Source organism: Cricetulus griseus, chromosome 2 (genome assembly GCF_003668045.3).
Source record: "Cricetulus griseus strain 17A/GY chromosome 2, alternate assembly CriGri-PICRH-1.0, whole genome shotgun sequence".
In the NCBI taxonomy this organism is placed as follows: Eukaryota; Metazoa; Chordata; class Mammalia; order Rodentia; family Cricetidae; genus Cricetulus; species Cricetulus griseus.
The window spans coordinates 337,972,411-338,044,499 of record NC_048595.1 but is presented as its reverse complement, the minus strand read 5'-3'; the positions used below and the strand labels follow the sequence as shown (position 1 = coordinate 338,044,499).

The 72,089-nt window shown below is 38.6% G+C and overlaps 1 pseudogene; it reads right to left on the bottom strand.

Moving 5' to 3' along the window:
- Positions 1 to 34,701: 34,701 nt before the first annotated feature.
- LOC100768425 lies at positions 34,702 to 67,910 on the bottom strand (annotated as a pseudogene).
- Between the last annotated feature and the right edge of the window lie 4,179 nt (positions 67,911 to 72,089).

Sequence of the window (72,089 nt, the reverse complement as noted above, 5' to 3'; positions counted from 1 at the left end):
TGAGGATACTGTGGTGAATTTTATACATTCTGCAGGGTATCCCATGCACCTTGTGAGCCCTGATGTAATTTCCTTCAGCTTTTGCAATCCCTTCAGTTGTGTCTGTTTTCGTTTTCCCATTGGCAAGTTTCTATCCTGAGTCATAGTGACCTCTGCCTGCCCTGCAATAAGGAGGGAGGCTGTGGGGTGACTGCTATTGAACATGTGAGAGGAAGGAACGGCATACTTTGGAGAGCCCAGTATAGAGCCTTTTTCAAATATTTCCAAAACTCACTCACTGATATCTTCGAATTATGCTTTTACACTATTGCAAGACAGGAGGTCTAGTGCAGTGTTTCCTGTGGGCAGCCTGAACTTTCCCAGACATCCTCGGGCCTCTACAGTTTGTATTCTCCAGTTCAGGAGACTCTGTAGTTTGACATTTGACTGCATTCTTATAATTCCCCAAACTAGCTCCAGCTTGCCTTACAACATACCAACGACTTGTTACATTATGTGTTTGCCTCCCTCTGTGGGTGACTTCTGAAGAAATTAGCCAGAACATCAGCTGATCCAACTATGCTGTCAAATGAATACATCCTAATTAGACAAAAGGCTTCTTTCCCTTTTCCTTCTAAAGAAGATTTGGGGGTTTTATTGTTTCTATTAGATGACAAACAGTTTAGTCAAATCATTCTAATTATTTGTTTCTTTATTCACCTCATAGGATTGAAGGAAGATAGGAAGTTGGTTGGTCTGAGGAGCTGAATCCACCATTCTCTCCTCTACTGGATTTCTACTGTCCTCTTTTGAAGGCAAATACTGCAGTTCACATAGGAGCCAGCCAACAAGCAGCTGATCAAGATATTTCCAAAAGAATCTTCCTACTTCACAGCTAACGGTTTGTGAAGTGGTTCTTCAAGCAAATCTGCAGATGACCACTGTGACAGTCCCCCATGGCCCTCTGGCATCTGGCCAGGATTCTGAAGGTGTTTTTACCTCACAGTGGGTCAAATACACAAGCACCTCTGAGCTTTCCAGGAGGAAGTTTAGTCAAGGGACGTAGAACAGAAATGGCATGGGGGGGGGGGGACACAAACAATGTAAAAGAGAGGACAGTCTCAATTACATGGAAAGTACTAAAAAGATGTGAGTGATTTAGATTGGGGCATAAAATAAAGCACTATTGCTGTGTTTGAGACACATTTATCCTGAAAGGGGATAAAAAAAAGATGAAGGCAATCTGAGGTTTATTCTTGCAAGACAGTGTAGTCTTGGGATTCCATGGTAGAGATTGTATCTACATATGTCTGAAATGAGCACAAAAGGGAAGGAAAGCATAACAAAAACAGCACTGAGAAATGAAAGAAGAGTGTTTACAGATTTATTCCAATTCAGAGCTTGGGAGATATGAGTCAAGAGGGCTGTTGGTACTAAGCAAAAGAAATACCAATGTGTATTTTATGGGACTGTTTCTTCTAATTCGTGTTTTTCAACATATAATAAAATTTCATAGATATTTCTCTAAATGCCCATGCATTAAAATAAATGAAAAAATACTGTATATTAAAATAACTACACCTGTTGCCATCACCAAGTACTCTATGGCAGTAAAACAACTGTCATATTCAGTTCATTTTCCTTTTCACTAAGACCACTAATTTGGAAATTTGGACTATCTTTTCTCCATTTTCCAATTTCTGCTTCTTTAACTCATAATAATAACCTTTCCTCTGATTTCACTAATAAAATAGGAGAAAGAAAATTAGATCTATGCCATAGTCAAACTACCCAAATTCATGAACTATCATATCCATGTATGTCCAAGCTAGGACAAATATATGGCCTAAGGGTAACTCTGAATACATGTTGACCAACCCCAAATCTTTAACTTGTTTAAACCATTATGAGGTAGGTGTGTGTGTGTGTGTGTGTGTGTGTGTGTGTGTGTGTGTGTGTGATAGTTTTGACTTAACAACTTTATTGTTCAGTTTTCAAGCATGACCTCTGTAGATGACAATACATTGCAAGGCAAAAGATTGAATGTTGTGGGATATTTGAACCGTGTGAACATGTATTGCTATGATTGCTATAATAAAACACGAATGGTCAATAGGTAGGCAGGAAGTATTGGTAGGACTTCCGGACAGAGAGGGAGGAAGAGGAATTGAGGTATGCAGAGATGCCAGGAGATGCAGAGCAAGCAGGATGTGCAGGAGGAGAGGTAACAGCCACAAGGCATGTGGCAGAACATAGATTAATATAATGGGTTAACTGAAGTGATAAGAGCTAGTTAGGAACAAGCTGAGCTTTCATAATTAATAAGAAGTCTCTGTGCCATTACTTGTGAGCTGGCGGTCAAAGGAAAGTCCAACTATGAATTGATCATGTTATGCAGTCTCTGGTACTGTGCTTTCTCTCATTTTATAGTACACAAATTGTCTGTGTTTCAAACTTTTTGGCAAATAAATGACTTGCTGGCATCTTCTCCCCAAGTATTTTCCTCTTGGAATTAATTTGTGTTGTTACTATGTTATCACTTTTCTCCACTGTATTATTTTCAAAACCATTCAGACAGGCTTCAGTATGCCTCATACTCAAAAAAGCAGTAACCCCAATCAAACTGAACATACAAAAACAAAAAGCTCAGTCATCCGTTTCTCTCCAGTTGCTGTCTAATTCCTTTTCTCTACTGTTTGGCAAAAGTAACAGACCTGTTGTTTGTCCCCTGTCTCCAATTTCTTGCTTGACATCTATCCTCAAGTCCTTTCAACTAGAATTTTATTTCTAACTGAAATCACATTTTATTAGGGTCATTATTGAGGATCGTGTTGCAATGCCCAGTAGTCAAGGCTGTCATCTTGCTGGTTCTTAGCAAGAATCGAGACAATTGATGGGTATTTGGGGAACTGGTCTAAAAGTGTTTCTTTCCTTACTTCTGAAATATTACATTGTGTTTCCATATCCTTTATTCTGTCATCTTTCCACAAGAACCTCTTGACTTTTTTATTTCCAGTAATTGGTCAACATAAATCTGATTCTGAAATATATAGTGAACCTGCGTTGCCTCTTGGCACCAAATTGGCCTCCAGTGATGGTTAGTTTAAACTAATGGTCAACTTGACACAATCTAGAATCATCAAGAAGAGAGTCCCAGTAAAAGAATGTGTAGATCAGATGGGTCTGCAGGCATGTCTGTGAGCATTGTCTTGATTATGTTAACCATGGTAGAAAAGTCCCCTAAACTGTGGGTGGTACCACTCCCTAAGATATGGATTCTTAACTGAACTGTTTAAGAATATGAAAGTCCCCTTCTCATTCTCCTAGCTCCCTCCCCCATTCCCATGCTCCCACTTTGCTCAGCATATCTTGACCCTTTCCCCATCTCCAGGGGACCATGTATGTCTCTCTTAGGGTCCTCCTTGTTTATTAGCTTCTTTGGCAGTGTGGATTGTAGGCTGGTAGTACTTTACTCTACGTATAAAATCTGCATATGAGTGAGTACATACCATGTTTGTCTTTTTGCGATTGGGTTACCTCGCTCAGAATGGTTTTTTCTAGTTCCATCCATTTTCCTGCAAATTTCAAGATTCCACTGTTTTTTTAGCACTGAGTAGTACTCCATTGTGTAAATGTACCACATTTTCTCTATCCATTCTTTGGTTGAGGCGCATCTAGGCTGCTTCCAGTTTCTGGCTATTACAAATAGTGCTGCTATGAACATCATTGAACATATGTCCTTGTTGCATGAATGTGCTTCTTTTAGGTATGTGCCTGAGAGTGGAATTTCTGGATCTTGTGGTAGACTGATTCCCATTTTCTTGAAGTGTCACCATACTGATTTCCAAAGTGGCTGTACAAGTTGGCACTCCCACCAGCAGTGGAGAAGGGTTCCCCTTTCTCCACATCCTCTTCAGCATAACTGTCATTGGTGTTTTTGATTTTGGCCATTCTAACAGGAGTAAGATGGTATCTCAGAGTTGTTTTGATTTGCATTTCCCTGATGGCTAAGGGAACACTTTCTTATGTGTCTTTCAGCCATTTTGGATTCCTCTATTGAGAATTGTCTATTTAGTTCTGTACCCGACTTTTTATTGGATTGTTTGGTGTTTTGGAGACTAGCTGCTTGAGTTCTTTGTATATTTTGGAGATCAGCCCTCTGTCAGATGTGAGGATGGTGAATATCTTTTCCCAGTCTGTGGGCTACCATTTTGTCTTGCTGACTGTCTCCTTTGCCTTACAGAAGCTTCTCAGTTTCAGGAGGTCCCAATTATTAATTGTTGACCTCAGTATCTGTGGTACTGGTGTAATGTTCAGGAAGTGGTCTCCTGTACCACTTAATTCAAGGGTATTTCCCACTTTGTCTTCTAATAGGTTCAGTGTAGCTGGATTTATGTTGAGGTCTTTGATCCATTTTGACTTAAGATTTGTGCAAGGCGTTAGGCTTGGGTCTAACTGCAGTCTTCTACATGTCTGCAACCAGTTATGCCAGCACCATTTGTTGAAGATGTTCTCTTTGTTCCATTATATAAATTTGGATTGTTTATCAAAAATAAGATGTTCATAGGTGTGTGGGTTAATATCAGGATTTTCAACTCTATTCCATTGGTCTACCTGTCTATTTTTGTGCCAATACCAAGCTGTTTTCAGGACTATAGTTCTGTAATAAAGCTTGAAGTTAGGGATGGTGATGTCTCCAGAAGTTCCTCTATTATACAGGGTTGTTTTGGCTATCCTGGGTCTTTTGTTTCTCCATATAAAGTTGAGAATTGTTCTTTCAAGGTCTATGAAGAATTGTGTTGGGATTTTGATGGGGATTGCATTGAATCTGTCGATTGCCTTTCGCAAGATTGCCACTTTTACTATGTTGATCCTACCTGTCCAAGAGCATGGGAGATCTTTCCATTTTCTGGTATCTTCTTTAATTTCTTTCTCTAGAGACTCAAAATTCTAATGGTACAGGTCTTTCACGTTTTTGGTTAGTGTTAACCCAAGGTATTTTATCTTGCTTGTGGCAACTGTAAAGGGTAATGTTTCTCTGATTTCTTTCTCCACCAATGTGTCATTGGTATATAGTAGGGCTACAGATATCTTGAGTTAATCTTGTATACTGCCACTTTGCTGAAGGTGTTTATCAGCTGTAGCCATTCCCTGGTAGAGTTTTTTGGGTCACTGAAGTAGACTATCCTATTGTCTGCAAATAGTGAGAGTTTGACTTCTTCCTTTCCCATTTGTATTCCCTTGATCTCCTTTTGTTATCTTATTGCTCTAGCTAGGACTTCTAGGACAATATTGAAGAGATATGGAGGGATGCAGAGGACATGAGGGAGCAGAAAGGTTGAGTTAGGGGATGAATAGATGATAACAAGAATGGAGACATCATAATAGAGGGAGACATTTTAAGTTTTCAGAGAAATCAGGCACTTGGAAATGTCTGGAGATCTACAAAGATGACATCAGCTAACAATCTAAGCAACAGAGGAGAGGCTACCTTAAATGCCCTACCCTGATAATGAGATTGTTGACTAACTTATGTACTATCCTATAGCCTTCATCCAGCAGCTGGTGGAAATAGAAAGAGACTCCCACAACTAATCACGAAACTGAACTGAAACCCAGATTCAGAGAAGGAGTGAAGAGCACAGGGGTCCAGACCAGGCTGGTGAAACCCACAGAAACAGCTGAACTGAACATCGGGGAACTCTTGCTCCCCAGACTGATAGCTGGAATATCAGCGTGGGACTGATCCAGACCCCAGGAACGTGGGTTTCTGTGAGGAAACCTCGGAAATCTATGGGACCTCCTGTAGAAGTTCAGTACTTATCCCTAGCATAGGTGTGGACTTTGGGAACCCATTCCACATAGAGGGATACTCCCTGAGCCAAGACACATGGAGGTGGGCCTAGAACCTATCCCAAAGGATATGATAGACTCTGATGCCACCCTATGGAAGGCCTCAACATCCAGGGGGAGCAAAAAGGATATGTAATAGATAGGGTTTTAGTTGGGGTGATGGTGGTATTGGAGGATGGGAACTGGGATTGTCATGTAAATCAATCCTGCTTCTAATTCAAATAAAAAAAGTTGAAAAAAAAAACAAAAAAAATATGAAAGTGAGTACCAGCTGCATACATCAATGTACCACTGTCTACTCTCCACTATGATGTAATGTAACTGGCTGTTTCAAGTTTTCTCCTCCTTGACATGCCCATGAAGATGGACTCGGAAACATATGCCAAACAAATCATTAAATAAAACATAACATGCCCAAATTTCTATTTCACCTTGAACTTAACAGTTCCAGAAAACAATCCCTATTTCTTTCCCCCAAACTTATTCTTCACATTCCCCATACTCTCTGCTGCTCAGGCTAAAAGTTAACAACTTTGTGTCTTTGTCTTATACCTAATCTAACCACAAAAGCTGTTGGTTCTTTTTTCAAATCCTATTCTGTCCATCATTTCCATGATGACTAGTGTTAGCTTGTAAGTAGGAGATTCATGAGAATTGGCTGGTTGTATGGGGTGTTATGTTTTGTTATTTTCTTTGCACGATTTTATCTCTCCTTTCATGTTAGTTTCATTTATGTTTCAGGTGACAGCTTGAAAGGAGGGCCCAAGTGAGTTTTTCAAGTTTAAGAATATTAAGAGCATATATCTTAGCTAAATGAAGCTTTTGTTGTTAGAAGAAAGAGGTAAAACATGTGTCGAGGCCACATTTTAACACTGGAATCAATCCTGTGATGATGCATGTGGTTTAATAACTTAGTGATAGTTAAGTAATCACATTTGTTAGAAAAATAAATGGGCTTAAGCCACATGGTGAGAGATTCAACTGCCAAGTGAGAGCTGCTGCTTCTGTTCATCCACATAGGTAAGTCCTGTACCTTTGCATGCAGATTATTTGAGAATTTCCAGGCAACCAAGTGCTGAAGTTTCATGTAATTGATTTTTTGCAGATCTCTAATAAGGAAATTGAGTTAATATTTCCTGTAGCATGTGACAATAGCCAAATCACTCCACTTGTCATTTTTGTTTTGTATGTTCTTATCCATGGATGCTTTGTGTTATGTGTGTGTGGCTTTATGCTGTCCATATTTCCAGATGACCTGATACAAAGTATTAATACTATTTCTGCCATGAGGCCATTTGGAATTATACTGTACTTACCATCAGAAAGGAAAATTAAATATTAAGCCCATAATAAACTACAAATATTAAAGGTTAAAAAGTACCATAGGCAACAAGACCCAGGAAATAACATTGTTCCAGCTTTTCAGGTTAAATTTAGCTCTAACCTTCTAACAGCTAAGGCATGAAAGGAGATGTGACGAGGTTTTGGCCTTTTCTGAATAAAGGGAGGCATACAGTATCATAGGATGGAATTCATCTTTTTCCTTTGCTTTAGCTGACACAAAAGACAAATCTGTGGCTAGTGATTCATTATAATTAAAACATATTACAAGAAGTAAAATGTGATGTAGCATGCCACAACAAGACAAATGTTCCAATATCAGCCATAGGCAGCCCCAGGTTAGTGACTCAGTTTCCTGGCCGTCACTTCCGAGCTTCTGTTCCTACTCTCTCCCTCATGAGCTTATGTGTATGTGTGATTCCCCTCTATGTACGTCTTCTTTCCCACTTCATCCATCGCTCCTATTCCTGTCCGTTAAGGGCCTCTGTCTACTGGCTTCTGTCTGGGATGCTGATTTATTAGCTTCCTTATCCTGTCTCTTCTACATTTAAAAATTGTCATTTGAGTAGTATTCCAGGAAGAACACAGCTGGGCAGATTTCTCTTTCAATGCCCCTGACAGCTGGCTTGCCTTAGATCTGGCTTAGACTTTGCTGCCTTTGAGTCCAGTGATTGCTTTTATTTTGTTTGTTTTTGTTTCTCAAGACAAGGTTTCTCTGTGTAACAGACCTGGCTGTCCTGGAACTCACTTATGTGGACCATACTGGCCTGGAACTCTGGGTGATCTGCCTGCCTCTGCTTGAGTACAGTGTTAGTTCTGAATCAATTCAATGAGCTGAGTTGTAGAGTAATAGGGGTGTGTGTGTCTTTCTTTTCTTTTCATTAGGTGAGAAGGTATACATCTAGGTTGAAGGACTTCTTCTAACTGTGTAACCTTACTCTCTGAAGCCCAGTTTCATGAGCAATAACACTTGTTATCTGTGACATGATGTTCTGAATAATTATAACTTGTTCAGTTACTTTTTAAATAAAATCATTCGATTAAAACATGAGCAGCTATGTCAACACAGAAATAACGTGAGCATGTCACCCATTTTGCTCTATGGAAGCAGTGTTTTATGTGTAGTAGATATTGTTTTTACACAAGGCATTAAGATTTTACATGCTCATAGGTTTAGTTTTAATAAAATTAATTTATTTTATTGGCTCATAAAGAATGTTTTAAATTGAGACTGGCTGACTGACAGTTTTTCTGAGAGAATGTGATGCTAAAGGATATATAGATGCTGTTTACACACTCGGGTGATGCACTTGATTCATGGAACACTGTCAGATTTAATTTACCCCGGAGTTTGCCCCATCTGTTCAAATGCCAACACAATGAAAAACATATTAACTTCTTGGTATCTCTTTTATAAAACTGCTTTTAACTAAGAAGGTCCTATGGCTCTCTGGGGTATGTGACATTGTTCTTTCTGGAGCTACTATACTAGGCTATAGATGACAACTCCATAAAATACCCAGCATTGAAACACAATTCAAATAGAAGCACTGAAAAGTAAAAGTCAAATAACTATATTTGACTAAACAATGGATTATGCCATACATAGAACTTAACTGTAGAGAACTCTTGAAATATACACAGATGCAAAATTTGCATACTGAACTCCACAAGGTGGATGTCTAGATTACAGGTTAAAATGTTCTCATTGAAAACTGTGAATCTCACGGTGTAATTATTGTTATCACTTGTCTGTTTCTATAAAATTTTAAATCTTGGTATTTTATAACAGATACTCAGAAGGATACTTCACCATTACGATTGTGTTCTGTTCTGTTTGTTTTTTGTGAACAAACTTTAAGAAAGAGGTGTATTTCCTTTTGTGTTCACCTCACTTCCATGTGATCCCCTTACTGAGCAATGACCCTGCTCTGTCTCCCCACCCCTCCACCAGGTCATATTTACTAGAAAAGGGCCAATTCTCACTCCCACAAAATCACAATGCCTGTTAACACTAAACACCAATTCACATATTTCATTTCCCTGGATCATCCACCATCTCACCTCAAGGGTAACCTGGGAAGAAGGAGTCGTTTCTACAACATAGCTCTTGACTCACAGCAACGTATTTGCTGAATGAATGAAGACAGAAATTAATTTTTCACAGGAATATAGTAGGAAATTACCAATACGGAGTCAGGTAGAAATATAAGGGTATTTAATAGGGAAAAGCCTTACTTACAGAGCGAACCAGCCAGCCGGTGGTAGTCTGTACAGCAAGAAGCAAAGAGAAACCGAAACCGAAAAAGCAGTCCCCCTACTCACTCTGACCACGCCCTCACAAGCCCTCAGGTACTCCTCTAGCCAGCCCCTAAGAAGGCGTGGCTACAGCTTCCCCTACACAGGAAGAACAGTGGTAAGACTATTTGCCTGCTGCTGTCAAAATCATGTGAGTTTCTTATTTCAACGTAAAAAATATTTATTATAATGTTTCAGTCTGTTTTTCAGTGTTCTTTTGCAAAAATTCCTATTTTGTAATTCTGTAATCTTGCCATGTTCCAAGAGTTTCGGGTCAGACACTTAATTTGGTACCTTGGGAAACAGATCCCGGAGGCATAATTTTTAAAGTTTCACTTGTTATGAAGCAAATTTAGGATTTCTGAGTTTATGAAAACACAGGAGTCAAATGTTTCACCACAACTTCAAGAGAACCCTCATGGCTCAATCATCTCTTAAAGGCACTGCTTAGTCATGCCATCCCCTTTGTGATCACGTTTCAACACATGAACATGGGAGGACACAGTCACATCACAGAACCTATGTAATCCAAGGCCTGGAAAAAATTGTGATTGACAGCATTCTAGTTAGTTTACCCTTCAGCATCTAAATGAGAGAAGGACCAGGGAGGTGATCCTTCTTTAAAAGTCAAAACACCCAACAAACAAATCAACAAGCTTTCAATATGGTAGCCAGCAAAAGAGAAGCATCTGGAAATGTCTAAGGGTTATTTGGCCCAGTTTTAGGGTACCACTGTGAAAGTGTCAAGCCTTGTGAGATGTTTTAGCACACTCAGCTGCTGTAGGGATCAATTCAGTCTTATCCATTTGTCTGGGAGAGCGGTCCAGCCTGGGCTTGCCAATGGAAAAAAATTAAGTTCAGGATCATTTGGGTGGCTTCATAAGGAACTTGGTATAAAATGCAAATGAGGCATACTATAGGGAGAATTAAGTGCCATCAGACCGTGGCATTTAATTTTCTGTGTCTGGGTGCTTCTGTGTAAAGATGATGAATTATGTGGCAGAAGCAAAGAAAGAGGCCAGTGTGTACATCCCACCTTACATTTGCTTTCAGATAGCAATAGCAAAGAAAAGGTCACTTGGGCAGTTTGTGTTGGGCAAAGCCTTCTCTATGGTAGCACAGCAGGGATTTTGTAGATACTGCTAGTAATAATGATACTGTAAACTGATCTTTCTTTGCGTTCCATGTCTGGTCTTGGGCTGCAGACACAGAGAAAGCTAAAGGAACAGTCAAACTGTCTATACCTGGCACCTTGTTAAAGGGAGGAAAGTTTTTTGCAATGGCTACTGGGGAGCTGATCTGCTGAAATTATGGGGTTATTACAGCTGCCTCAAGGAATTCAGTTCTTTGACATTCTTGTTGGCATAAATTGTGTTTCTTGGCATAAATTAAAATTATCAAACTTTAAAATTTTTTAAGATGAAAGAAGATATTTGTTGAAATGTCTCCCATAACTTCCTGTTTCTTTGGAAACTATGGGTCATGGGGCCTCACTGACAGTCATAGGTCACTAGTAATGAGCTCTTGAATGTTAGCCGACCCTAGTTCTGACCTTGCCCTCTGCGTCCTGGCCTTTTATGATATGACTAGCCTCCACTAAATGCTACCATGACCATGAAATAAGTTGTTCCTCCATGACTTTAGTCACCATGGATGGAAACTCTCCAAAATAGTGAGTCAAAGCAAATCTTTCTTTTCTCAAATGTTTCTGTTCGGTATTGTGCTCAGCACAGCACAAAACCTGCCAATACAGCACTCTAAAGTTGTGGAACATGGTTCACAATGAAACTTAGATGAGCATTTATGCAACAAATATTAATTTAAATGCTGTATCTTATTATCTCTACTCACTAATCTTGATGAACTTCCATGTTATGCCCTAAATACATTAGCCATAACATATAGTTAATTTCAGGCAGGTTTCTGAATCTGTTCCTTCCAGTGAGTTTGAGGAAACAAATATTTCAAAATCAATGACTAGTCTAAAATCTATTAGGAAGCAAGATTAGTGCCATTTTCCTGATTTTATATAGAAACATAAAATAATGTATGCATATGTGATATAAATGTAGAAACAGAAATGTCCAAGAGGAGTACTAGAATAAGGGTGAAGGGAGATTGGAGTGTAGGAAATATGCTTAAAGTACATTGTGTGCTTATATGAAAATGTCCTTATAAAACCTTGTTCCTTGTACACTGATTATATGCCAATTGAAAACTAAACATCTTACTTTGTTTAAAGGGCAGGAGTACTTGTCATGGCTCTTGTTTTTCACCCCAACTTCATGTTCCCAATAGAATAAAATTATATTTGTTCAAAAAAGAAAACTAAAATTCTGAAAAAGTCAATTGACTGTTAATTTACTATTTGCTTCTGTTCTTCTAAATATCTATCCCACAAAACATGTATGTTTATTTGATATAATTTTCCTTAGTATGTACAATAATGCTAGTCATAAAAATCCCTGTTTGGTTGTTATTAATGGTCTTAGTAAAGATTTAAGTAACCTCCATCATGCGTAATTTGTCTCTAAGACATTTTATATGGAATGGACCTGTGGGAAACTGGCTTCATGAAGAAGGCCTCTTGTTCAGGTTCAAACTAAGCTGCATAGCTGGCCTATGTCATTCACGTGTCATCTTAAAGATATTCTTGATCTCCTTGTCTATTTTTTTTCAAATGAACAAAGAGCCACAACACCCCTACAACTTAGCAAGTCTTGTATACATAGGACAACAATGGTGCTCCCCTTGCTATTCCAGGGGCTTTCAAACCCAAATGATCAATAATGGAGCATTTTGAGAGTACACATTTATGGATGTAACTCGGTTCTCAGTGGTCTGGGGATCAATAGTATTTAAAAATCATGCCTACCGGGAAATTTCAGTTTAGAAATTCATATTATTTTCATTTTTCCTCTATGGAGACCATGAGCTCATAATGAAGTTCACAACCATATCCAATTCTCTCCTCGCACATCATCAACTTTTTAGGGGATTCTGTGGAGATCAACTTTATATGAACTCTGACCCTCAGCCACCCAGAACTTTCCCAGGGAGATGACCTGACTCTAGGCTTTGTCTTGTCTACAGTCATTGGACTGCATCCCTCTAATAAGGATTCAAGAGACAGAGACAGAGAGAGAGAGGGGAGAGAGAGAGAGAGAGAGAGAGAGAGAGAGAGAGAGAGAGAGAGAGAGAGAGAGAGAGAGAATATAATATATGCATTCGTGAAATAACATTTTAGAAGAAACACCTAGAGCAAATTTAAAAGTGAACTACCATGTATTTTGATGATGATTATCTCTCCCCCAACACCTCCTAGATGCTTCCCACCTCCCTCCTGACCCAACTTCATGTTCTCTCTGTCTTTTCTCTCTGTCTGTCTTTATGTCTATTGCACTCTCTCTGCCCCTTCTCTATGTATATGCACATATGCAATGTGAGAACAATTAATGAAAATAGTAACAATGAGTTGTAAAGAGAGCAAGAGGTGGCACAAGGGGAAGTTTGTAAGGAGAAAAGGGAAGGAAAAAATAATATCAAAAATAAAAAAAATCAAAAACAAATACAGAAAAATTTAAAAAGACTAATAAACCTTTCCCTCAATTAAAAAAAAAATAAAGCTAACTTCAGCAACCTTAACACAGCAGCATTCAGGGATTAGCAAGCCACCAAAAACCAAAAAGGGGTGTGAAAGACGAAGGGCAAGCTCCCCCTCCCCCTCTATGTGACAGTAAAGTCATAAAGTCATTGCATTCTAAAGTTTGCCAGAACCTGCCAATTACATTACATTTTGTAGCCCATATGCACAGGTATACATTTCTGCCTCATCTTTGCATGAGAATCAAACAATCATTTTCCCCAGGTCTATTGTTCATTTCTACTTAGCATTTTCTATCTGCCTATGCTGAGGGATGCTGCTCCCCAGACATTGGAAGTCAACACAGCTTCATCCCTTCTTTCCAAGCAAATTCTAACTTTTCCAATCCTTTAAGCTGAAAAGTGTGTCTAATAAGTATATCACACCAAATGGTCTTGTTCCAAAAGACTATAGTAAACAGGAAACCCTTTTGGATGACTTAACTCCACACTGTGCTGTAGAATCACACTCCCATCCCTCCTTGTGTTACTGTTTCCTACATTGTGCAATGCTTGTTCATTTCGTTGATCTCATAATCCCCTATATTCAAAGATAAGTAGAAATTCTAATAATAAATATTTAGAAACACCCCCTTTTAATTTTAAACCTCTTTTTAAATCTAGTATTAAAATCATTCTTTAGTCATTATGAGTAAAAGGGGTTCTCTTTGTGTCATTCCTAGGTAGACATAGAGATATGTCTCCTAATACTTGTCAAGATATTATCCAGAATCCTGGCTATTTGGAGAAATTAAAACACATATTATGGAAGCTATGAACACATTAGAAAACTCTCCTTGAAGAAAAGACTACATGTTACAAACATAAAAGTTCTTCCCTAATGTGAAAAATCACTATAATTTTAATTGAAAGTACATGTATTTTCATAATCTAAAGATGATTTATTACTAGTAAAACTAAAGCATCTATGATTCTTATGAATAGATGTTTTTATATTACATTTCAATTAGCTACTGATGGGTAATATGAACTTATTTTTAGCCATTGTAAGTTTAATTTTACTGAAACTAATTGATCTAATGTGTTTCACTAGTCCAACTGGACCCTCTCAGTAAACACAGTTTAAGAACCCCTAACTAAAGATATAAAATCTACAAATGCTACAAATCTACAAATGAGAATATAAAACTCTTTGAAAGCTGATTTCATGCCACAACCAGACAGTTGTATATCATCAATCTTTACTTACTTAATGCACATATTGTAGGGATGGAGAAATGGCTCAGTGGCTGAGAACACATACTGCTCTTTCAGATGAAGACTTGAATTCAGTTAACAGTACCTGTGTCAGATGGTTCATAACTACCTGCAACTCTAGTTCCAGGGTATCAGACACCTCCAGCATCCATGGGCAACTGCACACACAGACACACACAGGCACACAAAACATACTTACACAAGCACACATACATATGCATGGACACAGATTTACACGGACACACCCAAGGACATCTACACAGGTACATACAAACACAGATACACACAGGTGTGTGTGCATGCATTCCCACATGCATGCATACACACCCACCCACCCACCCCCCACACACACCACAGATACACAGGTACACATACATAACACAGACAAACATAACAAAAAATTAAAATGTATCTTTTAAAACCATTGTATGAAATTACCTGTATCTATGTATATAAGGAATACATAAAACAAACAAATTTTATGTTTATATTTGGTTACTATCCACAAGATTATCAGTATGATTATCCAAATACTCTAAAACTTTAAGAAGCCCCAAATATGAAATATTTTCTTTCTCTTCTTGTGCATGCCTGTATGGTGTATAAGTGTGTACATGTTCCTGTGAGTGGATACATGTATGTGTACAAGTGTGCACATTTGTATAGAGGGCAAAGGTATACATTGGGCATCTTCCTCTGTTACTGTCCTCATTAAATAAGTATTTGAGATAGAGTCTCTCACTAAACCTGGAGCTCACTGCCAGCTAGACTTGATGGCCAGCCAGCTCCACCGTCTCCACACCATCAGTGCTGGATTTAGAGATGCATGCTGCCATGCCAACCCTTTTCTATGAGTGCAGAGGATCAAAACTAGGACCTTCCTGCTTGTATAGCAAGCACTTTCTGCACAGGACAGCTCAACAGTATTTTTATAAGAAACTCCACATAGAGGGATACTCTCTCAGCCTAGACACTTGGGGAGGGTCTAGGCCCTTCTCCAAATGATAGGACAGACTTTGAAGTTCACCCTCCCTGGGGAACAGAAAGCGGGTGGAATAGGGGGTGAGGTGGGGGCAGGAGAGGAGGGGAGGGAGAGGGAACTGGGATTGACATGTAAAACAAGCTTGTTTCTAATTTAAATTTTAAAAAGAAAAGAAAAAATTATTAAAAAGAAATGCTTATCTATATTTATATGTGTGTATATATTTACTTACAGATTTCAACATATTATGTTATTAAAAATATTACCATATGAGTTAGAGCAGGAATCAATCCAATATGTCTATGTTGACTACTCTTATGTCAACTTGACACATAAACTAGAGTTATCTGAATGGACAGAACCTTAATTGAGAAAATGCCTTCATAAGGTGTAAGGAATTTTTTAAATTAGTGATTGATGGGGAGGACCAAGTACATTGTGGTGGTGCCATCCCTGGGCTGGTGGTCCTGGGTTCTGTAAGAAATCAGGATGAGCAAGTCATGGGGAGCAAGACAATAAGCACTGACCACCCAATGACCTCTGCATCAGCTCCTGCCTCTAGGTTCCTGCCCTGTTCAAGTTCCTATCCAGACCTCCTTTGGATGAACAGCAAAATGGAAGTATAAGCCAAATAAACCTTTTCATTCTCAACTTGCTTTTTGTTCATGGTGTTTTGTAGTAGCAATAGAAATCCTAACTAAGACAATGTCTTAACAAAATTAGATTTATTTCTGAAATGTAAATGTACATCAATTATGAGATAATTAATGATAAAATTCACACTAAAATGAAATAATAATAGAATACTTTGTGGAAATAAGTATTCTATTAAGTTCATGTGAACTTACAGAAGGCAAAAAATGGCTTTCATATATCATAGGAAGATGGTCATGATATTTAGGCTTACTAAATATCAGTATTACTTATAAAGCTTCATATATTAAAAGTGTGTTAAACTGGCATCAGATTATACAAAATAACCAGTGAGACAGAGAAGAACACCCCTGAAAACCTATACAAAAAATACATGTATATAGACACTTTATTAATACTAATGGAGACATGAAAGAATAAACTGTGTTTTATGTAGATTGCCCAGGGACTATTCAAGTTCTCTAAAGGAAAAATAACTCAACCCCAAATTTATTTTGTAGAAAAAGCAATTTTAAGCTAGGATTGAAAATAGGAACAGAAATTAGGATTTTAAAACAATAGTATAGGGAAATAGTTTCATTAAACCAAGGTTAGAAGATATTTGTAATGGAACATTAATGACAGAATAAAACATTTATAAACTTGCTTGCAGTAAAGTTTGAATTATCTCCTCATCAAAATACAGCAGGCACTATGACAGTAGTAGGAGAAGCCAGACATTGGTAGGATATATAGGCTACATATGCAATTTACAGAAAGTTCTATCAAACAGCATTCTTACAAGTCAATAAGATAATCACTCAGTAAAAATGCAGTATCAGGTATCAGGAGACCCACAGGGCAACTCCTAAAGTAGAAAAGCAAAGTGACTAAAACATTCACGGAAAAGTGCTTATCCTGTTCAGCCATATGGGAAATCAGAATAAAAACACAAGATGCTGTTGTGCAATTACTAGGATAATAAAGTGAGGTGTGATCAAGTTGTGGAATAGTATTTAGTACAAAGAAGCCTAACTGTGACCAAGAGAAATAGGAAAGAATGTATATGGAGATATTGTTCATAAAACTAAAATCATTATAAACAGTGCTACTGTCCTTTAGACACATTTTGGCAACTGAATTCTGTTTAGTGAGTAAACATATATGAAATATGGATATAGCATGCATGACATGAGAGAAGATAAGCAGAACATAAAGTACAATTCCATTTTGCCAAAGTTCAAGTGATACTAGACCCAACAGATTAAGGATGAATAATCCAGGGATAAAGGTTTAGAGAATAATAAGCAATATGTAAAACAGGGAGGCAAATTTTCTCCTACTTGTTTTTAGGACAAGTCACTAAAACTCCTGTTAGTATTCAGGCATCTGTCCTGTCCTGTCCTTGGGGTTCTGACAGGATATACCCTCAGCCACTAAGAGCACCACCTGTGCACATTTACTATGCTCCCTGCTCACCTCCCATCCTACTTTCTTTCTCTCCCTGCTCTGTGTCTCTCTGTCTCTCTGTCTCTCTGTCTCTGTCTGTCTGTCTGTCTGTCTCTCTCTCTCTCTCTCTCTCTCTCTCTCTCTCTCTCTCTGCCTCTCCTCTCTCCCATTGCTCCTGTTCCCAGAAGCTCGTCTCCCCCATCCTGTTTCCCCTTTTTATGATCCCTTTCCCTAATAAAAAACTCCACCATTTGAACTCTGTTGCATGGCATCTGTCTCCCTTGCACTGCTTTTGAAAATTACAACTCCCATCATCATTTGTGGAATCAGATTTAAAACTAGCCTTATCTTAAGGCTGGTGCAACAGCAAAGTGAGGTAATGAAGATGAAATCTGAGATAAGAATCTGGCATTAGGGGCTCAGTACTGAGGGCTTATTTTCACCACTGTGTCTCACAACTCCAAACTAAGTAACATCATAAAGGAGTGAGAAATCACTGTAATCATAAATTACTGAGAAATCTGACAAGCATGTTTAAACCCACAATGAATCAATCATCATAACTCAGAGAGAGAGAGAGAGAGAGAGAGAGAGAGAGAGAGAGAGAGAGAGAGAGAGAGAATCTACAGAGCCAGCCTTGAAGTGTTATGAGTCTTGAGGGCAGGTGCAGAAAACTTCAGAACCCATATTTAAGAATTTGATAGCTTTAGTTTACCTAGTAACAGACAATAGCCAAATAGATTAGCATCTTTGTATTCAAATAAGTAGACTTATTCATTTCACAAAGGACTGGAATGTCATTTAGTTAGTCTAGTTAGAAGTTTCCCCAAATACATAAGAACTGCTTAAACTCAAATATGACTGTAGCAGCCATGGTAGTACAAGTATTGGTCACACTCAGCTGATAACTTTTCCTTTTAAATAACTTATTTTTATTTTATGTGTTGATGTTCTGCCTGCATGTATGTATGAGGGTGTCATATTTCCTGGAACTGGAGTTACAGAGAGTTGTGAGCTGCCCTGTAGGTGTTTAGAATTGAACCCAGATCCTCTGGAAGAGCAGCCAATATTCTTAACTGCTGAGCTATCTCTCCAGCCCCAATAATTTTTATAATTAAAATACCATACCCATTCGATTAAAGACTTGTAAGTTATAGCTTTGTAATCAATTAAAAAGAGATGGAAGGAGCCAAATGGGCAAAGCATTTCACAAGCACAGATGTTCCAATCATACCTTAAGAAAGAACTTGCACAATCAGTGTGAACAGTCATCTGCAGCTACAATGTAAGAATTCTGAGAAGGGGCCCTACTGAAAACTGGATTCTAATTCCTTGTGTTTTTCAGAGCTTTCCATAACACTCATTCCATTTCTATGGGTTGGAGAAATATTCGTTTTAGCCTGTAAGTTTCACTAGTATCTATGAAAGTAGCTACTATCTTAGGAAACAAAGAGAGAGCACTGAGTAGAGAGGAGTGATAAGCCTGTAGCTGGAAACTAATGAGAAGTGTGGGTAGGAAAGTTCTAGAATGTTGGGAAACAGCTTCTTGGAAATATATAAAGTGTGGTGCCCAGAAGAAGATGTATCTAGGGCAAACAGAAAGTACTTCATGGGTAGGTCAAGGGTTATTCCCACTTTTGGCTGTTAGCTTTTAATGCCCTGATGTTTTTAGTATGCACACAGACAATCAATACTTCATGGATGTCGAGTGGCAGCAGCTTGTTGCTTCTCTAGCTTACAGTTCTTTGCTGGGAAGCATACAGAACCCTAAAGACCATTTACATCCCAGAGATGCATAGCAGAAAGGCAGAATAGGGCATATGTCTACCATTAAGGCATCTGCTTTATATCTGAGCTCTGTTCTCCTGTTCCTTCAGCTCTTCCCTTAAGAACAGCTTACCAAACTCTGCAGACACAGGAATCCAACCAACAAACTCTCTGATAAACATGTTTGTAATTTCTGAAATTTGGACAAGTGAGAAAAATCCCTGTCTCATGCAGAATAGGAGTTCTGAAATATAGAGAACGGGTTTAAACTTAAAAGGAAATGGAAAGTTACTCTTGCATGGCATATACATTTTACTCAAGTGGTGGAGCACAGGCACAAGAATGAAAGTGATAACTTCAACAGAGGATAATAAAATCCACAGTCCAACAGCAAAGCCAATAGCTGGATGTATTTATCAGGCTCTGGACACAGAAACCCATTTAACTCTTCTTTAAGGGAAAAATGTCAGTGCTTGGCTGAGTGGGCTCACACAGCAGGGTGCTGGCCTACTAAACACCATGATACCAAGTGAAACTAGAAGTCTTGACATAATGAAATGAGTCCTTGTCTTTGTTCACAACTGATTCAAGTTAATGCTCTGTTCTCTAGTCTCATCTGGTAGAGGATCTTTTGCTGTGGTTAGCTCAACATCCAAACCATCATCAGTTTCAGCCAGTTGGAAGCTATTGTTTTGAAATACAGCATTGGTTATGATATTACTTAGGGTTGTACATCTAAAAGTGGGTTGGAAGCTACTTTCTGTTAACATTATCCCAGACTGGATAAGACTGTGTTTCATTTGCTTTCCAGGCCAGGATTCTCCACAGCCTGCAACTCAACGAGAGTACCCTTTAGTTCACCAGAGGCAGACTTCCATACAGGCTTCTTCCCTTCATCACTGTTTCATACCCAGGGGCTGGTTTCCTCAGAAATGCCACTTAGTACTTGCTTGCTGTCTGGAGGTAAAGGGAAACAAATATATGATTGCAACAAATATATGGCTGCAGTGTGTTCAGAAAATCAGCTCGTGGTTTTAAGAACATACATAACTGCATTTGATATAATTGTAAGACATGGAAAGAGAAAAATTTTATCAGTCACATGGGGACACCTAACTGAAAAACTACTACATGGTGAAAGCAACAGGACACATGAAGTTTTGAGTCTAACAATATGAATGAACACTTGTTTCTTTGGGGGTCATAGGATGACATCTGACGTTTTACTCTTAGCTGATACTTAATAATCAGGAGAGAGAAAAGGTATCCTGAAGATTGAAGACAATATAGTATAAACCCTATCACAATCCAGAATTTGGAATCTCTTTTAATGGTATTTATGTTACACAGAGAGTAAAATTATAACACAATACATAAACATTAATTATCAGAGAAATAATTGTATTGATATGAAAGATGTGACTTGGTGGTAGAGTGCTCACCAGCTTTCATGAGGCTTGTGTTAGAGCTCCAGCTCTGCAAAAGTAAGTTAATTAATACAATGAATAAAACGAAAATAGACCCATTTATGTAGACCCAACAAACAGAATTTTTTGTCCAGTGTCTTTAACAATTAAGTGATAGTCTTCTCTGTGGAGATGCTTAGGAGGTGAGGAGTGCTGTGGCTTGCTCCTTCTCTCTTCTCTTCTCAGCAAAGATGCTGAATAGTTGAGATGTAGAATGCCAGAGGAGTAAGAGGTCCCTGAACCGTAAGGTAAGACCACATGGAAATACTTAGATTGATAGAAATGAGTTAATAATTAAGTCAGAGCTAGCCAATAAGAAACCATAGCCAAAGGCCAACAGCTTTATAATAATAATTAAAAAACCCACAATTAAGTGATAACAGCAATGCCGGCCTTTATAGGTGTGAATAAATTTCAAACATTTATTGGGAGTGAAAGTATAATGCCTATACAACATTATTTTTATTCTCAAAAATATAGTCATCCTACTTTGGATGTTCCATTTTGGGAAACAACCTATTTGACTTTCCAGTTCACCACCACCTCTGGTGACTTCCATATTTGATATTCTGGTGTATTCTTACTTCTCTTTTGGACATTGGAAATACTCTTCTTTTCATAGTGTTAACACTCATAATTATCAGATATTTGTCATGTCCTAAGTTCTTGAAAGTGAAGCTGTCTTTAATGTGCAGGCTGGTTGAAGTGCTAAAATAAGTCTTATGAGACATGAAAGCCTTTCTTCTATTGGTCACCTGATTACTTTCAGTACACCACAGCTTCCCTCCCTTAGGTTCTCAAGCCCAGAGTGCATCCTTCAGCACCAACAAATGTTGGAAGATAAAACTGAGATACATAAATAAGAGGAAACTCATTTGAATGATTACAACACAATATTCTGAGAACTCAGTGAGCACATGAGTCTATCATCCAATTGCTCCATTGGCTTGAGAGCAAAGCATATTGACTACCCCCCCACCCCCGCCATCCCCAAGAGGAGGATGTTGGATACACTTTCAAATGGATGATGGGTATCATGATCAAATCCACACAATGACTAGCACAGCGATAAAGACAATGGCTACAATCTAAAATGTCACCAATCAAGTCCTGATTGTCATGTGCTAGCTGTATGAACACAGATGTTAAATTTCTTGAGAATAATGCTGCCTGTACCTGCCTCATATGCGGGTGATGAGGCATGGGCATTGTGTGTACTTGTGTATAAAATATCTGATATACAGTAAAATGTGCTACATAATATTTGACCATATTTTTATTGTTTATTGGAAAATAACAAATTTTAAAAATTATGCTTGAATAAAATGAGAAAAGAAGAATATTCGATATTTGTAAGAATCAGAGCTATCACAAGGCAAAAGGGAGATCACCCATATAATCAGAAGAATACTGGTACTCTTGGAGTAATGTCCTACAGGAACCAGAGCAAACTCCCTTTAGGATGCCCCTGATGAACTGTGGTGTGCAGCATCCTCCATCAGAGCAAGTGCTTCTGCCTCCTTCAGACTATGAGTAGCCTCAAGCACAAAGCTACTGTGTCTAGCCAAGCAGCAGACAAGAAGTGTGAATATCCAATGGAGTACCACAAATGTTGTGGGAATAAACACAGGAGAGCATCCCCATGGAATTTCAGAAACACCATGGGACAGGGGATCAGGGGTCTTACAAGAACTCATAGATACTTATTTACCAAGGTTCGATACCAGAAATATTTGTGTCCAGACTCTTATGTAAATTATGTGGACTTACATTGATGAGCCATCAGGGTGCCTAAAGCTCAACATCACAGATTTTTTAAAAGTATCTTTCATGGTTTTATTTGGTGGTCAATAACTTTCACAATATATTTTACTCTTGTTCTCTGAAGTATTGATAATTATTACTAGAATTAGGTACAATTATAAAAATGTCTCCAAAATGGTTAAATATATTCTCAAGGTGAACACAGAGCTATTCCTGGTCTCCAATTCTCACCAGGAAGTGTGCTCCATTTTCATCAAGAAGTGGCAGCTACCCCCACCATTTGGAAGCTAGACTGGTCTTTGTGGCTGCCTTGATAAGCAGAGTAAGACAAAAACAGTGTATTTCCTAAGGTCATAAGTAGCAATGGCTGCTCTTTAGCTCTGCCTCTGCATATGTCTGTAGAGCCCCCTGCCATGTTATAGGAAAACCTGAAAAGGACGCATACAGACATTATAGTCAACAGCTGCAATTTAAGTCTCAGTTGACAGTCACTGTCAACTGCCTGGGTACTTGGCTTGCGCTCATAACCAGGCATGATTTCTTTACTGTTGAGTGGGTCTTAAGTTCCATTAGACAGCTGTTGATTACCATAAAGCATGTTGTGCCACCACTGAACCCTTAGAGTTATTGTGCCAGCCTGGTCGTTGTGGTTCATAGTTATCATAGCTGGGTAGGGCTGTTGGTTGCTCGCCTCCTTGGAAGCTTGTGTGTCACTTTCTGGTACATGAAAGATAGTCATCAGGAGGAGGCTTTTGAGTCAGTTCCAGGTCAAGGGCCTCGGAACCCTTTGTCTGAAGTACTTGGTGTCTTCAGCAATAGGGACTTATCTTCCATCTCCTGGGAACAACCAAAGGCAATGCCAATAGCCTGTAATGTTTTAGAAGCCTCTTGAAAAACCCTGGCCAACAACTCAAAAAAGGACTTCTCATGCTTTGCTGTTGGGGTTTTGCTTAGAGGCCTTTGGCTTTCAGAGAGAGCATTGTCAGTACATACAGAAAAGTTTCATTTAAATTATACATATATGCTTATAGATCAACTTACCTGTTTTATAGATACTTTTAGGTATAGAGTTAATATTATAGTTCTTAATGGCTTTTTCAGACATCCATAAAAATGTTATTTTACCTTCCTCCACCCTACTTCTGTATTTATCTCCCTGCTCTCTCCTTTATTAGAGCTCCCATCCATTTTTTTAAAATGCTTTTTAAAATATTTACTGGCTATTTGCCTTTCTTCTTTTGAGAATCTCCTGTTTAGATCCATAGCCTACTATTTTATTTTAAAAAATTCACTTTTCATTTTAAATACCAACCACAGTTCCTCCTCCCTCCTCTTCTCCTGCCTCTGCCTCCCACCCTTTCAAACCATTGTTTTCTACATGTTCAGCTTATTTTACCTCTCTCTCTCTCTCTCTCTCTCTCTATATATATATATATATATATATATATATATGTTATAGATACTAGTCCTGTGTTTGTAGAGCTAGAAAATATATTCTCCCATTCTGTTAGCTGCCACCTTACTCAGTTGACATTTTTTTCTTTTCTCTCTAGAAATTTTAGTTTCATGAGATCCCATTTGTCCATTGCTGGCTCTATCTCAGAAAATCCTGGGCTGTATATGTATGTTGAAATATGCTTCCACTTGTTACCTAGAAGTTTTTAGGGTATCCTATCTTGTATGGAGGTTTTTGATCCACTTGTAGTTGATTTTTGTGTAAGGTGAGAGATAAGGATCTAGTTTCCTTTTTCTGCATGCTAAAGGCTATGTTTCCTAACACTGTTTGTTGATTTTTCCCCTAGTGTACATTTTGACATCTTTGCCAAGATCACATAATTGTAGTTTTGTGGACTTACTTTTGAGCCTTCTCTTCTGTTCCATTGATGTTGATGTCTGTTTTTGTGCCAGTACCATGCTATTTTTACTATTCTGGCCCTGCAGTATATTTGAAATCAGGTGTGGTACTACTTCATACTGTACTCCTTTTTTCCAGGGTTGTTTTGTCTGTCCTTTACCTTCAATGCTTCTACACACAATTTTTTGGAATTTTAAAATGTCTTCGAGCAAAGGTCCTGTTAGTGTGATTGGAATTGCACTGACTATGTAGATAGTTTTTGGCAGGTTATTTGTTTTCACAATATTGATTCTTCCTATCTTTCCCTCTTCTGGATACATACCTGCTAACACCCTGAGATAGGAGAAATTTTAAAGTATAGACAGGGACTAGGGATGCTGGGACCCCTTACCTCTTTCTCAGAGTTGGAAGCCAGGCTGAAGACAAAAGTTTAGGCTGAGTTTTCAGGTTCTGTTTGTTCCATGAGCTAATATGACTAGGAAAGTTCAGGCTGAGTTCTCAAGGTCTAGAAATCCCCTTACCAGTTGGCACTGAAAGTCAGGAGGTGGTGGAGAGGCAGAAGTATTGGATCTGATACTCTAGTTCTCAAGCATTCACTAACTCAAGTTCATAAACAAAATATAATTAGGTAATTATTTTAACCATGAAATAAAATAATTTGATGATTAATGATTATTCAGGACACTGGTGACAGGAATGGGTACTTAGTTCACAAGATCCAATACAAGTTTAAAATGCAAAGTGCTTTTTTAAAATCTAAGACTTTAAGTCAATGACAATGACCATTAAAATAAGCACCAAGGATTTCAAGCATAAGTTCTGTCCAAATATGGAGACCTATATCCATGAGCCATCTGTTTCCGGCTGCAACTCATTTAATCTATTCTAGATTTTCATTTGACATTTATCAAAGGAAACACTCAGCAAAAGGAGTAAATACAGATGTGATCAAAAAGCTTATCCCCCCATGGTAACACCTAACACAATATTATTGAGGCTTACATTATAATTTTTAAAGTAATGTATTCACCAAACAGTAAGACCTTACAGGAAAAAAAAAAGCATTGCTCATATCTCCCTGTGGATGTATATATTTGCTGGTAAGTCTTAAGAAATAAATGTAATATTTTGGGCTAGGGGAAAGAAAATAGAGTGTGTCCACCACACATTCATAACCATCAGTTAGAAAAATGCTAGTTAAAATGTGTGGGCACATTTCATAGATAACAGAATTTTATCCCTGTGCAGATGCTTCCTCTAGAGAAAACAACAATCCTTTTCCCCCTTATATGCAAATGAGCTCAGAACACAGTTTTTCCTAAAGAAGAATGCATATTTGGGAGAAAGAAACATGTAAGACAAGATTTATAACCATAAGAAGTCATTCTGTAAGACAGTGCTTCATGACAAGCAAAGAACCTTAATTAGTCATGGGCACTTCACTTTTTAATTGGATTCAATTAATTGTGTGAAACAGACAGGAAATAAGTTATATTTTGAGTTCTTGCATTTGTTTTCACTCTAATTAGTGCATTTTGTGGTTAGTCCTCCCATAAATAATTTATTTCATACTACTCAAGGCTTACATTTCTTTTTAAAAATACAAAGTTTTAACTAGTTGAGTTCTAAAAGCTCGTCCAGTTCTAATTATATTCTGAATTGCTTACTGATAACACACTACCTGCAAATTCTTCAGTGGGAGGCTTCAGGATACACAGGGTAAGCCACAGCTCCTGACCACGCAGTTAATCATCATGATGGGAAAGCAGAAAGTCAGAAGACAATCATAATGCAAGACCACTACCAGGTTCTAAATCTCTAATTCTAAAATCCACCAAAATATTGTACCAGCAAACCACAACATCTCTCCAGGTTTGAATATATGGTAAAATTGATGAATTGAAACATATACCACAAGTCAATCCCCTTAAGAATTAGAGATACTTGATAAGAGCTTGAATGGGTGATTTACACTCATATATAATGAGTCTGTGTCTTCTGTTACCATGACACCCAAATAATGCCCAGAGCCAAGCTTAGCTTCCAAACTGGCATCATTGCTGTCAGGACTTACTGATTGATGCACAGCATGGAAATAGTATCAGATCAACTTATCTTCCTCAGTGACTATTATAATAACATGACTACCAGACAAAATTCTAGTTTCCTTAATTCATGTGTTTCTTATCTTTTGTCCAGCTGGGCTGCTTTTACAACATTGCATCATCTTTCATCTCACACATATGATTCAGCAGATTGGATCAAGGTTATAGTGTTTTCGTTTATCTTTTGATAAACAATGAAAATCAGAATGATTTAAAAGTTTGAGATTTAAATGTGGGCATACAACCAACACAGCTGAAATTGAAATAGTGTGGCTTTGATGTGTTTTAAAACGGTGTTTGTACCCAATTTCCTGGGTAGTCTAAATGAGACTTTAAATAATGTGCCCAAGGAGTGACCATGAGTTGATGACTGACCTAATAAGAACTGTGAACAAAAAGGTAACAATGGATGGTAAGCAATATCTTAACTTCAAAAGAATCCAGGGTATACATTTCATAATAAATATGAGCAGAAAAAAGTTACCAAATGATCTATCTTTACCACTGAGCAGAAACCCCAAAGGGTCAAAACCAGCTTAGCATAGAGATCACAGCCATGGTTATTTCAGCACTGTAGACAGTAGTTAACTTAAGGAATCAGACTAAGTGGTAGTCAAGAGATGAGTGGATAAAAAACAAACAACAACAACAACAACAACAACAACAACAACAAAAGAACAAGTGCTATAGACCAGGCTGGCCTCAAACTCACTGACATCTGCCTGCCTCTGCCTCCCAAGTGCTGAGATTAAAGGTGTGTGTCATCTTTTAGGATAGCTAGTTACACAGAGAAACCCAGTCTCAAAAAAACAAAACAAAAAAATTGGAGTTTTATTCAAGCACAAAAACAGATGAAATGGTATTATTTGCAGGGAAACGGATGTTCTGGAAACGATCACGCAAGTGAAGCAGACAGACAGCTGAACATGGATCACAAAATGTGGAGTTTGAAGAGGAAATAAAAGGAAATGTGAGTGAAAGAAAAACTGTAATGGGAGTGATAATGGGAAGGGATATAGACCATTAGAATGGGAAAAGGAGGAGCAGATATGATGAAAATGTGTTTTATGCAGGCATAAAAATGTTGCAATGGAACTTGTTATTCTGGAAAATGAAATACACCAATTAAGCTTATGGACTTGACTTAAGATTTAAAATAGTACTCCTATAGTAATCAACTTATGAAATATAATTCTGATGCCATAGGTTGGGACACCAAGAAAATAAACCTTGGGGAGGAGGTTTACAAGCAGGTGGCTTTCGGGGAGTGTTTTCAGGAAGTGTATCCATGTGTTTGTAAGGGAAGAAGGATCAGGAAGGAAGAGAAACTGAACTGTAAGAACTGAGCTGTCTGCTTGATATTTGCTGACAGCAGATTGGGTTTTTGGTAGTATCTACCATTTCTGAGACTAAAGAGAATTATGTTGACCTCTTGATTATCTGATTGTGTTCTGAATGTAATAAAAACTGGAACGATACGTTCTAAAATTATTTTCTATTAGATTATACCAAAGTAGAGTCTCTATTGGATTAGAGTGTTGAGTTGTCAGAGTCCTTCATAATGTAAACAAGTGACTAATCAAGAGGCCTTAAGCAGTAGATTGAATCTAGCTAAATCTTACTGTGATTCAATATGTGTCTGCATTGGAGATTAGCTTTCTCCTTGCAACAAACACAAACCAGCACAATTTTCTGTCTTTTAATTTTTAAAAATTTTAACTAAAATATAATTATATCATTTCTTCCTTCTCTTTCCTCCCTCTAACCCTTCCCATATTCCTGCCCTCTAGCCCCGCATATGCTCAACCTCTTATTTCCTCTCAGATCGTGGTCTCTTTTTCTTTGATTAGTATTGTTAATATCCCCCACAGAGATGTGCAAAAATCATATGTACGTGTGTGTGTGTGTGTGTGTGTGTGTGTGTGTGTGTGTGTGTGTGTGTGTGTGTGTAAATATATAAATGCAACCTACTGAGTTCATTTAGTGCTGCTTGTTGAATATATAATTTCTCTTGGTATTGAATGACCAACTAGAAGTTTCATCCCTAGGAAAGATTAATTTTCTCTCTCAGCAATCACTAGTTGCCTATAATGTTTGTCTATGGATTAGTCTCTGTGAGATCTCTCCCTTTCATGTTACCATGTCTATTTGTGATGTCATTGTCCAACCCCTGTTAGGCAGCCATATTGTTGAGGTATCATGAGTATATCTTTGTCATTTCTAGGAGACACAATATCACAGCAGACTTCCTGGTCCTCTGGCTCTTATAGTCTTTCTGCCACCCTGGTCTTTGATGTTCCCTGAGCCTTAGACGCAGGAGCTGTGCCATAGATGTAGCCATTAAAGATGGACACCCACAATCAAGTGTTCTCTGTGTTTTGACCAGTTATGGTTTTATGTAATGGTTTCCATATGTTGCAAAGAGAAGCTTCTATTATGAGGAAGAAGAGCCACATTTACTTGTGGGTTAAGGTGTAGATGTAGACAGCAGTTAGGAATTACAAAGTGGGTATTAGGTTTTCCTCTAAGAGTCATGACTTCATTAGGCCTGGGTATTTGGCTACGTTTCCAATAGCAGGCATGATTTCCCTTCTGTGTTGATTGGGCCATAAGTCCAACTAGAACTCTTGTTTACCATCAAGATATGAGTGCCACCATTGCACCTTTAGGTATATCTCACTGTGATTGTTATTGTGGTTCATAGGCACCACTGGAGGGTGGGGATGTTGATTGCTTCTCTCTCTTGGCAAATTTCTTACCACATTCTGGTTCTATGAAAGCCACACCTCAGGCAAGATTTCAGGTTATATCTAACTTGAATCTATGTTCAAAGAATATGGTTTCATCAGCAATGCACCTTTTTCTTTGTCCTCTGAGAAGCAGCCAATAGCTGCATCAGTACCCAGTATTAGTTAAGGAGTCTCTTGGACTCTTGTGACCAACAACTCAAAAGGAAGTTTCTCATGGCTGTTCAGTGTGTGTGTGTGTGTGTGTGTGTGTGATATATATATATATATATATATATATATATATATATATATATATAGTCTAAAATCATTTAGGAAAGTAGGACAATATATATTGGAATATTGGAAATTCATATACCATATACATTATTAATATAAACATGCTCCGAACACATTTGAGAGTTTTGTTAAAGATCAAGACTTCATGTATATACTGAGGTATTTTCATGTAAGTAACTCAACCTATACTGATCAATGAATTTTTTTCTAAACAAACAAAAACCTGCCCTGTGATGCATATAGCTTCATTTATAAAGCATTTGCCCCACAAGCATTAGGATCTGAGTTTGGATTCCCATACCTCATATAAAAACTTGGAAATGGTAGTGTGTGCTTGTAATCCCACAGATTACAGAAATAGAGACAGGCAGAGTAGTGGTACTCACTTCCTCTGTCTGCAAGATCTAAGTGGCTAGCCCAGGTCCCAGTAAGAAACTTGGTGTCAGAAAAAAAAAAAAAAACAACAAGGTGTAAATCTCCTTAAAAATGATACTGAAGTTGTCTTCTGGCTGCTGCATGCAATTGTGCATAAGCAGTCATGCATGCACAGGAACATTAACACACACACACACACACACACACACACACACACACACACACACACTCCCCTCTCTGTCTCTCTGTCTCTGTCTCGCTCTCTTTCTCTTTCTCTGAGGGAGGATCAGAAGGACAGACAGAAAATTATGTACCACAGGGATCTTTTTTTCCCTAAAACTCAGACTAGGATCAGACTGGAGAGGCAGTATTATCTAATTTGAAATATATAAGTACAGAATACTAAATATTTTGAGACAAAGTAATAGGCATATATCTCCTAAGAATATGGAGATAGAGATAACTGAGAGAGGAAAGGAAATGAAGAGGACTAATTAGATGAACAAGTAAAAGCCTTATGCTTTTGCATATTGTGGGGCATCTCACTTGGGATGCATCATCCCAATGGGAACAAATGGAAACTTGCATGTTTTTGTTTTGAAATGGATTATCATCATTTCACCCATGCTAATCTCAGACTCCTGGGTAGAGATGGTCCTCTCACCTCAGTTTCCAGAGTATCGGAACATGGGTGCCATTGTGCTCATACATAAAATCCAAATAAAAGGGCTTTTCCTTTAATTGTTTGAAGGCATTATACAGATTTGAAAGCACCAAAGACTTAGGACACCATTTCCCCAGAAAACAGTTCAGAGAAACCAGTGCAAAAAATGACTCTGTTCTTCCCAAGGATTTATACACAGAACTAAGAGCTTTTCCAAGATCTTGGCACTCTCAAGATACAGAGAAAAAGAATGAAGATCAAGTTCTGCTAAGGAGGAGAAGCCCTGAAAAGTATGCCAGATGTTCGGTTGGGTCTCTCAAAGGCATAACCCAAGGGATAAATAAAACTGACCAACTTCCATGAAGGCCATCATCCAAGGACAAGCTCTGCTGTTTTTCTGACACAGCAAATAAGAGAGAAAGATGTGAAGAAACTCGTCCATTAAATCACTTGCTTGTTCTATATTTGTGCTTGTTACATCAAAAGGATGGGAGAAGGTTAAAGTATCTTTGGTAGAGTTAAATTTTTCAGTACATGTCAAGGGAAGAAAGGAAGGATTTTCAGCATGACTTTCTGTCACTCATAGCATTGTGCTGCAAGTTTGGTTTTAAATGCCTTCAGTTTGATTAGAGAAACAGAAAACTAGATATTTCTGTTTGCTCAAGCCTATGAACATAAGAATAAAATGGTCACACTTAGCAAATAAAGATGCAGAAGATTCAATGAGTTTGAATTTCAGATTAACAACACAGAACTTAAAATCAGGAAAACCTCCCGTGGGAAAGACTTCCCTCATTACATACCTTTTAGAAGATTTCCTTTTATAAATGAAAGGATGGGTTTAGAAACAATAAAATAATAATAATAACTGCTCATATTTATTAATCATTTTTATGTACATAGGCCAAGCAGCAATTCCAAGTACTTCATATTCATCATTTAAATGGATACTTTATGGGGTGGAGAGATGGCTCAGCAGTAAAGAGTGTATACTGCTCTTGCAGAACAGGCTTCATGTTGAGAGGCTTATAATTGCCTGTAACTCCAGCTCCAGGAAGGTCATTGCCCTGGACTCCACAAGCACCCACACTCAAATGCATGCCCCCACACATAGGGAAAGGGAAAAAGATGTACCTAGCAATGTCTTTAGCTTAATTAGAGGAACAGAGAAATGGGGATTTGTGTTTGCTAAAGCCCCACACTTAGGAGAAAAGCACTGCCGAATTTATTAAATGCAAGTGCTAAACCTAGTTAAATTGCATGCTAAACCAGCATAAGATTTACTGCTCAGATGTCTCACTTGGGAGACACCTGAGGAAAATGAATATTTTTTCCTGTAACAGAAATTCAAATACTGAGCATCAGCATTTCTTCTGAAAGATCTGTGATGGAGAAGGCAATTAGGCAGTTCCATGAGCTTCAAGGCTGGGTTCATGCTTGCCTTGGGTTACTTGGAATTTAACCTTTTGGAATTAAAATGTAATTACATCACTTTCCCCCTTCCCTGTCCCACTTCCACCTCCACCCACACCCCATCCTTTCAAGGCCTCCCTTGCATCCTTTCACGCACTACCTCTTAAACAGATGGTCTCTTTTTATATTATGATATATATATCATAATATATAAATACATTAATATATTATACATTATACATTATACATATATACCCATTAATATATAAATACAACATGCTGAGTCCATTCAGTGTGGCTTGTGTGTATGGGATTTCAGGGCTACTTTGTATTGGATAACCAATTAGGGTACTAATTCCCAAGAGTCCGAGTTGTCTAAATCCCTACCTCCTGCTCCTGCTAGATCTTTCTCTCTCAACAGTCATTAATTGCCTGTAGCTCTTGGTCTAGGGGTGATACTCTTTGAGAATTCTCCTCCTGCATTAATATGTCTAATGACATTAATGCTTTTCAGGCCTTGTTTAGGCAACCATTTTCTTACATTAAAAATTCCCAAAACAAAACAAGAGAACACAGAAACCAAAAACCATTCTATCCCATTACTGCAGACAAGTTTCAGGCCCTTCCTTCTGGGTTAGTGAAGTGCGGTGTGAGAAAGGGCACTAAAGTAGAATCCCCCAGATTGCTCCATGATTTGCAGAATGGTCTGTTTCCTGAACTAGTCCTTGCTGCCCTTCTCATCACCAGCGATGCAAAAATGAGCTCTTGAAAAAGAGAATGGGGTGTGTTTCAAATGCTGAATTTGATAGAGACTTATTTCCTGGGTTAAAATTCAAAAATACTAATTTTGATACCAAACTTTTAGCCAATGGCATTGCCTATTACCTAGGAGGTATCCGGGATTCCTTTTGACCTATTGAAATGGCACTGAGAGAATACTTACTCTTGTCTTTGAAAATGTGGTCCTGATTTGTTCTGGTCTGTGGATTAGATACAGCAGAGGGATATTGGCTAACGATAAGACTTCAATGCCCTGGGGAATTGAAGTAGAGCAGAAAAGTCTGCAGGCTAAAAAATCCCATGCCAGACCAAACCTTACCCAATTGCTGAAAGCTTTACACACATTGAGGCATGCTTTAAAATGGTAAAGGTAATTGTTTATTAGAAGCAGGTGCCTCCTGGGTGTCACTCTCCTTAATGTATTTATATGAGACATTTCCTTGGGAGATGTTAACAGAAGTATATTCATCCAATAAAGGGCATCAGTGAAAGATCAACCTCATAAGTCCAAGTTCCAACTGAATTTATTGGGGTTACTTACAGAAACATGGAGGACACGAGGGCAGCTGAATAACTGAAGACCCCACCTCAGAATGGGTAATGACTAACAAAACCTGATTCCTGGAGTTCTCTATATGCAGGCATTTTGAAAAGTTGCAGGATTTCCTCTCCCCAACAGTCATCACTGATTATATAACCATAGGGAGGAGAATTATGAACCTTGTAAGTTTCAGGAACTTCCTCAGACAGTCAGACAGACAGACAGACACACACACATTCACACACGTGTGTGTGTGCACATATATATACACATATACAATTAATTTTATATGTGTATAATTATACATATGCACAAATATGTACACACACACACACACACACACACACACACACACACATATATATATATATATATATATATATATATATAATTTAGAGTAGTTGTCTGGTTACACAAAGGACTAAAACAAATATGGTATGCAAGAGATACTTATTATTTATATACCAGCATAGAATTGCTATTTCCTTCTCAAGCTATTCTCTTACTTACAATAAAGGAATAATTATGCCTCAATAGGCAAGTATTTGTCATGGAAACCAGAACAAATAAAGACACAAATATGTTACCGTTTATGGTGTCACCATAAGATATATGGTTTCGGTGTTAGAGGAAAGGGAATTTATTACTCACAGTATAGCAAGTCACACAAACATCAGAGTATCTGTGTTAGCTCCCCTCATCCCTGTGTCTCTTGGAGTCCAAGTAGTTGCTACACATGCAGAGGTTTTATGTCACAGCTAAGGAACATAGAGCTTGAGAGATCCTCACTGTTTAGCAAATGGAAACTAGGACTAGTCTGTGCCTTGAAGTCCCTGTCTAACACTTCAAGGCTTCTTGCTGCTATGAATGTTAGATAACAAGAAATGGCATTTGTAGTCCTAGAAAACCCACCAAAAGCAGGGAGAGATAATGAAGCTTTACAGTCATTTCCTCTTTGAACAGTGACAGTGTGTCATCCTGACCTGTACCAAAGGGTCCAAACTTTCACTCTCAAAAGCAGGATGGATCCAGATTTTGTGGCGCTTGAAGAACATTACTTATGAGATAGAATATTATATTTTATTAGTGTAATATATATATAATATGTATATATATCATATATATTATATATATATGTGTGTGTGTGTGTGTGTGTCATAAGAAAACAGATACTATATAAGACTATATAGAAGCTGCTTTCTTTAGTGTGATTACTTTCTTTTTCCAGCGAACAAAAGATTTATTGTTTACAAAAATAAGTTTTAAAAAAAACAGTCAAGCAACCCCAATGCAAGAATAAAGGCCTCATTCCAGTAGGCTCAAGAAAACAGTAGACCCAGGTAGGCATGGGGCAGCAACTCACGGGAGATGCCAGCACACACAAAAGAACATCATACAGCAGACCATTCTGTGATGCACTGCTAACATGCGACAGTTTTGCCTGCAGGAATGGGTAGAAGGAAAATGCCCTCAGACATCTCTGTGATGAATAGTCAAGGCTGGTCTGGGAAGGTGCTGGGGCTGTGAGCAGGAAAGTGCCTGGCCTAGGGTCACTGCTGGCAGGTGTTGTGGAAGGCTTTCAGAGTTCAGAAGTCTCTCTATGTCTGGGCAGAAGGCCATCTTGCAGAAACTTCTTGCAGTGTTGGCACAGACCTGAAACACCTTTTATGAAGGAACTGACCATAATGTCTGGCATCTGGGAGTAGCTGACAGTAGAGTTTGGCAGTGGTGGCATGGTCTGTCACCTTCTGGAATTCTTGATAGTTGCATTTGGACCATCATTAAGCTTGTCATAATCTGTGCCAACCTTCTCATTATACCCCTTTAGTACTGGGCAACCAATGAACGGCTCCCCGTAATGACTTTCACTTTCAACACCTTTCCCAAGGCCATCAGCAGCATTGCTGAAGTCTCATTTAGTTTGGATAAGTGGATGAACATTTCCGGAAACCTCAAGTCAATGTGGCTGATCACATCATTTACATATTGAGGCAGTAGAGCCAGAGTGATGGGCAGAGACTTCAGTCAATGCTTGGTAGTCAAGCCCATCTGTTTTGCAGAACTCTCCAAGGACTGTTGATTCAAAGGACCAGATGCTAAGCCTGAGTGGTACTGAGGTTTGTTGGACCATTTGTATGCACAAAGAAGTTGTCTATAGAGCTGAGTTTTGTCCTGCACAAGGTCCAGGCTCAACAGCCCAGAGTTGTGAAGAGGGTAGTTCTTGGATGGCTTGCCTACCAAGCTGCTATGATGTTCCAGATCATTGAGTTCCTGGTTGACAGAATGGAAGTTATCCTGGAAATGCACGATGTAGGCTTTCTTCCAGTCCTCCATTGTCTCCTTGTGAATGCCATCCTTCAGACTGTCTAACAACCTACTCTTATTGGAGCAGAGCACTTCAATATCACTAATGGCCTGCAAAAAGGCCTTCAGGTTCACTGCAATGCTCAGGACATCTGCTTGTGGTTAAAGCACTCAAGTGACATCTTAGATAGTCACTCTATCTAAGGGACACTTATTGTGTGTCCTACACTACTCTAAATAGTTTGCCATATCTTATTCAGTAATTTATGGTTGAGTGTTATTATTAGTTATATAATCGGCTCATGACTTAGGAAATCAAATGGGTTTACTCAGATAAGAGGTAAGAGACATGGGGGCCGTTGAGGGAGATTCCAAATCTCTGTTTATGACTGTGTTCTGCATCATTATGAACTGGGAAGGGTTTAGAGTGGGCAGAGGGGGACAGATGGGAAGAGAGTACAAGACAGGAGACAGATGGAAAAGCCATTATAAAGAAGAATGAGAGAATTGGGAACAGGGTGGATTTGAGGAGCAAAAAGAAGTTGGCAGGATTCACTCTGAAGTTTTAAGCTGTGTGAGTGGAGAATGATGACAACTTTGACAGGCATAAGAACATTCAGTAAGAGATAGAACACATGCAAGAGATTGAGTGAGCAACTCAGGGTAGAAGAGGAAGGGTGGGGTGATCTCCGTATCAGGCATGCCCTACCTGGGCCTCCTCATTCCAGACAGCCAGAGGGACCACGGGGCAATCCATGGGCACAGATGCAGAGGCAAGAAGCAAGTGTTGCAACAGAGGAGAATTGGAAGGAATGAAAAACATCAGGTTTAAATTACCCCAGTCTTGAGTTTTAGGGCTTTTTCTTGCAGGAAAACCACTTCAGTTGTGTTTCCTGATGATTGGTGTGAGGGTGGGGTGTGAATTATATTGGCTCACCACTTTCCAGTTCAAATTTTATCTTTCGAGCTCAGACACCCACTTTTCTCACAAGGAAAAGACAAAACAACCTAAATCACAGAGCATCCAAGAAATATAAGCCCCTATTCTATTAGTTCTCTTATTAATTAAAAATCAAGGGAGTTCTGTTTAGGAAGATTAGGAGGTGTGGCTTCATTGAAGGACGTTTGTCACTGGGAGTGGGCTTCAGGGTTTCAAAAGCCCACATAATTCCCTGTCAGTGCTTCTAAGTACACACCTTGTGCTTGTGGATTCCATGTAAGCTCTCAGCTACTCCTCCAGAACCCTTCCTGCCTGCTGCCATGCTCCCAAACATGATGGTCATGAACTCTAACCTTCTGGAGCCATGAAGCCCCAGATTAAATGCTTGGTTTTATAAGTTGCTGTTGCCATGGCAATAGAGAAGTAACTAAAATAACCAGGCTGGCCTTGATCTTGCAGAGGTCCTCCTGCCTCTGCTCCTAGTCCCAATATGACAGTTGTGCATCACCATGCTTGTTTAGTTATTTATTGACAGCAGTGTGAATTCACAGACATTTTAAATCAAATACTATTTTTTATTGCTAAAATTGTTTCAGCTTTCATTAGAGACCCCTGTTTCATTGACTTCTGTATCTCTTTGACATCCTTCTATTGTGGAATATTTAACTGTGTAAAGATCTGCTACATTTGTTTATACTGTAGATTGTTACTTTAACTGTGTAAAAGTGTGTTACATTTGTTTCTGCTGCCTTCTTTAATGATGTCAAGATGTGCTAAAAAATCAAGGGAGTTTAGCATTTTTTGGTCTTATTTCTGGTTTGTTTTATGGTATGTTTAATGTAATTTTAAGTTGTAAAAGAAGCTTGTGACAAATGGCTGCATTTGTGAATGTATGGTTACAAATCCAACTGAGCTCTTTAATACAATGTTTGCATGAAACTATACATAATTAATTCAAATTTGCATAAGGGCAGAAGATAGCATTCGATGAACTTACAAAGTTTCAGTTCTGTAGCTTAGTGCCTAATGAATCAGGCATCTGAAAGTGCTGAGATGATCCAAATTTCTGGATTTATAGGCCCTTCACCTCCTCATCTACACTTGCTAGCACTCCTACCTTCTGCTGTCTGATCTGCCTTTGCCTCCTTCGCCTGTGATAACTAAGACTGATTTGTATATGTTCTTTTCATTTACTTCATTGATACTTTGTGGTATTGTAAAATAAGTCCCTTGAAGGAGATTGGTGTAAGGTCTTTATCAATTATCATACTGATAAATTGCAGATAGCTAATAACTGATCTGGCTTTAAGGAACAAAAAGTACCAACACATAAGACAGACAAAAATTAATTATTCCCAGTTTTATTTGAGGAGTCTTTTAAGTGTTGCCTTTGAACTAGCGTTATTGTTGTCACTTGGAAAACTTCTTGAGGGTTACTCTAGGCTCACTGTATCAGCAACACTGGGGAAAGGAGGGACTAAGCCCACCAATTCATTTTTTAATAAGTCCTATAATGTTGACACACATTGAAATTTGAGAACCACTAGGTAACTGAATTTACTAAGCAGAGAAGAGTAATGGGACAAAGTTTATACAGCTTTGGCTCAGAAGGGGTTTTCTGCAATTTTCATTAGAAGAAATAGTGTCCTTCCAGTGACCTGAGTTTGGTACACATGGGCAAACTTCTCAACATACCTGAGTCTCATTCTTCTAATTTGTAAAAGTAGTACCTAAAATTGTATAATCACCATGGTTTCCTAACAATGCTGCATTTTGTTCCACAATTTCTCTTGTGACTAATAGCATTTATTTATAGGAAGAAAGAAGCTGGAGTGATCATCATGAGGGAATGCTAGCATATGTACATGACAATGAGGTCAACATCTGTGTCCTATTTAGTTGAATGTCAGGCACACTTTGTACCAAAATATTCAAAGGACAATAAATAAACAAATGTAAGTCACACATCTAAAATCAAGGTAAACGTGTGTGTGTGTGTGTGTGTGTGTGTGTGTGTGTGTGTGTGTGTGTGTGTGTGTGTAAAAGCCACTTAATAAACATTTTAGACTTAGAGGTCATTAGTATCTGTCATGATTACTCAAATCTTGCCACTGTAATATAAAAATTGCCATAAATAATATGTAAAGCAACCCAGCTAACATTCCAAAATTTTGACTTCCAAAACCAGATGGTAGGTTGGACTCAACACATAAGCCATGGCTTGCCAATCTCTGGTTAATAATGTTTCCATTTGCTTTTAAATTAAAACAAGGGACTTAAATATTTTCTGGTTGATTACTTACTCACTAGTCAAATATTTAGTAGCTATAGTACTCTAACAGCCCATTAACTGATTTCAATCTTCAAAATTCCTATCTACTTCACTGTGTTGATCTGCAAACAATCAATCTAAAGAAAATCTTGGACAGATCCAGCTCTATGCATGGGTTTTATTCTTAATGTGCAAAGGAAGACAGTGTTGAGCTTTTACAGATACACTTTTAGTAGTTTGGGTTAGCCATTCCTATTGTCCCAGTGCATGCCAAAGAAGAAAACATTGTCTTCAAAGCTATTGCTAATACAGCAATCACTGCAACTATACATTAACCATTTTTCTCATATACTCTTGTCCAAAGCTATCTCTTTAAAGCAAGGGTGTAGAAAAATAAAACATTTCATTTAGTCCTATACATCCCTCAAAACGCAGACCACAACTGTGACCATTGGTTATTAAAATATATGTGGAGCTTTCTCCCCATCAATGCACAGCCGCTCTGTGCCCTCTAATTAAATTTAATTCTACACTTTCTACTTAGAGATAGCATTGTATCCCACAAATCCAGGCTTAGACTCCAATCCTCTCCCACTAGTTCATACCCCAGTCACAAGTGTGGGCCTCCAACTTGACTAAACATCAAAGTTCCTGGTTCCCCTGCTTAGGTATAATAAATGTAGTGGAGTGATTCACAGAAATCAGGAAAATACTTTCATTCACTGTAATGGACGTCTCAAAGGGCACAGGAAGATCAAAGAGATGTACCCGGCAAGGGATGTGGAAAGGGCAACAAAACTTCCATGGTTTCCCAGAAGCACCACATTCCAGGAACCTTCATGTGTTCAGTTATCAGAACACCCCACCCTCCCAAATCCACTCCCTTTTGATTTCTTTTTATTAACATTCAAAGTATTTAGACATGATTTATTTGTTCACAGTCAGTAATCAGCTCAATCTTGAACAGGTCTCCCCTCCCCAGACACTTATGGCCTTGGCAGAATGTTCCAAACCTCTATTCACACCTTGGTCATTCCCTTGACTAGACCTCATTCTAAAGCTACCATGGGATTGCCTGCCATCAGGTCACTCATTAACAAACAAATGACATTCTTAGAACTCTAGATCCTTCAAAATTTCCAGGATTTTTATATAACAAGTGGGATGTAAAAGCAAATTCTACATATTACCCAATGTGCTCTCTTGTTGTAATTGGAAAAAGGTCTAGTGTTTTCTTGTTTTGCTTTTATTTTTCCCACTTAGGAGGCAGTTGTGTGTGTTGCTCAGTTGCAACCACACAGTAAATAATTGAAACATTGTCTGGGGCCATCATGCTTCTCCATCCAGACTACTACTGGGAGGTATTGATCAGGTAAGGCTGATGTTAATATCATAGTTTTTTTTTTGTTTTTTGGTCTGTCCCATGTGAGGCCTGTGCGTGAGCGCATGTGTGTTTGTATGTGTGTGTGATGAAATCATAGTAGATCACCAATATTTTATTACATGAGAAGTTTTTGATATGCTGTTTTAATGGGCCTCCTTTATTTACAGTCTTAGGTGAACAGACTAAAAGTCATTGCATTTTTGTTGTAACATTTTGACATGTAAGCAATTCAAAGTAATTCAATGTGTGTTACTTTCCATAAATTGATAAGGTTAATTAGTTTGGATGGAAAAGCATGATGGCCCCAAATAATGTATTAATTTTTGACTATGTGGTTGCAACCCAGCAATGTACAACTGGCTCTTAAGTGGGAAAAGAAAAGAAAAATATCACTAGACTTCTTTCCAATTACAATAAGAAAACATGTTGGGCAATTTTAAAATTTCCCACCCTTTATTCTGGTCCCAAGTGAAAGCATATGCCAGAGTAATAGTCTGAACTGACTCTGAACTTTGAGTTAGAGTCATGCTAATTTTTCTTATACTGTTAACCTTCCTCCCATGTTATCCTTCCGTGCCCTCTTAAGATTAGTACTCAGCTGAGTTTGGAAGAATTAAATGTATGGAGTGAGCCAAGTCTTGATTGCTGATGGCTCCACTAATTTAATAAACATCCCATCCTTGAGTGAAGAATAGGCACCACAGAGACAATGACCTGTTGTGTTGTGAAATGACTTATAAAAGACCAGATTTAAATGTGAAGAAGGAGATGGGACTGGAATGATAGGAATTTTCATATCTTTATCTTCATGTGCTGAAAGGTGTCTGAGGCCTGCCTCTCATGGTCTGGGGTTGTAAAATAATTTATCACTTTAAGAATATTTCACTAGGTAAGTATTACTCTACAGTTTCATGATTTATGGGTAGTTACTATAACTATTATGAGACATGCCATAGTGATCATCACTCATATTCCCTTTATACTCATTATTCATGCCAACATCATTCTACTATAGTACACAGTCATATGGCTTCCTTTCTACCTATGTTGGAGCTGGTTGATGATGTCATTTAAACCTACTGAGATCAGGTAGTAATCAGGTAAGGCTGAGGTCAATATCCTAGCTTTTTGGCCTGTCACATGTGATAAAACTAAGCTCCATTGCTCACAGAATAGCCTGCTTGATCATACACTTTCTCTATGTACTGGCCTCTCTATTTGTCTCCCTACTGATGCTTTTTGAGGTCACCTGCAAATAAGTTAGTTATTCTCAAAACTTTTTCTCATATCTGTTTCTGGGAAAACCCACCTTGAAAAAATTCTTTTATTTGTGGCTACTGTCATTCAACAAATTCAAGGGTGATGTTCTTCTTTACTTGAATTTTATCAGTGAGATAAACTGAGAGGGTATGGGGCTTAGAGGCTACAAATGAGTTCCATAAAGAACTTTCAAGTCTCTGTCTGCAGAATGTAACAGATCAAGATAGATGTTTTAATACCTGAGATGGTTTGTATCTTTGGGAAAAGACTTTGATTTCCAATTTATATATTTGATAGGACCGGCATGTTTCTTTTCTTTTCTTTTCATTTTTAAAGGACAAGCCTGCCTACTGGAATTGCTTTGTGTTTTCTCTCTAATACTGAATTTTCTTTGCTAAAGATGAAAAAGTTGGAAGTCTCTTAAAATTAAGTTCCACTTAAGTTTATCAAAACTAGGGAGGGTAATTATTCTGAAACATAGGGAGTTTGTTTTATGTTGCAGACTCTTGTTTGATTCTTGCTGTGACTCATAAATTTGGTGAGATTATAATCTCCATTTTATCAGATAAGAAAACTACAACTATAAGAGGGTAAGGGATTTGTCTAAAATCCTAGCAGTTAGGAGCACAGTTAGATTTCTAAAGCATACATATCTAAGCCTGAGCTGCAAACTTTCACCCATAAAAAATGCATGGTTGCTGGGGAGGCTACTCCTTTAGCTGTGATACCATCCACAGTGCTATCTCATGAGGGCTGTGCTATGTGTCTCAAAATGACAGCACAAGACATCAGTCTGAACACAAAATAAATGAAGAAGCATAGGTATGGGGGCTAGTTTAGCTGCATGACAGGACAATGTTTCCATTCCTCTAAGTCTCATTTTTTTTCATTATAAAAAGAAGACATGGATGAAGCATGAGCTTGTACTACTCTACTCTCAGAAACCTTTCCAAACTGTTCTACTTTTAGTAACAGACCACAGTCTTTATAGCTACCATTTCAGAAACACAACTGGAACTTGAATTAAAGGTGGTAACAGGGGGGTGATTTAGTTTTCCTAATATATTGTTTCACTGTTTGGCATTTAAGCTGATTTACAAAATCTTAAGGTAGTTTGAGGATGTAGGAGTGATATGCATGTATCAAAGTCATTGGAATACAATAACAATTTACAATGGCAACTTTCCAATAAATATACATATCATTGGAAGAATGGTTTTAAAAGCAAATTTATATACAACCAATTGAATTTCCTCTAGAGGGAATTTACAGATTTCAAAATTTTTCCCAATGTAGGGTCATTTGAAAAATCAGTATTGCCAAAGCATATCAAAATATATACTATAAGGAAATTTGTTGGTTCACATCTACAGGTACACTCCCTTCAGGATAAATTCAAATAATTTTCACTGAGTAATATACACCATATCATAGAATCATAAGGAGAAATGCATCATGGGACACAGAGATCAACATATATATCAGAGTAAGAACAATATTCTTTGAATAAGAGATGTCAAAATTCAAAATTGAGATTATGGCTAAATAGCAGAAGACTCATAGGATCTTAGTATTTTGCTGAAGTAGATACAAGGTATATCACTTCATCTTTTTGTTTTCTTGAAGTCTCAATTTAAAGAACTTCTTCCTAATGTTGCATAAGCGTCCAGGGATATTTGGAATCCTTTCTCCTCCGGTTCTGGCATCTCAAGTGGAATAAACCACACAACCAATGCAGCATCTTCCTAGAACTCCTTCCAGATCTGTTGCAGATTACAGTAGTGCACTGCCAATGGATTCCCCACATTTGAGAACAGAAGGCTCTTTTAATGACTTCACTATAAAACAGCCTCTACTAAGAGCTTATGCAACTTTATACTTACTCTTTGACACTGGGAAACACTCTTAGAAATAGCCTGTCTCCCCCACAACATAACTGCTTACTCTTGAATGCTTGTAAAATAATTTATGTCTATTGAGACCTGAAATAAGCCAAGGTAAAAATTTAAAATTCCAGATGTGACCTCACCTGATTTCATCTACCATCCAGGGTCTCACGGGCATGGAGAATGGGGCCATTTCTATTTCCAGCATGCCCCAAACTCACAGTTGCTTGCTCTTTCTTGGGCATCAGACTGCAGAATTCAGTCCTTGTGCATGCTTGTGAATGTTTTTGGGCAATAGTTTTCACCAGGTGTCTTTTTTCCATTAGAATATTTGTGGTGTATAGGGTTGTTTTTCCCCAAATGCATTAGGAAATGAATTCAATTTATTCTTTTCTGCCAAGGACACTTGTACGTCTCTCATGGGCTCAATCTGCTTGCTGGTCCAGCTGCCGGCTTTGCTCTCTCGACTATTACACTGTTTTCCAGTAGCTCAATTATGAGCACTTTCAGTGAAAGTGGCTTGCACACTGACTTCTCAGAAGCCTGACTAACCCTGGGCTACTAGAATTATGTGCTGCAATTTTGTCCTGTTGTTTGTGGAAATTCTCCTTTTTGTGTATCTGGATAGGCTCACATGGAAGTAACTTTGTTGCTTAGAATTTCTATGTGGGGTTTTTGGGGTTGTTGATGTTTTCTTTTGTTTTTTAAAATCCCATAAAAAGATAAAAACTGAATAAAGACTCAGTTCAGGGAGAAATGATGACAGAGGAAGTTGATTGTCCTGTCCTGTCCCCTTTAGTGTGATTCCAATATTTTCTATCTCTCTCTCTTTAACTAACACCATGTTCCCACCATGAGGAAGGGGATGACCTAACTAATTGTAATTTTGGTGTGTAGGCAGTGATTTCATTCTTCCTTGGGGTGATTTTACCCTTCAGGGGACATTTGGTAGTGTCCAAGATATTTTTGGTTACCACAACTTAGGCTGCTACTAACATCTACTAACTAGAGAACAGGGAAGCTGCCAAACACTCCACAATTCTGCTGTGTACAGGTAATTTCCCTCAACAGAGGACTATTCTGCTCAGATATATTAGTGATATATTAGTGATTGAACTTATATCCTTTAAGATATAAACTGGACATAAGGCCCAAGTGCTTTCATAGCTTCAAACATATTTAAAATTTCTATCACTATTCATCTGCCCTTGCCACCTCCAACAAACACTCATATGCTAGAGTTTCAAATCCTTGAGAGGATCAGTGACTGCCATATAATACCCAGGTTCTCTTATTTGCCCCTGGGAAGAAACTGTCATTTCCTCTCACCCAAATGGAGAAAATTTGCCCTAAATCAAGGAATTCTTCCAAGTCTCATAATTGATGCAATAAACTATGTACCATCTATCAAAGATATCATTTTTATATTACAAAGCTTTTGAAAGTGTATTTTTTAATAGTTAAAAGTAAATGGAGAATTTGTGGTTCCTCTCTCAAATGCTTAGTGCTTGTACTTGAGCTCAGAACAACTGTGACCTCTGGTAGAGATACAGGCATCTGTACGAATCCAAAAATGAGGCCTTAGTTCTCATATTTGTTTCTGAGTCTTCCCTACTCTGATGATTATGATAATAGAAAAGCTTCACCACCATCATACGGTAAAAGAAATATAAAAAAGAAATGGTTAAACATGTAGTTTAATAACAAATCACACTACATAAACTTACCTCTAATTTTGTTTGGAAACTACCACAAAGAGTATTTATTCCCATTCAATTTCTTCTTCTCTAATGTCACTTAATATCCATCTGCCCCCAGTGACTGTTCCTCAAAACTATGTTGGGCTGTCTGATATTGTCTGTCAGGTTGTGAGGTCTGATGAGATGCCTATCTCTTCTTTGCGGTTCTCTCTCCTCTCCCTCGCCCCAATTAAAGGACCCATTGGGAACAGAGAGCCTCCTGCCTATAAGATCCATTCCCTTGTTTTCACATATAAGGAGTGAAAACAATTACTGCTCAGATCCAGGTCTTATCCTGAGAGGAGAGTAGTCACTAGTTGATGCTGGCTTTTAAGGCTCAGATTTCCCTCTGACTTCCAGAGACCTCCTGCTCTCCATTATCTTCTAAGCAGTTACTCATTCCCTTCATGATAAAGGCTCTTTCAATTGGCCAGTCATTGTCCCCACCCCCCACACACAATGGGAATAAAACTAAACCAATGAAAACTCTCACTGCTTACTATGGAAGGACTCCCCTTGGAGTTCTCCTGTCGTAAATTGAGCTAATTCTAATACCAATCTTTTTTTTAAGCAAACACTGCAATTTTCAATTTTCATACTTCACAAACCACAGACGTTTTTGTTTTCATTGACACTTCTCCTGTGTACTTTACACACACACACACACACACACACACACACACACACACACACACACACTATACAGAACATTCAAGCAAGGTGTTTACAGCTACACTCTTCTAAAATCAAAGCATCATTTCTCTCATGACACAAAGGTTTCTCTCCTAGTGGCTTCTAGTTCTCTTCCTCCAATTCTTGTGTATGGATTGAGATAGTCTGTGGCACACAAGAAAGTTTCAAATACTAGTAGGATGTCCTCTGAAGAAATAGAAATGAACTGGAGAAAAATAGATGTAATTACTTCATGTAATTTCATTGTACCTACCACAGAATGCTCTACCCCTTACATGGGTCATATGCCTTCCAAAATGGAAGCCATCTGGAGGGAAATAAATACAGGTTTTATGCTAGGTGATATTGGAAGGTATTTAAATGGTTTCTAAATTATATGTTGTTTTCTATTCTGATGGGGAATGTACTTCTGTGTATGTTTATCATGTTGCTGAATAAAGTACTGTTTGGCCAATGAGGCAGCAAGTTAAGTAGGACTAGGAGTCAAGGAGGATTCTGGGAAATGTAGTAAAAAGAAGTCTTGTGAGCCAGGCAGGAAGTGATATAGCAGGCAGACTCATATATAAGCAAGGGCAAGAAGGAATTCGTCCCTTTCTCTCTTCCTCCTGGTCTCTGCTCTAGAGTCGCCATGTGATCTGCTGGCAAGAGAGGTTGCCAGCAGGTGTCCAATAAGTCTTATAAACTATATAAACTTATGATAATTAAGACTGAGCTAGCAGATGAGAAATCCTAGTCATTGGCCAAGCAGTGTTAGTTGGGGACTTAACGTGATAGTGGGCAGAACTTGGGCGGCCTGGCAGAAAGCACCCATGTGGCTGCAGGGCTTGTGCAGCTTGGCGGAAAGACTTATTGTTACACTATTCATTTTCATTGGTTATATTTACCCACAGTGATTCTGTAGTTCTTCCACCTAAAGTATTAGTGACAGTTTGTTTCTCATTTTGTTGTGCACAAAAGGAGGGTGAACATGTCTTAAAGCCAAGAGGTAGACTAAATCTCTGAGTGGACTGTTATTGAACAGATAGTGTGAAAACAAAGTTAAGTGCCAGGGTCTGTGGGAAGAAAATATATTTTTGTTTTATTTGTTTCATTTAGTTTTCTGAAATTCCAATGGCTTAACTTTTCAAGCTGGAAGCTAGACTATAAAGTTTCAAAAATAAACAGTAAAATTCAAGTATTTATAGAATGATAATGTTACCTATTCTCTTACCCAAAAGAAAAATCAATTAAAAAACAGAATATGGGGAATTAAAGGAGATATAGGTAAGATTTGCATGCTAGAGTTAGCACCCACAAGAAATAAGCCGGAAGGCTAAACATAGTTTTTCTAGTTTGTCTTGATTATCCAGGAAATTGATGCCAAAATGCAATTGGATTTGAAAGAGATTTATTAGGGAAAATGTTGGTGAGGTAAGGAGGAGATGCGAAGAGTGTCAGACTATGATGGATACCAGGAAAGAAGGTCGGAAGAGGAGGATGGAGTAGGAAAGTAGGAAGGAAGGAAGGAAGGAAGGAAGGAAGGAAGGAAGGAAGGAAGGGAGGAAGGGAGGGAGACCTATGTGAGAGGAAGAGGTCTTCGAAAAGAGACTTGTTGCAGTGTGATAGAATGTTCAAAGAGCTGATCAAGAAGGACAGAAGTTGGTGGCAGTATGAATGCAACATTAAGTGATCCTGTGACCACAGGCCAATTAATTACCAAAGTGAGTACAGTGTTGAAATACTAAATAAGACAAGCCACATCTCAGAAGACATCAGAGTGCACAACACAATGTCCAGGACTGAGAAAGAATCAGACCAGAGCAAAGGCCAATGTGGAGAGGAGACACTCTAGCACTCGTCCCAGTAAACACTCAGGAAAGACATTCCAGTAGGTTCAAGTAACTGAGGGTAAGAACCAATACCAATGTGTCAATGTGGAGGGTCAAGAAGCTACACCAATGTCCTCATTTGGTGCACATCTGCATTCTTTACAGATTTTTTCCCAACCTTGAACCAGAATGAGTGTAACACAATTGTTGGAAAAGAATTTAAATGCATAACTCACATTTTAGGAAACTCTTGCATCACTATGCTAATCATGCTGTGTATGAATCTAAGTCACCAGAATATTAAGTTCAGGAAGCTCATCTAGTTTCTTTAGAAAACCATCAATGACTGAATAGAAACATTTATTTGCTTTTTCATACTATATGTCTTTCTAACTATTTTGCTAGTAATATATCTAAATTATCTACAAGTTGCTAATACAGAATTGATTTCAAGAAAAAAACAATTTCAATAGGAGAAGACTCATAGGTTTGCAAAAGTTAAGTGTTGATCCTGTTGCAAAAATACAATAGGATTAAAAACTGAGAATTATTTTGACATTTCAGGCCTTGCCACAACCATAGGAAAGAATAGAAGATGGGAAGTACAAGGCTGGAAGGATGAGCATCTCAAAGACGCTGGTATTTTATAGAATGTAGAGAACTACAATAGGAGTAAATGAAGAATGGTTTACCACATGCATAATTTGTGTATTTCTTATCTACACCGTCTTCTCTTTTATAAAATATAAAACTGCATTTCATAGTAAATATGTTAGTAAAGTTATTACTGTTCTACTTCTGTCTTCATTTGCCTATAATGTTTGAAATGAATAGGTTAGAGGTAGGTAGAATACAACTCCCTAAGTCCACTGCCTAAGTCCCAAGTCCACTGTCTCCCTACAAAATACAACTGTCCTCTTAGGAAATGTTCTTTTTTATGTATGGCTGGGTCTACAACTCTTACTGGAACAAACTAAGTAACACTAGAGATCTACATCTTTTCTTTGCTATATAACATCACTCAGGAAAATTGGAGATTTCCCATGTGGAAGATTTTATTGTGGCTAAATCAAAACAGAATTTCTTACACTGGTATCTGAATCTTAATCCATCCCAGTGGATCTTTGAAGTCATAATGAGATCACAGGGATAATTCATAGATGCCTGTGCTCAGTGAGGACCAGAAATATGACAAAGTCATTAAACTATACAATCTTCCATGAGATCCACCACTCAGATACTGCTTTTCTTATGTTATAATCTTCAAATGTGCTAGCTGATACAACTCAAGACCCCGTCAGCTGCAAAGAAGGCAGCAAAGTTAGCGGACATTGGAAAGATGCTTCTGTGGTATAAGGAGGTATTTTGTGCATTCTGAACACCAGGCTCATCATGTGTGACCTTTACATCTTATAAAAACTGGAGGTAAATATCACTCTGCCCATTTTAATTCTGTCAGCACTGGACTTAAACAGAGTGAGGGTGACTATTCATCATTATTGCATAACACAGTCAGTTTTTAAGTCTCTACAAGGCAGTATTTCCTTCCTTTCAAGTGTGCTCTTGGAAAAACAATACTTAGACATAAAAAATGGACTTATTGCCTTACTGGAAGCATTACAACAATATTTTCAATACTTAAATGTTGCAACTTCATAAATTCTATGACCAAAATAAAAGATACTACCGTGTTTTGTGCTTTCCCTCTGAGACTGTTTTTTGATGCATCTTTGCTCATAGATCCAGTTCAGAAAAGAATGTTTGTAAAGAGATGATTTTAATTACAGCATGTTTTAAAAGAAAGTTTTTATTTTAGCAAATTAAATCAATTTTAGGACTAGTTCAGAAGTAACTTTTCTCACCAAAGACTTATAACCCTAAATTTTTATAGTTTTATTACCATGAAGAGTAGAACCCTCTGATGAGATGATTCTGAGACTCAACAGATGAGTGGCTCAAGAGATGCAATTTAAGCTGCCCTGGAAAATATCTCAGTGGGTCCAGATGGGGACTCAGCAAGAGCAGAGAAGTTAGGGTGGGCTCTGTAACTTGTTTCTTTTTATAAGGAAAAAGAACTCACTTCAAGTGCTCTGATTATTTCTGGATTCCTTTATCTTCCCAGTTTCCTCCCCTTCTTTCTTAATCTTCCTCCATGCCGCTCCCTCTTCCTCTTCCTCTTCCTCTTCCTCTTCCTCTTCCCCTTCCCCTTCTTCTTCTTCTTCTTCTTCTTCTTCTTCTTCTTCTTCTTCTTCTTCTTCTTCTTCTTCTTCTTCTTCCACTTTTTCCTCCCCCCTTAAAGAATCTAAAGAAAGCCAAGAAAAAACAACCAAACAAGTGAAGGAAGCACTGGAAACAGAAAACTTACATACTCATGGAAATTGAATAACTCCCAATTGCACCATACCTGGGATGAAGAAGGAATAGAAAAAGAAATTAAAGACTTCCTAGAATTTAATGAGAATGTAGACACAACATACCCAAACTTATGGGACATTCTGAGACTAGTGCGAAGAGGAAAGTTCATAGCACTAAGTGCCCAAATGAAGAAACTGGAGAAAAGTCACACTAGAGAATTGACAGAACAACTGAAAGCTTTAAAGCAAAAAGAAGCAAACTCACCACAGAGGAGTAGATGCCAGGAAATAATCAAACTGAGGGCTGAAATCAATAAAGTAGAAACTAGGAAAACACTACAAAGAATCAATGAAACAAAGAGTTGGATCTTTGAGAAGATGAACAAGATAGACAAACCTCTATCCAAACTAACCAAAAGGCAGAGAGAGAGAGCATGCTAATTAACAAAATCAGAAAGGAAAAGGGGGATATAACAACGAACACTGAGGAAATTCAGAGAATCTTCAGGTCATACTTTGAAAATCCTGTACTCCACAAAATTTGAAAATCTAAAGGAAATGGACAGTTTTCTGGATCGATATTACTTACCAAAATTAAACTAAGAACAGATAAGCAGTTTAAACAACCACTAATGAAATAGAAGCAGTCATCAAAAGCCTCCCAACCAAAAAAGCCCAGGGCCAGATGGCTTCACTGCAGAATTCCACCAGAAATTTAAACAAAAGCTAACACCAGTACTCCTCAAACTGTTCCACACAATAGAAGCAGAAAGGACATTGCCAAACTCTTTTTATGAGGCTACAATCATTTTAATATCCAAGCCACACAAAGACACAACTAAAAAAGAGAACTACATATCCCTCATGAACATCAGTGCAAAAATACTCAACAAAATATTGGTGCATCAAATCCAAGAACACATCAGAAAAATCATCCACTATGATCAAGTAGGCTTCATACCAGGGATGCAAGGATGGTTCAACATACAAAAATCAATCAATGTAATCCACCATATAAACAAACTGAAAAAGAAAAACCACATGATGATCTCACTAGATGCTGAAAAAGCCTTTGACAAAATCCAACATCCCTTCATGATAAAGATCTTGGAGAGAACAGGAATAACAGGAACATATCTAAACATGATAAACACAATATACACCCAACCAATAGCCAACATCAAACTAAATGGAGAGAAACTAAAAGTGATTCCTCTAAAATCAGGAACAAGACAAGGTTGTCCATTCTCTATATCTCTTCAATATTGTACTTGAAGTTCTAGCTACAGCAAAAAGACAAGAAAAGGAGATCAAAGGGATACAAATTGGAAAGGAAGAAGTCAGACTTTCACTGTCTGCAGATGATACGATAGTTTACATAAGTGACCCAAAAAACTCTACCACAGAACACCTACAGCTGATAAACACCTTCAGCAAAGTAACAGGATACAAAATTAACTCAAAAGAATCAGTAGCCCTACTATATACAGATGATAAATCCAATGACAAAGAAATCAGAGAAACATCACCCTTCACAATATCTATAAGCCACATAAAATATCTTGGGGTAACACTAACCAAAAAAGTGAAAGACCTTAACAGTAAAAACTTTGAGTCTCTAAAGAAAGAAATTAAAGAAGATACCAGAAAATGGAAAGATCTCCCATGCTCTTGGATAGGTAGAATCAACATAGTAAAAATGACAATTTTACCAAAAGTAACTTACAGATTCAATGCAATCCCCATCAAGATCCCAACAGTTCTTCACAGAACTTGAACGAACAATTCTCAACTTTATATGGAAAAATTAAAAAACCCAGGATAGCCAAAACAACTCTGTACAATAAAGGATCTTCTGGAGGCATCACCATCCCTGATTTCAAGTTCTATTATAGAGCCATAGTCCAGAAAACAGCTTGGTATTGGCACAAAAAATAGACTGATAGACCAATGGAATCAAATTGAAAACCCTGATATTAACCCACACACCTAAGAACACCATATTTTTGACAAAGATGCTAAATCTATACAATGGAAAAAAGATAACATCTTCAACAAATGGTGCTGGCACAACTGGATTTGAACAGGCAGAAGATTGCAGATAGATCTATATCTGTCACCATGCACAAAACTTAAGTGCAAATGGATCAAAGATTTCAGCATATATCCAGCCACACTGAATCTTCTAGAAGAGAAAGTGGGAGACACCCTTGAATGAATTGCACAGGAGACTGCTTCCTGAACATTATGCCAGTAGAACAGACATTGAGGTCTGCAATTAATAAATGGGACTTCTTGAAACTGAGAAGTTTCTGCAAGGCAAAGGACACAGTCAGTAAGACAAAATGACAACCCACAGAATGGGAAAAGATCTCCACCAACCCCACATCTGACAGAGGGCTGATCTCCAAAATATACAATGAACTCAAGAAACTAGCCACCAAAACATCAAACAATGAAATTAAAAAGTGGGGTGCACAAAGAAACTAGGAAACATGAAGGACTCTAAGGGATAAATGGTCCCCATGAATGGGAAGTAGCATGAACTCCTGAGCTAATTGGGAACATGAGGCTAGGGGAGAGGGAGCTGCTACAATAAGAGCAAGAGAAGAGGAGTAGAGGAGAGGAAATGGAGGAGCAGAAATATTGTGTTGGGGGAAGAATAGAGGAGAGAGAGCAAGATGAGAGATACCATATCAGAGGGAGCCACTATAGGTCCGAGAAGAGATCTGGAACCAGAGAGATCTCCAGAGACCTACAAGGATGACACGATCTGACAATCCAGGCAATGGTGGAGAGGATAACCTAAAAGCCCTTCCCCTAAAATGAGATTGATGACTTCTCTTTATGCCATCCTAGAGCCCTCATCCAGTGGCTGATGGAAGCAGAGACAGACATCCACAGATATACACTGAGCTGAAATCGGGAATTTAGTTGAAGAGAGGGAGGAATGAAGAGCAAAGGGGTCTGTACCAGGTTGGAGAAACCCACAGGAACAGTTGGCCTGAACAAGGGAGAGCAAATAGACCCCAGATGCTGTCTGGGAGGCCAGTACAAGATTGATCTAGACCCCTGAACATGGATGTCAATAAGGAGGCCTCTGCTCACCAGGGAGCCTCTGGTGGTGGATTAGTATTTTCCCCTGGTGCAAGAAGGGGAACTTTGAGAGCCCATCCCACGTGAAGGGTTACACTCTGGCTCTGGACACATGGGGAAGGGCCCAGAACTAGCACAGGAAGATTTGGTGGACTTTGCAGAGCCCCCGTTGAGGGCCCTACCCTGCCTGGGGAGTGGTGGGTGGATGGGGTGGGGCTTAGGATAGGGGTGGGGGAGGAGGGATGAGGGTGAGGGGAGGGAGAGGGAGAAGGGACTTACATGTGAAACAAGCTTGTTCCCTACTAGAACTAATAAATAAATTTAAAAAAGTGGGGTGCAGAACTAAATAGAGAATTCCCAATAGAGGAATCTGAAATGGCTGAAAGACACTTAAGAAAGTGCTCAAAATCCTTGGCCATCAGAGAAAAGCAACTCAAAACAATTCTGAGATAGCATCTTACACTGGCCAAAATGGCTAAAATCAAAAAACACCAATGAAAATCTATGCTGGAGAGGATGTGGAGAAAAAGGAACACTCCTCCATTACTGGTGGGAGTGCAAACTTGTAAAGCCAATTTGGAAATCAGTATGGCCGTTTCTCAGAAAAATGGGAATCAGTCTACCTTAAGATCCAGCGATTCTTCTCTTGGGCATATACCCAAATAATGCACGTTCATACAACAGGGACATATGTTCAACAATGTTCATAGCAGCATTGTTTGTAATAGACAGAACCTGGAAGCAACCTAGGTGACCCTCAACTGAAGAATGGATAGAGAAAATGTAGTACATTTATACAATGGAGTACTACTCAGGAGAAAATAACAATGCAATCTTGAAATTCGCAGGCAAATGGATGGAGCTAGAAGAAACTATCCTGAGTGAGGTAACCCAGTCACAAAAAGACAAACATGGTATGTACTCACTCATATATGAATTTTAGACACAGAGCAAAGGATTACTAGCCTACAATCCTCTTCACCAAAGAAACTAGGAAACAAGAAAGACTCTAAGGGAAAAATGCATGGACCTCAGAAAATGGGAAGGGGCAGGAACTCCTGAGCTAATTAGGAGCATGAGGGTTAGGGGAGAGGGAGCTGACAGAATGAGAGGAGGAGAAAAGGAGGGGAGAGGAAGAAATGGAGGAGCAGAAAAGTTGAGTTGGGGGAAGAATAGAGGAGAGCAGGATGAGAGATACCATATCAAAGGGAGCCATTATAGGTCCGAGAAGAGATCTGGAACCAGGGAGATCTCCAGAGACCTACAAGGATGACACGATCTGACAATCCAGGCAATGGTGGAAAGGATAACCTAAAAGCCCTTCCCCTATAATGAGACTGATGACTACTTTTTTATGCCATCCAAGAGCCCTCATCCAGTGGCTGATGGAAGCAGAGGGAGACACCCACAGATATACACTGAACTGAACTCTGGAACCTAGTTGCAGAGAGGAAGTAATGAAGATCAAAAGGGTTGGTACCAGGCTGGTGAAACCCACAGAAACAGCTGGCCTGAATAAGGACATGGACCCCAGACTGCTGTCTGGGAGGCCAGCACAGGATTGATCCAGACCCCTGAACATGGATGTCAATTATGAGGCCTCCACACTCTAGGGGGCCCCTGGTAGTGGATTAGTATTTTTTCCTGGTATGAGAAAGGACTTTGAGAGCCCATCCCACATAAAGGGATGCATTCTTGGCCTGGACACATTGGGTAGGGCCTAGGCCTGGTGGACTTTGGGAAGCCACTGTCAAGGGCTCTACCCTGCCTGGGGAGTGGAGGTGGATGGGGTTGGGGAGAGGTGGGGAGCTCGGGGGGGGGGGAGGGTTGGCAGGAGGGGAGGGAGAACGGATTGACATGTGAAGCAAGCTTGTTACTAATTTGAACTAATAAAAAAAAGAAAAAAATCTGAAAATCAGCTATGATCACGGATTGTCAAACACTTAAAGCAACAGAAAGTTCAGTAGAGAAGTGATGGGCTGGAAACACTGGGAGAATACTGAATGGATGTTTAAAGTTTGCCCTGTTGCACAAGCAATCCCATACCTGTATCCATTGTCATAGTAGCAGAAGCACATGAGAACCAGGAGGCTGGTACAATATTTACATAACCTGTTTTATAATTGGATAAAGCTAAAAGACTGTAGATTGGACATAGTATGTTATAGTTGTGCAGGGGCACACTGTGCAACATTACAAATAGATGAACTACAGAGATTTACATGAAAACAAGTTTCTCAAATACATTCAAGGAACGTAAGAAGAAAATGTGTATAGCACAATTAAATTTTCATAGAATGCAGAAGCAGTCAAAACTTACTATTTAGAGATACCTTAAAACGTGAGGAAATTCTTGTAATAAAAGTAATGGCAACCGATACTCCCAAGGAAAAGCAAATTGTTAAAGCAAAAGGATATATTGTGGACTTACGGAACACCATAAAAGTTCTACTTTTTGGCATAAGAGTTGATTTCAGTAATATTTTTAATGTAGTACATATACAGGTCATACACTTACGTGTTTTATGTCATTCAAATAATAATTTTAAACATTCCAATTCTTTTCTATTAATTGTAGCTGTAAAGACTGTCTTAATTAGGGTTTCTATTGCTTTGAAGAGACACTATGACCATGGCAACTCTTATAAAGGAAAAACATTTAGTTGGGCTGGCTTACATTTTCAGAGGTTTAGTCTATTATCATCATGGTATGACACGGTGGCATGAAAACAGACATGGTGCTGGAGCAGAAGCTGAGAGTCCTACATCTTGACCTGCTGGTAACAGGAAGTAGTCTGGGACACTGGGCATGGCTTGAGTATATGAGACCTCAAAGCCCACTCCCACAGTGACACACCTCCTCCAACAAGGCCACATTTACTCCAACAAGAACACACCTCCTAATAATGCCGCTCCAAATGGATTTATGAGAGCCAATTACACTGACACTGCCACAAAGACAATGGCTAAAACTTTAGCTGCTGTTTGTACAATGAGAGTGAAGACTACAGAAGACAGTGTAACTACAAGCTAAACAGAATCCACACCCAACAACATTTCAAGAGGGTATACAGATCACTGGACTGGTGTTTACTGTCTTTCGGTTTGTTTTAAAGAAGCAAATAATTATCAAGATTATGAAGTTTTTGCTATCTGAAATTTTACCATGCACATGGACAGTCCTAATTCTCCATGAATCACAGATAAAGGTATAAAGTTGAATCATTCAGTTCACACTTTTCTTGATTTTTCTTACGTAGCACTCTTTACATGTTTTAGTGTAATTGCCCTTCCTCTTCAGGCATACATATGTACATCTATACACAGGAAAATGGAGCTTTATATATAAATCTATAGATCAGTTTCCTTTGGATGTTTAATAAATTCACAGATGAAAATATCCAGAAAGTCTGCCTTTCAAACTAAGTTACATATGAAAACCATCTGGAAAGTCTTAAAAAGTAGATTAAGGTCTGAGTCATATCTAAAGCAATTCTAACATGGGATAAAACTGAAACATCATGTTTTTATAGATTCTAGGAATATAAGAAAGTGGCCTGGAAATTATTGGATATATCAAATAAGCACAAGAGCCAAGATGAAGTAGCTTTCAGTGAGCAAGTCTGGGGTGATAGGACCAAGATATTAATGATGGTTTAGGGAACAAAATAAAATGTCATGTGTCCATATTAATATAAATAAATACTTTTTAAAAATTGAGGGCCAAAAATTTATTGAGGGCCTAGGGACAATTCTTTATAATAAAGTCCCAAATAGTAAATGTGTACACATAACAGAGAGGACGTCTATTATGTGGTAATAATGGTTGGCAGCAAGAATCACAAATGGATATAAAAGTAGCAGGGAAGTTTAATAAGAAGAGGTTTATCTATACATCTCTTTGAGTTTCTCTCCAATATAAAAGGGAAACGATATAATACTATCTTCTCGGGGAAGACATCAAGTGATCAAAGTTTGCTTTTCCACATAGTGTTAAATCAACATCATATACCTCTTGATATGATAACATTGGCCAGAACAAGCTATGCTTTCACGAAATCCATTTGAAAATGCACCCTTGCTTTGAACTGTAAAGAAACTACTAAAGAAAACCTAATTGAGGAACATTCTACAAAACAATTAGCCAATACTGTTCAAATGTGCCCAGGACCTGAAACATAAAGACAAAAGGACTGTTCTAGATGTCAAAAAGACTTTGGAAAAATAGAAATTAAATGAAATATTATGCCCTGAATTGAATACTGAATCATACAAATAACTGTAGTGCATCAGTGGACAAAGTATGAATAAGACCTGTTGATTAGTTTAAAATGCCCTATTGTCATAACCAGTGTTCTATTGCTAGGAAGAGACACCATGACCAAGGAAACTCTTAACAGAAAAAGGATTTAAATGGACCCTCCCAGAAACTCCTTTCAGATACCTTGCTCCTGCCCCAGTCATGGAGATCTTACTGCTATGGTTCCACAAAATTAGTCCTTTCACATGCTCCAGCACACCATATATTGGGTAGACATTGGGATGGGTCAAATCAAAGCACTGGATGTGGGCCTCGGTAGTATCTGAGTTGGTAGATCTTGGCCTCCATTGGGACTACCCTCCTCAGGATAGAGACAGACCAAAGATCTCCCATGTTCACACCATCTGGGTAAGCTCTCCCACCATGCTGAGAGGTGGGCCAGATCTCCTGTATGGAGTGGAACCAGCTCTCCCATGGCAGCAGCAGCTAGGGGCAGGGCCAGATCACTTAGGGCCAGGCAAGGGTGGCACTGACTCAGCATGGCCTTCAGATTTCAGCATGAATGGTTCACATGGAACCCCATGGTAACCAGACCATGGACATTAACACAGACCCCAGCTGCAGTAGGACCACGGACCCAGACATGGCCCTTGGTAGCAGCTTGGGTCCAGATGTCATTATGGTCCTCAGAGCAGGGCAGGTCACTCAGAACTGTATGGTCCTGGTGGTAGCATGGCTCTCAGACACCAACATGACATGAGGGCCATTCTTCTTCAAACCACTACACATCTCAATGTCAATTCATTGTTTGGTTACTTACAGTATTATTAGATAAGTATTTTTGACATTTTGAGGAAAACATTCAACTTTGAGGGCATGATCTAGGAAAGAGTGATAGATCAGCTACACTTTTTTATTTGAAAGTTATGAATGTGTGCTCCTTGTGATTCCACCAGGAGGGTGTTACTGATGCAGGTCTTTCATCCCAACGTATCAGCCACCCTTTCTTTTTACCAAGTGTGCCTTTTGCTGTGGAGAAATTCCTTTATTTGACTTAGTTGTTCTTGTTTAATTTTTGTTGTTTGTATACTTCAGGTGAGATTTTTGCCAATGCCAATATTAAGAAAACTTCCTTAATTTGTTTTTAAGGATCTAACAGTTTCCAGTCTTTCATTTAGGGCTACGATACTTTGAACTGACTTTTCTGTCTAGTAAAACTCTCAAGCTTCTTGATTTTGTGATGGATTCCAATTTTCTCAGCATCATCCATTGAGGAAATTATCATTTTCTCTTTCTATATTGTAGGAACTTAGGGGGAAAGTTGAAAATCAATTGACCATATTTATTGGTGGCATTTCTTGCTTCCCTGCTATGCTATGCTATGCTGTGCTGTGCTGTGCTGTGCTGTGCTGTGCTGTGCTATGCTATGCTATGCTATGTTATGCTTTGTGTCTCTTTGCTTTTATTTCTATGCTATAAAAATATAGTTTTCATTGTTATTGTTTCAAAACATAAATTGAAATGAAGAAGTGTAGGAAGAAATCCTGTTTAGAGGTACTGCTGACCATGACCACTTGGGCATATAACAAGGGTTTAAGTAGGAGGGAGGCATGCACGCAGGCCCTTTTCTCTCTTTCACCTGGCTGAGCTGACTAGGAAGCATCTTGTGGGTCCCTCCTATTCCGGTGCAAACCTGGTCACTGACTCCCTTGCTTGAGAACTATTCATTAATAAACTACCAGTTATCAATCTATCTTTGACTCCACTTTGCAATCCTCATTAATTGGTGTCAGAAAGAAGTGTGCTGTTTCAGGTTTCTACATCATCAGTCCTTTCTTATTCAGGATGATTTTGAAGTAAATCTGAGACATCAGGTCATGAAATCCTATCAACATATTAGTATGTGTCCAGAGAGTATGGGCCTCTGAAATTCATAGTAATTGAATCTGAAAAAAAAATAACAACAACAAGTAAAGTATTTATTGCTGAGCAGGAAAACTTTTGAAGACTAGACACATGCAGTGAGTTACAACACAGGAGTGATGTGGTAATGCTTTAAGCAGGGTACAAACCAGCCTTGGGAATTCTGGGAAAGCAAGAACATTTCCAGACATGAAGAGCAGCTCACCCGGGGGAGAGGATTAACATTGGGGAGATTTTTACAACTGTTTGGTTTTGGTTTTTCTCAGAAAAGTGACTCTGAGACAGTACATAGGAGGACATTCCCCTTGTACTCATGGCTTTTGCATTCTGTCCTTTGCCCTGGTAAGTTTGGAGTACATGAAAGGAAGATTTGACTTCAATAGAAGCAAAGGAGTTCTGCTTGCACATCTTAGGTCAACTCTAACCACTCATTGTCTCTTGGTTCTGTTTTGTTCCCAATATAAATGTATTCTGCTTTCCCAAAAATCTAGACTCACCTCCAGGAATACATAGATTACCTTTGAATTGCTTGTTTGGGATAAAAGATTCTAGAATTATGTAATGTCAAGATCTCCAATGTCTCCGTGCCTCTGTATCTCTGAATGGTTTATTTCAACACATGACTAAAAATTTATCATCTTGAAAAGATTCTTAAATAATTTTGCCCTTGAGTAGGTCAGAATGCATGAGGCAAACATAAATGACTAACCTATTCTTTCAGGTAATGATGATCATATAATCTGTAAAACAGGGAAATAAAAAACACAAGTTCATACTCAGATAAACAAATTAATAAGCATATTAACATAAAGCATCCTCAACATGATGCAACATGTCTGTGGTATTCCTGGCCAAAGGCATCAGCTTACAGAGAAGAGATTTACAACAGTACTTACCAATGTCAGGACACAGTCTAAGAATGGCATTGTGTGAGAATTCTGAATGCTTTTGACAAAACATGAGTCCTGTGACCTCAGTTTCTTCAAAACATAGAATTCTTGGAATGTGTTTTCATGTTCCATGCAGGCTCCCTAACTGTTGGTTCAGAGTCCATGTGCTCTCAGGAACTCAGGTCATCTGTCTCTGTGGGTTTCCTGTCCTACAGAGATGGAGGGAGAGAATGATGAAAGAGATGTCTTAGTGGGGGAGGATTTCGGGGTTAGAGAGAAAGCTGGTGCCAGGGAAACTATCAGGAATCCACAAGGATGACCCCAGATAAGACTCCTCACAATAGTGGAGAGGGTGTCTACACTTGGCAGCTACTGCAATCAGATTGGTAACTACCCTATTTGGCATCAGAGAGCCTTTATCTAGTAACTGATGGAAACTGATGCAAAGATTCACAGCAAAGCACTGGGCTGAGCTCTGGGAGTCCTCCTGGAGAAAGGGAGAAGGGATTGTATGAGCCAAGGAAGTCAAGGTCATGCTGAGGAAGAATTTTTGAAGAAATTGCAAAATTTCTCTTAAATGTTTCTCATCAATGTTATAGATTTCTTTGGACTAGCAATAGAATCATAAAGACTGGGAAATATTTCCTTTCTTCTTAGTACTTGACCTAGAACACCATAGATACTTCTGGAATGCTTTGATTTTCTCTCAAATAACAGGACACAACAGAAACTGTTTTCCTGCACAGCTGTGTACTGCAGGAAGCAGCAATGCCACATGCAGAGATCTTTCTGGTTCCTGGAGCCTCTGCCTCTCTTCAATCCCTTCATGTAGATCTAGCCCTCAATATTATTCCTTTGCCATTACTATCTGAAGTGAAAGTAAAGACATTAGTAGAAAAATCTCATTAAACATGTATGCATGTATGTGTACATATGTGTATAGATATGTATAGTTTAGTCAATTCACGTAGTATCCACAGGCAAGCACAGCCAGTCTTCATCAATAATACACTTAAGTAAGTTCACATTTGCTATTGGAATCCTCAGTCCTGTGATTTTCTCCTTAAATAGCGTTTTCCCCATCAATCATCCCTTTTTGCACAAGCAGCTTACCCCCACCAAAGCAGAAAGAAATCCAACATCATTAATTATATCATAAATATTATTAATACCTGTCACACTTAAATAGTCATCACTTTCTACTCATGAATGGCATAAAGAATTTCACATAGTGCTGTGTGTGCTCAACCCCACTGAGCAGGAAATGTTCTTGGCCAGTCAATGGCTTGAGTGGGAAGATGGGGATTTCAAATGTACTACCTCGGAACAAGACCCCAACTTAACAAGTTATTAAAAATGTCTATTTGCAGAGTCCAGTTCCCACTCCCCACACACCCCTGAGCCTCTCATGGACATAGTAGAGCTGGGAGACAATTGCCCTGCTTCTTTCATCTGTCAGACTCAGACATGGAAAAGTCCAAAGAAAGGCCTTTAGAAGATGTTGACCATCAACTGCTTCAACCTTTGTCAGCTGTCCTTATGGCAGCAATAAATGGTATTCAGAGATCCCTCATCTTATTAATTAATAGAAAAATATTTTAGGGCAACAACTGACATGTTGCGTACATACTGAGTTTTTCACAATTCATTTCTATCAACATCTTCTCGTGGATCTATTCCCCTCTCTCCACAGTTAAAATACTGTAACTGATCTACACTGCTTATTCAAATTTCACCTGTTTTACCATTAACATCCTGTTCTATTCACATGATAGCCCTTTACATATAGTTCCCATGAACCCCTGGGTTCTGTCTTTCTCTGAACCCTAACAAAATAGTGATTGAATAAGTATCTAGGACTAGTTGGGTCCAATGGGGTATCCTTGAAGAAAGTGATATACTACAGTTAAACAGGGACCTCTATTACTGTACAGTCCTGCTTTTCACCAACCTCCACCCAATTTCCTGGCAGGACACAGCAGAAATCAAGAGTGTCTAGAAACTTGGACCTCTATGAACAAGATACTTGTGTTGTTTTATACTTAGTCTTTAAAAGTTTTAGATGCCTAATATTCACTTCAAATTATGCATGATTATTCTAGTTCAGAAAGGATATTTCTCAAGATCTTGTACCCACACTAACATACCAGGAAGATTCATCATGTTTGTGCTGTGTGAAAAATGTTATTTACTACTGAGCTCCTGCTCCAACTGAGAGACCCCACCTTAAATGTATGACACTACATTACACAATCCATCATGACAGGCGCTGTCTCTAGCCACCACCTACAACTGTTCCACTAAATAAACATTTTCCAAATGACAAGCAACTGACTTAAAAAAAAAAGCTTGGCCCATAATCCATTTATAAATTGGGAACTGTTTGTACTAATACAAATGCTTTTAGTCCTTGCCATAGGATTTTTTTTAAAGAAAAAAAAATTCTTTCAATTTCTATTAAAAACAACCACGTCTTCAAGTTACATGGCTGCTTTTTCCTCTACATTGCAATCTGGTTTCCAGCAAACTTCCTAGTATGTATATGTAGCTGGAAACATAGCCTAACAACAACAAATAAGATAAATGAGAAGGCGAGATTGAACGGAACTCATTTTTACATAAGAGCCTTTGATTCTGGGCTTTGTTCCTTGGCTTTAGAACTCAATTTCCCTGCTCAATTTTCTGCTGTTCAAATGATGCCGTCATTTTAGTGCTTGTGTATGACTTGGTTGGCTCCTGTTCTGAGAGCGACAATGTTGGTGAAAAGCTCAGAGGGACCTGGCTCCTTCTTTTCATCCTTTGTCAAGGTCCTTTGTATCTTTGAAGCAACCAAAAGCACTTGCAGGTGAAAATCAAAATGTGGCCAGTGAACACTGCAGTGGGTCCACTCTGGATGCTTTGTTATTTGTGGGAGACAGTGTTGGCTGAAAGAAAGAAGATCAGTGGCATCGTATAGACGAACCCTACAGGTCTCTTAGGTCAAACTTTGAGCAGCCTAGCTTCATTTTAGACTGTGGCCTTTGGCTTCATTGGTTCTGTCTGTAGCCAGCCTCTCCCAGAAGCCAAAAGCCTTTTGTTCATCCCAGAAGATTATCTCTATTCCTGCTGCTGTCCTCTCATGCATAGCAGAGAAACATGATTCTAGTAACAAGCTGTGCATGCTCCTTCCCAGATGGAGACAATAGAGGATGGAAAGTAACACAGGAGGAAAAGAAAATCTGTGGTCAGCCCCTCAGAGAGAGGTTGTAGGGAGACATGAGGTCCTGCAAAGTTGGCTTTCTGAATATTTATGCCTTTTAAGGTGGGCTACCTCTTTCTTCTTACTTAGAGTTGGGACAGTTATATGCTTTATGAAGTCTGAAGACTAGTATGGAGAGATCACATAGTGGTTAAGAGCACCGACTACCCTTCCAGGGGTCCTGAGTTCAATTCCAGGAACCACATTGTGCTTCATATTTGTCTGTAATGGGAGCTAATTCACCTTTCTGATATTCATGAAGACAGAGGATGCATATATATAAAGAAGTTTTAAGGCCTCTTGTGTTTAAAGATACATACCCATTTGAAAGTGTGTTCAACTGTTGTCAAAATAAACTCCATGTCACCCATAGGAAGTCCCTAGTAGTGTGCTTTTCATCTACATTATCAGATCTACACACTTCAAGCCTCAAACTAAGTCTGCTTCACTGACTGCTGGTTTTTTTTGTCATTGTTGTTTGTTTATTTTGCTTTGTTTCTACCTACTAATTAATTTTCTTAAAGTTCAAATGCTGGGAAAATACCAAGTGAAGGGGATATATATATATATATAATATATATATATATATATATATATATATATATATCATTTAAAGTATTTAAACTTCAATTTTCATTGTATGCAAATGATGTGTTTACCTAACAATGAAGCTGACTATCTGCAAATAATGACTATAACCTTGGATACTTTAAATGCTATATGTCCTTTTATCATAAAGAATCTTCAACTCCTACCCCATGTATACTGAGAATTCATGCTGTTACAGTGATGTGCAATAATGCTGGGAGCCAGGGACCAGTGAAGCAGAGAGAGAATCCAGAAGAAGCAGAAGAAAAAAAAGGTGCTTCTGAAGACACCGTGATTTGTTGGAAGCTAGAGATGTTCTTGGTTTTGCTCTTAAGAATTTAAGCATGCATTATGTCTTTTTAATAAAAAGAGTCAGAAGTTTATTAAAAGTTGGACAAGAACCTGTAAGATGGCTCAATGTGCAAGGAAGTTTGTGATGCAAGACGAATGGCCTGAGGTCCATCCCTGGAGTTCACAGTAGAATGAGAGAACTAGCTGAAAGTTGTCCTCGTACTTCCACATGCATGTCATGGTGAATGTGTGCCTGCACCTCATACATGGATGATGATGATGATGATGATGATGATGATGATGATGATGATGATGATGATGGCAAAACAGAACATAGGAAACAAGTGTGGAAAAGCAGCATAACTATGGATCTATCAGAGACCTTCCTTTTCTCTACCTATGACTTTTGTTTCTCCTTCCACTATCTCCTGGGTATCACTTGAGCTGAGAAGAGGGAAGGAGAGGAAATTGTAGACAGGGTAGAGGAATGGGAGGGCAATTTCTCTAAAAGAGGAGGACAGAGAATTATTTTAGAACTAAATCAGCTCTGAGTAGTAAAGAAAAAAAGCAGAAACAGAAGTGGAAAGATAGAGAAATGGGTGGAGCTAGTGAGAGGGTCTTGGCAAAAAGCTCTGAGTTATACATGGACTTATTGTCTCCTCATTTCATAAATTAAGCTTTGTGAAAGTGCGGAACACAAACATCTGTTGATTGATAGGGAGAGAGGTAGAATGGCAAACTGATATATTGACAGATTAGAATGGAGAGCAGAATAATCAGAAGACTGGAGGGAAACAGGCATCAAATTAATTTTATGAACAGTGACATGTTAAAAAAAACAGTTTTTGCACTTCTACCATTAATCTTTTTTTATAAATACTGAAATTTATTCCTCAGACCTTTGGGAACCAGAGGTCTGAAATCAGAGTGCCAGAATAGATGGATTCTTATGATCCCTCATTTCTTGGTTCAAAGACAACTGATTTTTTGCCAGATTTTTCATTTCAATTAGAAACAATCTTATTTTACATAAAAATCCAAGTTCTCTCTCCCTCCTGTCTTCCCATGCCCCACACCAACCCCCCATCCCATCCCCCTTCTGTTCCCCATTGAGGATGAGGCCTTCCAAGGGGGAATCATCAAAGTCTGCCACATCATTTGGGACAGGGCCTAGGCCCTCTCCCATGTGTCTAGGCTGAGAGAGTATCCCACTTTGTGGAATGGGCTCCCAAAGTCCATTTGAACACTAGGGATAAATACTGTTCCACTACCAGAGGCCCCATAGACTGCCCAGGCCTCCTAACTGACACCCTGAACTGACATAGGGCCTGGTTGAGTCCTATGCATGCTTCCCAGTTGTCAGTTTGGGGACCATGAGCTCCCCCTTTTTCAGGTCAGGTGTTCCTGTGGGTTTCTCCAACCTGGTCTTGACCCCTTTGCTCATCATTCCTCCCTCTCTACAACTGGATTCTAGGAGTTTGGCTCAGAGCTTAGCTGTAGGTCTCTGCTTCTGCTTCCATCAGCTACTGGATAAAGGCTCTGGGATGGCATCAATCTTATTATAGGGGAAGGGCATTTAAGGTAGCATTTCTACTATTGCTTAGATTCTTACTTGGGGTCATCTTTGTAGATCTCTGGACATTTTTTGTAGTGCCAGATTTCTCTTTAAACCTATAACAGCTCCCTCTATTAAGGTATCTCTTTTCTTGCTCTCCTCTATTCTTCCCCCAACTTAATCTTCCTGCTCCCTTATGTCCTCCCCTCTTCTTCCCCTCTTCTCTATCTCCTAACTCCCTCTCCCCTCCCCCCATGGTCCCAATTTGCTCAGGAGATCTTTCCCTTAACTTAAATATAAGCTTACTATATAGAAGATATAAAGTAGGTGCAGTTATGATGTCCTTAAACCATGTACACATCTCCTCTTTCTCAAGATGTTTCCACAGAGTGTTTTCCCAGGCCCCTCTGTCACACTTTGAAAGATAATTGTTATACTCTCATCCAAGTAGAAAGACTAACTCTGGTTTTAGGGGAGTTAGTTTGAATCTAACTGCAAAGAAAGAGGAGGATATGAAAATGTGTCTACAGTCTCCATGTACTGTATAACTGCCTTGAGTTGCTTGAAGTGGTTGATACTGTTGCAAACAATAGAGCTGAGTTAACTACTCACATGTTTAAGCTATGTTGTAGTTCTTCTAAATGTTAGCTCACAATTCCTGTGCATAGGGTTCATCTGGTGTGGATTTGGACAATGGGTTAAGATGCCATTTCTTCACTTTAGAATACCAGCTCTACAAAGACTAGTTAATTAGAATTTCTATGAAATGCAAATGAATATGAACATTAAGGATCAATTTGCTGACAACCAAGAAAACACTAGGTTTTGTTTAAAGAGCTTTCCATCTTTTTTTTTACTCTTTACTTCACTTAACAAGTTTTTAGAAGATTAAAGTTTTCTACACCACCTTCATTGCATATTTGTTCAAATAACTGCAATCAATCACATTATGAAGTTTACACACAAAACGTGCCAAACATATCTTCCTCTCTGTCTATAACATTATCAGCCAACTGTTTCTAAGAGAACATAGACTGGCATAAGCTCATGGAATGCCAAAACTACTTCAATCTGCCCCTAAGTAACCCAATGAAGGAAAACTAAAGGCTGGAAAATTGGTTCAGTAGGTAAGAGCACTTTATGTGCAAGCAGGAGAACGAGAGTCCAGATGCCAGAATTTATGTCAAAAACTAGGCACAGCCATGTATGCCTGTAACTCCAGTGTTGGGGGCCTCGGTGGACCATAGACGGGGACAGGAATAACTGGAGCTTGCTGTCTACAAGCTTAGTTCCATGTTCAGTGAAAGACCCTAATTCAAAGGAATAAGGCCACAGCAATGGAGTGGGATATCCAAGGTCCTCCTCTGACTTCTATGCATACACCTACACACTCTTGGGATTTGGATGAGAAAATGTCCCCCATAGCATCATGGATTTGTGCACTTAGTCTCCTTTTGACAGTAGTGTTTGGGGAGCTCATGGAAGCTTTAGGACATTGAGCTAGGGAAGAAGCACTGTCACGGGGTGGGGGGTTAGAGGCTTGTCTCACATCCAGTTTGCTCTTTCTGTGACTAAAAAATGTGATCAGCTAGTTTCCTCCTCTTGGTGTCTGGTGCCTTACATCCCCTGCCATTAAGACCTCTCCCCCTGGAATGCCAAGCCAAAATAAACTGTCCACTCTATAAGCTGTACATGCACAGAAAGAAAGAAAATAAGAAAGAAAGGAAAGAAAGAGGGAGGGAAAGAAGGAAGGAAGAAAGAGAAAGGAAGGAAGGAAGGAAGGAAGGAAGGAAGAAAGGAAATGACCAATATACCATTCACTATTTAGAGCTGGAAAGCTGCATTAGCAGCATTTGTATTTTAAACAGAATGATGTACTATCTTGAAACATAGACTCAGATATGATCAGCAAGTAACAGGCAAATAAAATCATCTCTCTTCTGTTGATGAAAGATTCCACACCACCAGCCTCATACCACAACCACTCCATCCCCAATTAATCACACAGATGCTATATTAGTTATGAAACTGTTGGCCAATGGTGTGGGCTTCTTGTTGGCTAGCTCTGACTTAATTATTAACCCATTTCTTTTGACCTGCTCCGTTTCCGACCTGGTCCGGTTCCGGGGAGTTCACCATATTGATGCTGAACTTAGTGCGGATACCCAATCGGCATAGTGCACTACAGCCCAGAACTCCTGGACTCAAGCGATCCTCCTGTCTAGCCTCCCAAGTATCTGGGACTACAGGTGTGCGCCACCGCCCCCGGCAACCCATTTCTTTTAATCTAAGAATTTCCAGGTGGCCTTGGCTTACCAGAGAATGCCTTGTGCATGCTCTCTTCCAGAAATTTCCTCCTCTCCTAGCCCTGCCTATCTCCTGCCTGGCCAATCAGTGTTTTATTCATAAACCAATAAGAGAAACATATTTACAGAATACACCCCTATCACTCTATCACTCTGTCTATCTATCTATTTATCTATCTATCTATCTATCTATCTATCTATCTATCTATCTATGGGCTAAGGGAAGCCTTTTATTTTCCATCAGCTCTGCCCTAAGAACAATAACAAAAAAATATAACCCCAAGGTACCAATTAGTTGTATTCACATACAAAATTCCTTAAGGATTTTATGACAAGCAGTGTGGATTCTTCAAAAGCAGGCTATATTCTCTCTGATGCAGATTTTCTACCAGTGAAGATGTTCAGGTAGAAATAAACAATCATTACTTCACCCTGAATATAAGACCTACATAATTGCTTTGTAATTGTTTCCTCTGTGTTCTAAAATCATGGAGGTCACAGAAAATTCTGCTAAGTCAGTCAAGGCAGTGATCAAGCATTGTGAGGCTTATAGTTTCTGAATGGCTCTTCTGTATAAGGACAGAAATTAGGGAGGGAAATGATTTCTATTGTACAGGTTGTTAAAATTGGACAATAGTGTGGGAATAACATGAAATAACTGTTTTCTTTGTGAAGAAGCTTTATCCAAATCAAGTGTGTACTTGAAGGCAGTAACACACACGTTCTCCTGTTTTTCCCCAGAACCACTGTCAGATGGTTATGCCTCTAATAGGTGTGGAGTTCTGTTTCCTTGAACTGATCTGTAAAGGGATTGTTTGTGCTCTGCTTTGGCCTGTGAGGAGACTGAACTCTGTGTTCCTACATGAAAGTGTGTGAAGGTCAGAGAAATATCAACAGATTAAGTGCCTTATAATTCTGAAAATGAATTATGGAGATACAAAAATGCTTTAGAGTCTCCTGATTCTTTTGTAGTATATGGCTGGTTTGGGGATGGGATGAAGAAGGCATTTGAATTTGAGATTTAGGGAGAATATCTTAAGAATTAGTGTGAAAATGATTTAATGAGTCATCTAAATATGTTAATGGTGGCGGGGTGTGGAGGTGATGCCATTAATCCTAGGACTAAGAAAGCAGAGGCAGGCAGAACTCTGTGAGTTCTAGGCCAGCCTGATCTACATAGTGAGCAACCAGGGCTGCTGCAGAATGAGACTCTCACTCAGAGAGAGAGAGAGAGAGAGAGAGAGAGAGAGAGAGAGAGAGAGGGAGGGAGGGAGGGAGAGACCTAATGGGGATAGGTAGGGAAGTAGGTATCTAATAGAAATGAATAATTAGTTAACAGCAGTCTCCTGCCTGGATGCCTGACAAGGTGCAGTATTTTGAGCAGGCTTGGTATTACATGAATAACAGCAGAACGCAACAACTTCAAACAAGACACCAGTAACTGTCTGCAGCTATCTGGCAAAGCCTCCATGGCAATGGTGCTTTGTGGACATCACTTTCAAAACATAAACTGCAAGTCTAATCCTGAGGAAAGTGCTATGAGACAGAAAAAATGCAAGGAATTAAAGTATTGTATCAGAGCACATGGTTTATTCACAAGAGCCACTCAATGAAGCGAAATCATATATAGACTATATTGGACTAAGCCGTACCGATGATATGAAGTTAGGATCTATAATCAAGGGTCAAAGATCATAGATCTGTCATAGATCAGATATTCAAATGAGGTGGACTAAATTCACTGAGGAAGACTTCAAAGGAGCAATTTGAGGAAACTCTTCAAGAGTTCACACAGCAATTAGAGCCTCTTCTCAGTGTGCCTGGGATGGTGAAAGAGAAATGCTTAAGTGTAGCTTTTTAATTTTTGTTTTAATTTTCATGTATAGTTTAAAACACATGATACAGTCTAAAATTGCTAGGGACTGAGTACTGTGCTTCCAAAATCATATTTTAAAACTGTAATAGTTTTAAAGCTACCATGTATACAGAGGTGGAACTTCTGGGAGGTAATGCCATGCAGACTCCAAACTATGAGATAAGTGCCCTTTGAGAATCAGCTTCCTTTATCTCTGCCATATGAAGATTCAAAGGAAGGACAGCCATCTGGCCAGAAATGAGGCTTGCTGAAATCTTGATTCCAGATAGTAGACTATGTAACTGCACACACAAAGTAGACAAGAGACAGTGATGAGAGCAATTGTGTAATTTAGAACAGGTTATTAATCACCACTGTAACCTTTTGTCATTTGCAGAATGAGGACATGAAATCTGAGCAGTGTCTGTCAGCCCTCCCATTTACAATTTTTGATATTAAGTTCTTGAGCCTCAAAATTGGCTCTGACACATGTAAATGAGGACATCTAGGTTTTTGGCAGTCCCTACTGAAAAGGCTTGGGTTTTGAAGAGCTTTTAAGATTAGCGAAGTCCAACATGATAATCTCTCAGCTGTTCTTACCATGGTGTTTTCCCACTAAGTGTCTATCCACACACAGTTCCACAGGTTCCCAGGCTGCCTACACTTGCTGAGCCATACCCATGCCTACAAACGATGTTCCTATCAGTTAGATATTTTTACAAAGCAAACTACTCCCAGTCCTAGTGGCTTAAGTTTTAAGCCTTACAATAACCAGATATTTATTTTCTCACGAACTATAGATAGGTTGGGCAGATGGTTGATCTGGAATGACATAAACTGATCTCAGCTAGTCTCACTTATAATTCTATAATCAATTTGTAGATCTGGTCTGGACTATCCAGGCTGGTTTAGATGAAATAACAGTGTTTCACAAGAAATCATAAGCACACTTCTGTTCTTATGCCTATATTTGGAACTGCCATCATCTTCCCACATTCATTTAGCAATCTATGAGGTCAAACTCTACTTCTAAATGGAAAGAACTATGAAATCAAATTCTAAAGGACATTACTGTTGAGAAAAGAATCTAGAAATTATTGAAACTGTGGGTCATTTCTTTTGTAATCAATTTATCATTAAAAATTAATTTTCCTCTAATCTCTCAGAATATAGCTAAATGACAGTTCACAATGTTTCATGGATAAAGGCTATGGATTCTTTGGGGATTCAAGGATGATTTAGTCTTTAATTGCACTATTATTAATTAGTACACTATGAGAGTTAAGTACTCAAGAAAATTCTTGTTGAAATGGCATATGGTAAAAAGTTTTACATATCCCCTCTTTCTTAACTGGTTAGTAGTAAATTTCAAGATGGGTTTAGTGGAATAGATCTTGTATTCGTCTGGACTGTTTTATATCATTATTGAAATGCAAAGCTAGACTCATACTACCTAACACACCACACACACACAAACACATACACACACAAACACATACACACACAAACACAAACACACACACACACACACACACACACATCCGCATTTAGTTTGTAACTTTTTTTTTCCTGGAGTCTTAGACCATTTCTTCATTAGTTAACTGAAGTAGGATAATTCATTCTAAAAGTGGGCGGCCCCATTGCCTGAGCCCAGACTGCACAAAAAGAAGAAGGTGAGTTAGGATGTATGATCTTCCCTGCCTTCTGACTGTGGATGTAATGTGACCAGTTACCTCAAGTGTAACTTTTTTTAACAACTGGTTCTTACCGTTAATGATTGTATCAGTTAAGGCTCTCTTACTGTCTTATTTTCAATGCATAAGGAATTATTCTCAAAGGAGGGAAGAACATTGAGCCACATTGAACAACTTAGTAGTTCCTAGTGAGAGAATCTGTACACAAAATAGTAATATGGACAGCAACTTCATTTCCCATTAATTTTACAATAAATGTTTCTCCAAGGAACAATGAAAACACTGGAACAAATAACATTTGTTCATATTGTTTTCATCCATGTGGTTTTTGATTATGGTTAACATTGACAATTGCTTAGAGTTCTATTAGTCCTCTTCTGTTCCCTTTGTAAACAGAAATTGTAACAGAACTCATTAAATAGAATAACTGTCAGAGTTAAATTACCTAATTCAAGTGAATTTTAACTGTAGTGTCTGGCACATAGTAACTTTTCATCACCACTAACTCTGGTAATTTGATTCATGGGTTAGTCATTGCTCTAGCACAAAATGGGCCTGGGTGTTTTCTCTCAATGTGAAGGTGCTGCATTCTAACCAAGTA